Source organism: Atractosteus spatula, chromosome 10 (assembly GCF_055471065.1).
Source record: "Atractosteus spatula isolate fAtrSpa1 chromosome 10, fAtrSpa1.hap1, whole genome shotgun sequence".
Lineage (NCBI taxonomy): Eukaryota > Metazoa > Chordata > Actinopteri > Semionotiformes > Lepisosteidae > Atractosteus > Atractosteus spatula.
The window spans coordinates 26,126,379-26,197,861 of NC_142715.1; the positions used below are offsets into that span (position 1 = coordinate 26,126,379).

The window sequence follows — 71,483 nt, forward strand, 5'->3', positions numbered from 1 at the left end:
AGATATCTGAGATAGCTACAGCATGCAACTGGGAGAGAGTCACTGTGCCAGGGCTCTGGGCTTTAACACAGGTCTCAATCACAGAAGACAGGTAGTACATTTTACCAGCTGAGAGTCATTGTCTCAAGGTGAAACTGTCTTCGAGGGATGTTGCATCCAAAATACAATGGAATACATCACATTTAAGCTTTTTTGGGGGGATCGAGAAGACGATCATGGTGAGACTCAAAACATACCTGTGTTTTCTTCTTTTGAGAATGAGTGGATTATTGAGGCGCAAATATTGGTTCAAAATAAAAAATCCATTCCTGTCATTGTTTATCCTTTGATAGATTCTTCGTTGAATATTTAGTGATTTAGTATCGATATTATATATAGTATAGTATTTAGTATCGAACGTTGATATTTAGTGATAATATAAAAATTGTGGTTTTCTCTTATTCGCTAATTTTATTAAAATAACAGGCTCTTTTACAATTGTATTGGATGTTTGGAATGTATAACAGTCCCTCTTGCATCCACAGCTAAAATATATTTTTTTTAAATTACAAAATATTGAATGGCATTTGTCTTTAGATTCACATTAAAATTAAGATAAATATGCCAAAAGATTATAATAGAACTCTACAGTCCTAACCTAATGACGCCGGCGAGCTGTCATTTTTACTTGTCAAGTTCTCTAATAAATCTGTTCTGTATTTTTAAAATATTTTAGCTGAGGAGACAAGAGGAGTATAAATGAATTCTTCTGCCACCCACTCAATGAATATTTGCATTAAACTAAATCAAGACGTATGTTGTCCATGACTATAAATTCTGTACAACAAGACAGAAAGAAAGGCACCACTGGGATTTGAGTGTAGGATCTGGGATGTTTACTAGACAGGTGCTTTATCAGCTAAGCAACAGAGTGCTCCCCTTTTACAGCCACTTGTACACACCGCGCTGAGCCTGCTCGCTGAGCAAGCTGTCTCCTTTACAAGCAATAGTAGCACTGAAACTGAGAGAAAGGATGAGAAAATGCTATTATCTGGCACTTTTCATGTTAAAGGAGCTCAATGTGCTTTCTGTGTACAACAGGATGTCCTGTACACCTGCCACTGAAGCACAGCATAGGCTTGGTAGCTTGACAGCTCCCAAGAAAAATTTTGAAATTTCAGTTGGAAGAGGAAAATGACCCTTACCTACAGGGAAAGATGGTCATCTAGAGCATGACACCTCATGCCTGGAGGTGATAGTTTTCTTGACGAAGTGGCCAAGTAGTAATGGCGATGGACTACTAATTCATTATGCACTGCACCTGGTTCAAACCTCATCATTATCAAGCTCACAGATGTGCCTTGTTTTAATAAAAAAGCTCGGTATGCTTTCATTTCCTTTTTTGCTCTTGTAGTACAACAGCAGTATATCTGGACTGAACATGCTATAGCAGGCTCACAGCAGGAACGTGTGACCCACAAGCAATGACAGTATCAGTATCAGATCTGGCTGCAGTATATTGGTTGACGAGAAGCAGTAACGATTCTGTGGAAACAGGTGAGCTTGCTTTAATACAGCTCTTTTGAGCAGAATGTGTCACAACAAACTGACCTAAACTCAACTATTTCAGTAGCTAAAGACATAAGTGATGTTGCTCCAGCTGAGACTCGAACTCATAACCTCGGTATGACTCCGCTGTGCACTGATGACCGATTGCACCCCTGGAGCTGCGTAAGTTTCTCTCTCTACACAGACTGACGCTGCACAAACACAAGGTGAAACACAGGGTTTTGACTGTGGATCCATCTCCACGTGGGGGAAGGAGACAGTAAAATAGCAAGGAACATACAAAAGAAGGAACCGAAAGAATTGTGCTCGCTGCAAATTAAAAAGGAAAGAGATGGTCGGACATGTAAAACAGCTCGGCGGATAATTTGTAGCAACATGTTTTGCGTCAATCAGCATACAGATTTCTCTTCGTGTGCCTTAAGATGTGCAATTTGTGCAGTCGTCGTATGACATTGGTTTCTTCAAAAGTCCAGTCAATTGGCAGTAGAGAGCTAAGCGACGCACGCCTTCGTGAAGACTCTCTGTAAGGCAATTACACATTTTATTTTCAAGTCGCCTCCTTCACATGCAATAGCAGCACCGACACTAAGAGAAAGGATGAGAAATGGCTTTTATCAAGCGATTACAGCCTTTGTTTGAAGGAGGGTATTTGTGTGCTGAACTGGCTCCTGGAGAAGTGCAGAACAGTAGGATACAAGGTTTATCAAAACTGACAGCAGCCCCAGACAATAAAGCTTCACACACGCATGACAAAATGCGTGTACGTTTGGGCTGCTCTCCTTAATGGTATAGTGGCTAGTACTTTGTATTGAGACCACAGTACTCCTGCTTTGAAACTGGGTTACAGCAACCCAAGACAAGAGAGCTGCCTTCATCTATGATATTTGAGTGAAGGGGAAAATGGTCATAGAGCTGATGTGCCATCCCACATAACCAATCCGAACAAACACTGCTTTACAAAGGAGCACTGCCTGAGCTTATTGTTGGTAAACTGAAGACCAGATCCACCTCTTCAGTGACGAAAAGTAGAGGACAGGAGCCGCAGTGTTTAATATAAATAAAAGATTTCAGTTTTCTCTGGAGCAACTAGTATGAAACTCTGAATCTCAGGGTTGTGAATTCAAGCGCCAGACTGGCAAGAAATTCCATAGGTAATGATAAGATTTACTTGTATTCTAATAAAAAGAAATATTATGAAACTTTTCCCAATACCAGTTTCACAGTGACTTTGTTGGTGTTCTTTATGAAAATAAGATTTTTGTATGTGATCAATAACCGCACCAGAAAAAATATTGGAAAGAAATGGCCTGTCACTAAGGAAATTCAGTAAGTAAAGCAGAGACATAATCAGAAAATCGACATACTTGTAATGTTAATCACTTTGCATATTCTTTTGCGTTTTTTTATATAACGAAAGTAGTTCAAGATGTTCTAGTCCCTGTACTCCTCATAGATAATCTAAACGAAATCACAGTACAGTACAGGACACGCAGTGAGAAGCTCACGCAGTGAAAATACTCTTGAACACGACAAGAGTAAAGGTACACTGCACATCTGCGGACATCACGTCCAAGTTTAGTGAGAACTACTTCAGAGATTGTAAGCTAGGAAGTTTCAGATCGTTTTTTTAATGAAAGGTTTAAGCAAACCTGAAAACCTTTGCAAGAGACATTTCGGAATCCCAGTCAATTCCAGTACGATTGCTGGATCCTTCGAATTCAGCTGAACTATAGCACAGATCTGCAGTCCACAGTTAGAATACTGTGGGTGCATTGTATAAGACATACTGCCCAAAACAGTTCTTAAACAGGAGACACATTCTGATTTCAGAATGTGATATACATAAAGTGAAATGGTCTGGGAAGAGTCTTTTGTTTGAACAGTTCAAAATAGATGTAAAGGCGTATTTACAGACTACTTTGAAATGTCTTTAATATGCCTTGTTCAATCTTTTTTTTAATAAGGTATAATTTATTATAGTATGTATCCCTGACAATGTTATTGATACTTTATATGTGTTCTTGTTTGTATTGTATCTAATTTTTGTTGTTCAAATAAAAAGTAAAAAAACAACTTTCCGGATGCGTCCTGCTGTAAAAATAAAATGACTTCAAGGGCGCTGTATGAAGAGATCTGAAGACTGCTCAACAGAGGAACTATATCCAGAGGTGCCAGAGAAGTTGAGAGGGGAGAGGGGAGAGGGAGAAGCATCTCAGAAAATGGAGGTGCAGTCGCTTCCAGGCGTCATAAAACCACTAGGATGGACAACAAGAGCTGAAGCCTCCCAGCATTCTCCGAGCAAGTAATGTGAAGAACAGACACAGGTTATAGGGTAGTGTGACCGAGGGTCTAAGGCGCTGGATTAAGGCTCCAGTCTCTTCAGGGGTTGGAATCCCACAGCTGCCAGTTGTTTCAGGAACTGAACCACGATCACCTGCTTGGGAGGCAGCTATGCTCACCATTATTTTACCAACGCGCATGCAACATATGTGAGCAAATTTTCACTTAAAAGTTATGTAGAAAAAGATGTTCAATAAAAGCGATTTTTGTTCATTCAAAGCCCCACTAATTACTTTGTTGTGATGATGTTTGAATTAATATTTGCCGTGATATGGTGTCATTTTGTCTCAAAGTTTAAGAGTCTGCTACCTTTTTTACTATTGGCTGGTATAGGAAAATCTGTGTTTTCACAGCTCCATTATAAATTATTTGTCGACGTTCTAACGCCTGAGTGCGTTTACAAGGCATTTCTCAAAAGGACATTGTCACGCCCTCTGCAGCCAGAGGGCGCTCCTTCTCTGTCCTGTCCCTAGTTTCTGGTCTGCTGTCCTTCCTGTCCCTCTCTTTCCCTTGGGCTATATATTTCCGGGTCTTGCACTCTGTCCTCGCTCAGCATTGACGTTTGGATGTCCTGAGACCCGCCTAGCACCAGGGCGCCCCACGTCCGCTCCCTGAGGGCATAGGTTTCTATACGGCATTCCTGAACTCTTTGCACTATGAGCCCGGGCCTTTTTCCCGTCTCGCCGCTACGCATATGGGTCTTTTCCGCTCTCCTGCTCCCCACGGTTAGTCCCTTTGGACGTCCGTGACAGACATATTAAATAAGAACACAATCCTTCCTGTTACCATTCCTGTGGTTGGGGCTGTTGTTTCGCCCTTTTTTCTCGTACAATATTCACAGGCAGGGCTTTACCACTAGAGTTCTACAGAACAAGTGTGCATCGGCCCATGAAAATCATCAGCAGTGATGGTTTTCTATGCGTGGTTTAACCGAGAGCACTTAAAAGATGTAAAAAGCTTTCAAAGAAGACAGAATTGAATGACAGTCTAGTAAGAAGGTAAAGAAACAACACATCCCCATCGGCGAATCAACCCGTCTCCTGTGTGACTGGATATAGAAATAGCTGATTCATTCGTGCCAAGTAACTGGAAACTTTAATGTGATATTTTTTCCTTCCATTTCTCTTCATTCCTATGAATTTACTCTGTAGTAAAGGAAACGCATAAGTGGCAGACTGCAGGCATTTTTCATTTATGTTGGATTGCTTGTGTGCAGGGAGCTTCAGCGTTTCCTAGGTAATCTCCACAGACACACTGCTGTGTACAAGTCATTTTCTTATTACTTTAGGTTTTTAAAAACCGCACACACCAGGAGCTACTGAAACTGGTAAGGCTCATATAATGTGCAATGCAATAGCAACGCTTAGGGGGGAGAAATATGCCTTGCTATGAATCCTAACACTTTACAGGAGGTATTTTAATCATTATCGGCTCAGATATAGCTGTCAATAAATACATCATGCATTTCAACTCCATCAATATCAGCAGTGCTAAATGTAGATCCTGGTAATACTTCATGAGTTCTTACATCCACATTACAGTATTAAACAAAATGTCGGAAGAATCAATTGCATGCTGCTGATAAAATCTCTCTTCGATGGAAGTTATAGCGTAGAGATGCAAGGAGTCACAGCAGAGTGAGTTGTACTGTAGTTTAGACTTGAAATAGTGTATTGCACATACAAGTATACAATGCAACTGTATTGTTTGTGCTCCAACTTTAAGCAAAATGATACTGCACGTGAATTCTCTCTAGGTTTCTGACACATAGACGCTTTTATAACTTTCCCTATTAGGTTCTCCTGTAAAATAGTAAAGATTTCATCTAAATGTATCTTATGTTGTGTTAGACCATTGCAAAAGTCGTATTTCATTGTTTTGGTTCTTCGTTGTCTAGGCTTCTCCTAGATTGATTAAGGGTTTAAGTTGCTGCAATTTGAACTCTGGGAGCTTCACTTTCATGTTGCTCTTTATAAACTCACCTGTCTCTTCACTTTACGATATAAACTTGTTGTCTAATTTTCAGTTGTTGTATAATTTCTATTCCAAATGTCAGAAAAGTTTTATTTTTTCACTATCCCATGCATTGTTTGCTTATTATTGTGTTTTTGCAGTTTTTTCGACATCATAAGTAGTTTTTAACTTTACATAATCACGTACTCAGAAATATTAAATATATAGTATTCTAATAGTTCATTAACTAATGATTTTCTCGTTTTTTCCTTTTGAGTGATACATTTCCTTTTCCTTAATTTTATATTCTAGATATATGTAATATACATTCCCCCAACTACCAATATAGTAGTATTTTCTTAGGGTTATCATAAAGCTGCTCTTATTATTACTTGTAATGATATATTTACACTGATTCCTTCCTCTCAGCGAGAATATGATGATAAAAGTGGTTGGCTTTTATAATTTTTATATATACAGATACAGCCATTGAAAATGCACAGTACAACCCCGTACTATGGAAAGTTTCTACAGTTCACCGAGTTGTACCGCAGTAAGTGATTGGCTGGCCAAAATGACTGACAGGCAGCACTCATGATGAATTGGTTGTTAGTGAAACGGTTGCTTCATTTGATCTCTTTACTTTGCATGTTTAAATCAGCTTAATATTGAATATTAATATGGACATTTTACAACTAAAGGGAAATTTTAGTAGGTGAACATAAAAAGAAGAGGAGTATAACGCGTCTGAAGGTAATGAATGATATTAATTTAGGAACATAAACATATTATGTAAAATGTATATGTCTGGTTTTGGTAATTTAAATAAAAAATACACACCAGTATTCCACTTTCTTCATAAATATTTTAAGCATCAGTCTTTCATTCGGTTACATACTGTGGTTATTTTGGAAAAAGTTTTACGTACTTCTGACTGTATTAAGTTTATATACAGAACTTCATTAAAAGTATATAAAAGTATATACTAAGTAAAAGTATAAGTATTAACTTCATTAATATTTATTCATATTTAATTGGGCTCGATATCACGGTAAAAAAAACGCATACTTTTTATAATTTGATTAATAGGGAATATAATATGGAACCGTGTATCTAAATAAATTAATAACGATATAATTATGTTTATATAGCTCAAAATATTACAGTAGTAGGCTTTCTTTGTAAACATCTGCATCAATTTGACTCATTCACCCGCGATTACTTGGAAACTTTTGGCCTGCCCTGTTCAGTTATAACTTGAACTGTCAAGCAGTGTGTTGGTATAATGACTTAGGCATCTGACTTGTATGCTGGGGGATTGAACCCAGCTCTTGCCATGAGTTTTCTTTTAACAGATAAACATTTCTTTGAAAAACTAAAATAGTAAATATTATTGACAATATATTGAATTTGATGGTATTTCTAAATATCACAACACATTCAAAGTTAACTGAGTTAAGTGATTAACCTTTTCTTTGAATACTTGTGCTCGTTATCGCAGTAAAAAACCTGATATTAATTTACTGTAATCCACATTCTTTGCAAACATGGTTTATTTTTAATTTGACTCAATCGCGCATGATTACTTTCAAAACACTTTAAACTGTTCGTCTCAGCTGTGTTTTCGAGCAGCCCTTGACAATCCAATTTCAATACCTGCTTACGGCACAAGTTTTTCTTCTAACAAATACTTTAAAAAAATAAAATAGTAAGTATAATGTACACTATATTAACATGTTTTTATATATATATATTTATCATAACATATTCAATGTTAATTTATATTAATAATGAAATAAAAACGTGAATTATCAAACGGGAATACTGTCAACTGTTCAACCGATTTGATTCAAAACACTTTATTCAGTTGGGCAGTTTAACAGACGCCTCAAGCCTTAAAACGAAGTTGTATGTATTGTAATTAGAATCGAGAAAAACAAATTAAAAATACCACTGAAACTATAATAATGTGTCTGGTCATTATTTTCTCAATTCAGGTGTAAACCTGAAAAAGACACATCATGTTCACAATAAGCTATAGTGGACTATAGTAGTAGTAGTAGATTAATAAGATCCCATATTAATATAACTATCAAGTGATGTTAAATCACTACAACATGTATTTTTTTACAATAACAGCAAGTGGTGTTTTTACTACGTATTCTTAGAAAAGGATAAAACGTTATAACTTTTTATGAATTACAGAATATAAGCTTAATAATGTTAGAACAAGCATGTTAAAACCAGAACCCATGTTAGTTACCAAGTTAAAGACTTTGATGCAAAAAATATTTATGCAGAATTAAAATATTTATGATGAAGGTGGAAGGTTGTGTACTTTTGTCCACAAGAGCAATCTTTCTTTTATAAAATGTACCTATTTTTTAATGTTTAATGATTGACATTCTGTAATACACAGTTTCAAATGATTAAAAATCTAAAGAGTATGCAACTTAAATTCTTAATTGTAAAAAGACTGTCCCTCAGCAGTGACTGGGATTCGAAACCAGGCGTTTTCTGGTGACAGCTCAAATGCTGTATATGAGATGTTAAGCTTTATTAGCTCCACCTGGTGATTTTACAAGGTGCTTCCAGATACTATTATCATATTTCAATTCAAATGTGGTATGATTTGCCATGCCCGCCGTGTTTTACCGCCATGTACTCCACACATTTTGAATGGCTGGATCTGTAGGTGCCATTGCTCCAGGTGAGGCGTGAACACACAACATCGCCATGACTCTGCTGTGCACGCTGACTGATTGTGCCACTGGGGCTTCGCAAGTCGCAAGTCAGTCCAAAGACTTTGAACAAACAAATGGTGAAACAGGGTTTCGTCTGTGGATCCATCTCCACATGGGGGAAGGGGACAGTGAAACAGTAAGGAAAATACAAGAGAAGAAACTGAAAGAATTATAATCACTGCAAAATAGGAAGAGGTGGTTGGACATGTTAAACAGTTTGGCGGTTAATTTGTGACATTTTTGGTGACAATCAGCACACGGATTTCTCCTCATGTTCCTTAAGATGTGCAGTATATATTTTCATTGTAGATTGGTTACTTCAAAAGTCCAGTAAAGTGACAGTGGAGATCCGATACACATCTTAAAGAAGACTCCCTGTAAGTCGATTAAACGTTTCATTTTCAAGTCAAATCCTTAACATGAAATAGACACCAACAATAGAAGGGGACTAGAAATGTCTTTTATCAAAATAAACCTGCTATTCACAGACCTCGGCCACAACATCTCCCAGGTACTTCTGCAGGATAAGGTCAAGCTCGGCTGCAGCCTGGCGGAAGCACTTGTCCACCTCAGATAAGTCACACCTGACCATTGTATTTTCGAAGTAGGATTTCAGCGCCTCTTTCACCTCCTCATAGCTGTCCTGCTTCATGATTCCTGTGCCCTGGGAGAACAAGAAAGGTGAATATTCATCATCATCCCTCAACGATTCTCCAAATTGCCTGACTGCAGACACCACCATGAGGAGGAGCTGGAGTGACATAACATCATCAGTAGGCAGTGAGTCAAGAGAGGAGGAGTCATTCCCACTGTTATCCTTAAGAGTCTCACCCCCTGCATTACGCTGTCCCTAGTGGTGATCTGTAGACAGTGTGTCTTCCACCTCACCCACCTCCTGAGGCAATAATCTTGAATAAACAGAGGGCTGGAGGCCCAGCCCGGCTCCTGTCTCTCTCCCCTTGGGGACGGGAGATTTTCTCAGAACCATGTTGAGGTGAAATGGGAGTGGGATGATGCAGGTGTCTTGGAGAGGTGAGTCACCCCAGCCCCTGCATACCTCAGTGTGATTCAAGCAAGGGGGAGGGGTTTAAGGGACTTACCAATCCCGCGTATGCACCCTCTGATTCAAAGTCAGGCAGGACTTCATTGTACAGCGCCAGGCAGTCCAGCTGGATAGATGATATCATGTTCTGAGCCCAGGTCCGCACCTGTATCTCCTCCTCCTGGAGCAGCCCCTCCAGCTCGACCTGCAGGCCCTCCCTGAGCTGCCACAGGGCCGCTGGGGTCAGGCCCGGGTGAGCGGGTGTACCAGGGGGTGGGTGAGGGGGTGTGTGAGGGGGCGAGCAATGGGGTATGGGGGCTGCCAAGGAGGAGGTCCATGCCCTGTCCTCCTGCAGATCCCTCTCCGGGGCCTTAGGGTGTTTCCACAGCTGGGTCTCGGTCTCCTGCCTGGTGATTGGCTGGCTGGCCTGAGGGGACAGGGGCACAGAGAGGGCATGAGGAGGACAGAGAGAAAACTGAGAGGGTCTTCTCCAGGAGTACCAAGCCCTGCCCCTGGTCTCCCAGCAATCACAGTCACCATCATTGCAGCTGAAACCAAACTTTTGATAGACGTCACAGACATATCAGGCTCACAGACTTGCAGCTCTAGGCTGCCTGGGGTGAGACACAGGGGGAGTCTGCTCCCTCTTCCTCTGACAGTCCTATCAGATGACAGCGGCAGACCTGATCCAACCCCACCTTCCCTTTCACACACAGCCACACACAGGCATGACTGTGTCACCATCATCAACACCTCCACCATTATAATCTCCACTATCTTCGTCACCATCATCTTCATCACATTTCTAATAAATGATCTCCACCATCTTCATCACAATATCCTTCTTCATCATGACAATCATCATATCCACCATCATCATCATCAACACCTTTCCATCAACATCATCATCATAACCACCTTCATTATCTACACTACCATCTGCATCACCATCATCATCCTGAGCAGAACACATTGGTTGTCTTACACTGGACGAATCTTTGCTCAGAGCCTCAGTATCGGTTGCCCTTCTCCGGCCTTTCAGGGTCACGTCCGTCTCTGTCAAGACCTGTCAACAAGATGACTGCTTTAGTCTCACCAGCAGAAGCCAACCAAGTTTGTGTCTCAGTACAGGTTTATTCGTAGTCTGTCAGTATTAATACAGTATTCTTTACATAGAGGAGGGTGGGGGTGTGGAACAAGCTGTCTAGCCATGTTGTTGAAGCCGATAGGGTGGCTTATCTTAAGAGAGAGCTGGATGAGACCCTACAGTCAGGACAGGAGGCACTACTGTATGTAGAGGGTGGTGGGTGTGTGGAACAAGCTATCCAACCATGTTGTTGAAGCCAATACTCATGTTCCTGTGGGATCTGCCCCAGGTCTCGGTGTGACACCCTTCTCTCTGCTCGGCCATTCCTCTCTCGACTTGAGCGAGTTTCTCCCGGCGGTGCTGGGGAGGAGAAAACAGAGTTACCAGCCAGTCACACAAACACACATCATCATCATGGGCCAAGATGACCCTACATGACAGTGGCCTGTCGTCCTCGTTCCAGAAGCAGTGTCCAGCCCTCAGCTATCCAGCTTCATGATCCCCAACATCCCTGTCGAGACCTGTTGAGGCGCCAGTTCTGCTAGACCAGGGGTCTCAAGCCCATTCACAATCCCTGGAGAGCCAGGTGCATCTCCAGGTTTTCTTTCTAAACGGGGCTAGCCAATTAAAAATTTAATCTAATTATTTTCATAAGAAGATGTGGAAATAATGTGTTTAATCATATATTTTGATGTCTCTCACTGTTGAAGACTCAAAATATTCAAGGCATAGTTGGATATTTAAGGTCTGGATAAAGGTACAGTATTAGAATATTTTTTGTTTAATTAAAAAATTAGATCAACTTTGTAACCAAGACCTCTGGGCAGGAAACCAGATGATGCACCAGACCCTCTAGGAATGGAGTTTGAGACATGCTCACCCTCTCTCACACACAACCTCACACACACTCACCCTCTCACTACTACTACTACTACTACTACTACTACTACTAATAATAATAATAATAATAATGCAGACTCGCTTTTCTTGGGGTCTTTTGGTTCTGGCTCCTGTGTTGGCTGAGTCTCCTGTTACCTCCTTCCTGATCTGGGGATGTCAGATACAGTTCTGTTACAGACACGGGCTGGACTAGACTCACAAGCACACACACCCACAGACACACACTCCCACACACTAACACACACGCAGATGCACACACTGACAGGTAGAGTCTTTCTCTTCCTCAAGAGAAAACAACAGAGCCCTGCTACTGCGATGAGCTTTAATTTCAGGAGGAGGAAGAAGAGGAAGAATCACAATATGAAGAAGACCAGCAGTGGACTCACAGCTCTCTGGGTCTGTGGCCTGACTCTCAAACTTGTCTCCAGTCTCTGGTGGGTTTGGACATCTTCTCTGTTCACCTCTGTTGACATCTGTGGACAGGACAGTTCAGTTAGACAAACAAGTTCGACCAGACTTCACTCTCATAGTCAATCAATCAATCAATCAATCAATTTTTTTCTTATATTTTGCCTTTTAATCCAGAACATCAAAGCACTTTACAAAACATACCTGGAAAATAGAGTATAAATGTGCAATACTGTAGTTCCTGGAGTAACTGCTTGGATAATCCAACTACCACTGTTGTTACTCCTGCTGCTAATACTATGACCATGACTACAAATTCTAATACTAATTCTGATATTAATACTACTACTGCTGTCATTACTAGTAATAGTGATAAAAACAGAGCACTCACAGCTCTCTGGACGTTGGTCTGGAATCTAGAAAGTGGTTCCATTCTCAGGCGACTCTGGACCTCAACACTTGTTGATGGGTCACTTCTGTCAGACACACGAGTGGAGCCCAAGCCCACCTACACACACACTCACACACACTGACAGATATACACCCACACAATCACACACATTATCACACACTGCATGACACTCACCCACATATATTCACACACAGACATTACACACACTCACAGACACACATTCACACACTGACAGACACACACACATACACTACACACACTCACAGACACACACACAGACACAACACACACTCACAGACACGACATACATTTATACACACAATCAGACACTCACACACATACTCGCACACATTCACAGACACACACATAGACTACAAATACTTATAGACACACACCAACACACACACACAGACAAAAACACACACACTCATAACTACAAATAAGGTATAACTAACACTAACACAAATGCCACTAACATTAAAACAGTAACACTATCACTAAGAATTACACTATCATTATCACTGACACAAACTACTACTACACTACTAATACTAATAATAACAGTAATGCTATCACTAAAACTAACATGACTACTAGTGTAAATACTCTAACAGTAACTCTATAATTATAACTAATATTAACATGAATACTGGCATCAAAACTATCAGAAGCACAATCACCATTAATACTGACATGAACACTAGCATTAATATTAAAGCTACCGATTGTACTCTCACTAATATTAAATATGAATACACTCGCATTAGTATTAGTCCGTGACGTCAAACCACTCTTTTTGACGAAGGCGAGACACCTAGCTGGGCACAGTGAAGTGGCACGTGTCGCCATGGTTACCATACTTTTAATTTGTAAACAGTGGAAAAATGCATTTAAACTGTTACCTACATCAAATCAACTTGGAATATAATTTTCAAGCTCTAGAATACAATTTCTAAACAATCATTTGAATAATCATTCTTTAATTTGGGATTGAACAGTATGAACACTAAACGCACTATGGTATTTGATCGATACAGGCTGTATTGACTGTTTTCTAGATATTTAAAGAATTTAAAGAAAGAAAAGAATCAGTACTCACCAATCGGTGAAGTTAATCGATGATTCTAAGGTTTTTTAGTTGAATTAATTGGTTGTCGATAGATAAGTGATCAATATCTCTCCTCAGTGCGCTCCGCGCGCTTCCCGCGGTCTCGCTCTCTGATCCCGGCACTCTGGCTGGTGTCTGTGACGTCACAGCGCTCTTTCTGACAGAGCAGAGCGCGTCTCCGCTGGAAGAGACATAACAGCTGGAAATGGAGAGCGACAAACCGAGGAATACAATTTATTAAACAAAAAAAATAGTTTACTTCGCAGACTAATGCGTTGTATAGCATACTCCGGTAGAGCAGAAGAGAAAGGGCACAAGTCCCTGTAATAAGCGCTTTTAAGGTTGAAGAGCATCTCCTGGTTTTATTTCCACTCGAGCTCTCAGTTCCTCAGCCAGTTTGGTGATTTAATTAACTGTATAACTGTTATCAGACTCTGTTTAACTGTATATTTATAAGACTCCGTGAGAGACGTGTGGGAGACGCTGTATCCCAGGGCTGGTGTGGAATAACACACAGACAGGTCTTCTGTGTGATCTGAGTCCCACTGCTCAGAGGTACAGACTGGTCAACTGGTCACTATTGTAGACAAGACCATTGGTCTGCTGCTGCTGCTGCTAATCATATTACACTTATAAGAGTAGCAATACTGCTGTTCATTAAATCAGTAAAAATAATAATAAGAGATAAACACATATTGCTCAATTTTCAGTAAAACACTTCTGACAGAGGGTTGGAGGAGTGACTTACAGTAAAGACAATGAATCAGGGCAGTAATACTGAAGGGCTGGAGGTCCTGGAGAGGGTTAATAGAAGCTTCTTGCTTCTGACCTGGAACAGAGCCCACAGCTGCCAGATCAGTGACCCCTGAGCCCAGTTCACAGAGAGGAGAACCAGGAGCTCTTCTCTGTCTCTAAGAGGCTGTGAGGAAGGAGAAAAGGGGGAGATGTGACCTGAGTCCAGGCTGTTCTGTCTGATATTGTTCATGTAGCAGCACTGATTGTCTGAATGTCCTCTGGTTCTGAATTGTCAGGATAAAGAGAAGGAAGGAGATGAGCTTCTGTCTGTTCAGGAGGTAGGAATTTGGGTAAAGTACTGAGGGACCCAGAGCTCTGTGTGTCAGTCTGAGCTGTGAATCTGACTGAGAGGAGAAAATATGTTTGTTTTATTCTGCCTCTGAGAAGTCTTTTCCTTTGCCAAGCAATGTTACATCCCCTTCAGATACTCTGCACAGACTGTCAGAGTGAGAGAAGAGGAGAGAGAGATGGACAGATAAGAGCACACACAGCGAGAGAGACAGGAAGGTGGAGAGAGGGAGAAGGAGCAGAAAGACAGTGCAGGTGTTCAACCACACTGTGACCACAGGAGACAGGAGGCTTTTCTCAGCTGCTGAGGAGCTCAGTGCTCATGGCCACTCAGGCTCAGAGGCTCTGGCAGCAGTCAAGTCTGAGAGCTTCTCCTCATACTGACACTGGAGCTCTGAGAGTCAGCCTCCATTCTGACAGGAACAGCCCCTCCTGTTCAGCCCTGAGAGACACACTGAGAGAGCTGTGTAGGGAGGGGAGAACACTGAGGGTCTCCCTGTGCAGCACTAGAGCTCTGAACACTGGGCTCTCCTGTGTCTCCCTGTGCAGCACTGGAGCTCTGAATATTGGGCTCCCTGTGTGTCTCCCTGTACAGCCCAGCTCTCAGCTGCCTCTTCACACTGACACCCACAGCCTCACAGTACAGCCTGGTTTCCTGTGCTGGAAGAGCTCGGAGGAGCAAAAACCACAGACTCACTGCAGAGCCTGACCTGTAGCTCCAGTGAAGCTCTGCCTTAAATCACCGCTGTATTAACAAAGACTGAACTTTTTTTTTCATAATTGTGTTGCTTTTTCAAATTTGAAACTGACTCCTGCTCCGTGGCTCCTGCTGCTGCAGCTATTATGGTGAAGCTGTAACACAAGAACTCTGCTATATTGAACAGGAGAGTTTAAATACAGCATAAATGCTAATACTACTACTGCTACCACAACTGCTGCTGCCACTGATACTACTGCTACTACTAATATTTTACTGCTGCTCCTACTGCTGCTCCTACTACCCATAATGATAAGGAAGAAGATGTGAGCTGTTCCCTCACACTGTTCAGACTGGGGGTGTATCAGTGTATCAGTATCAGTTCAGCTCCACTATGCTGTTAGAGAGTCTCAGTCATGCAGTCGGCTTCACACAGAGAGACACTGGGGCCACAGCTGGAGGGGTTGGAACATCTGTGTGGACTGGAGCTGCGCAGAGACAGACTCAGGGTCTGAGGGACTCAACTGGAAGAGCTGCTGTCCAACAGGCTCAGTACATAGGGGACAATCACTGCTGAGCTTTTCTTTCTTTTTCATTTAAATTATTGATCACAGTCACAGGACAGCCAGTTCTTATTCAGTCCACCTTGTCTCTGGATTCCTGTGCTGACCTGAATGACCTCACTGCCACCTTAAGCACAGGCTCTCCTCACACTGCCCTTGAAGAGGACCAGAAGACATTACTGTCTGGAGACACGACAACTCTGTGGCTCACTGTAGGACACCAGTCATTGGACACTGCCTGACACCGACAGCAAGACAGGACCATGTTTAGGACACCAGTCACTAGACACTGCCTGACACCGACAGCAAGACAGGACCACGTTCTAGACACTTCCTGATACAGACAGCAAGAATTACAGGACCATATATACATAATTGATTATCTTGATACTGATTTAAAAATATAATACTTGTCTACAATTTTTTCTTAGTTTAATATCTGATCTCTTCCTGCCCCTGCAGCACCTGCAGCCCTGCTGCCTGTATCTGTATCTGTGTTTCCTCCAGTGAGACACAGAGCTGCTCCTGTCTCTCCTCTCCTCCGCACTGCTGGGAGTGTCTTCAGGGAGAGGAAACAGTGATGTGTCTCTGATATATATGGAGAAGACTGAAAGTGCCCTGTGTGATTGGCCGTCCCGCCTGTGTAAGAGGTTCCTGCTGTCAGTCTGAAAAGGCAGTGCTGTGTGTGATTGGCGGGGCGGGGGGCTGTGTTGTTACTGGGGGTCTGGGGTGCGGAGCAGCAGCTCAGTTGCCCTGTGGGCTCAGGGGTGAAGACAGGGGTCTCAGCTGTGCTCTGTCCTGATGACAATGGAGAGCTGCCTGTCCATCTTCTCTCTCGCTGTCCTGGTGCTGCACAGCTCAGCCAGTAAGTGACCAGTCTTCTGCTTTCCAGACAGACAACAAGAATTAAAGTTAAGATGGAAAAGCTGCACAACATAATTTGTAAATGAGCTCGGAATTTAATGTTTTAATGTTTGATTTTAAATCCAGGACTGTGGGTATTCATAAGAAAACATTAAAACTATTTTTGATTGGTCTGTAAGTCAGGTAAAATAATTAGTTGCTAAGAACAATTTTATATTTTTAATAGCATCACCTCTGCCAATCTACTGCTACTTACTATTATCTTCAGTTTATGTCTCCAGTATAATTATCTGTATGCAATATTCTTATTCTTATTCTTAAAACAGATAAGAGTGTTATAAGAGTATATTTTATTATTATGGGTTGTGGCTTTATTACAAATGGAACTTTTATATAAATAATGTCTTGAGAAGGTGATATTTTAGCTTGAAGAATTATTAAGGGCAGGTATAATAATATATTTAAAGGCATGTTTAAACACTAGAAAATGTCTGAGGAAGTAATGTTTTCCCACTAAATAATTATAAGAAACTGAGGAAGCATTGTAGGTAAATGAATTATTAAAGATGTGTATTTTTTCATTATGTGATACTTTCAGTGTTAAAGCTCCTTAGATAGTTCAGTATTAATGGAGGTAAATCTGTGTTTAAAGTCTGGAACAGTTTTAATTCAGTAATAAATATAGAAAAATTAATTAAAAGAGACTGAGGCACTATTGGAGGTAAATATGATGTGAAACTATTTTTGACCCATAGCTGTTTCTAGATAGGAGTATATATATATTAGAGACTGTGGTAGTTTTATTACAGAAACTTCTTTTTCTGTATGGTTCATGCAGGTTTGCTGTGTTTAGACATTGAAAAGAACAGCCTGTACTGTAGAAAAAAAAATATTTACTGCTTAGACAATAGTAAAATATGATTTTGTATTATTATTAGGAACCAGGGTAGAACAGTTACAGTTGCTTTATTGAATGAAGAGTTCCAGGGCAGCTGGAGTCAATCCCAACAAGCACAGCGGACACAATGCGGGCGACACACTGGAAAGAACACCAATCCATCACAGGGCACACACACAGACACAGACATGCACACACTCCCACCAGGGTGAATTTTATAGCATCTGGGAGGAAAACAGAGAAGCCAGAGAAAAAAAAGATGTGAGCTCAGGTAGAACATACAAACGCCACACAGATAGCAAACAAGGTCTGGAACTGAACTGGAAGGCAGCAATTATATTGACTTTGCACATTTGAGTATAATTTGACAGATACATGAGTTGGTCTTCTAAGGTTAAGATTCAGATAATAAGGACTATTTTTCTTTTTGATAATGTGGAGATTTAATAAGAATGGTTTACTGTAATCTGGTTGGTGTGCATTTGAATGCTAGTTTTTAAGCATGGATAATGAAAATCAAATGATTGCTTAAATAATATTGTACAAGTTAAATAAATACTTCTCCTGCCTCCATCAGTTGGAGATTCATGATCAGAGTACTCAGGCTTGCTATTTATTAGGACAACTTCACAATAACACAGAGAGTTAATGAATTTACTAGTTAGCAAAATATATTAAACTTATCTGGTATATTTGGAATATGATTAATCTCTGAATCAGGTGTTAAATGATTCATGTGTTAGATCTTGGCATGTAAGGGCTTGAGATTAGATGTATGAAAGAAAGGGGTACCCCTCTTTTTTGTTTGTTTAAATGTGGTATTTTTTATTTTTCTTCATGATAATACACAACATGAAAACTCCTAAGAGGATGAGAACAAGCTTCAATGCTGTTTAATAGTTTATCCTGTAGATGGCGCTTTACCACTGCCAGTGATAAGAAATCCGCGGTTCTGGCAAGAGTGAAAAGGCAAAGTAATTAAAGGCACCACCAGAACATTCTGCACACTAATTCGTGTCTGGTCTCCTCATCACTTTGCAGATTGATAAAACTGTTTAAAACCTCATAAATATAAAATAAAGTGAGCACAACGTGAATGATTGGATGTTGTGGCTAATGTATAGAGTTTTTGTATCCATCGCTGGTCAGAATGATTACGTTGTCTTGACTATTTTTCAGCTAAGCTACCAGCCATGGTCCTTATTGTCACTCCCGCCGTGGAGGAGTAAAAGCACCTATTTCCATTTTAGGTGATTTTGTGTGATTTGTGTTATTTAACTGCATTCTTTGTAATGGTGCTTGTGTTGTTGAGTGGGCAGTGGTTGAGTCTGTAGTTCTGGGAATAATGTAGGAATGCGCTGTGTGTCTGTTGAGAAGACCGTCTGTGGTGGTGTTAAAAGCAGTTTTAAGCGGCTTCTGTATATGTGTATGTAGGGCCAAGGAGGCTTTTTGCAACTGTAAGACTAAATTACTCTTTAGTTTTGATTCTAACTTATCTTAAGCTCTGTTTTTTACAACATTTTGAACAAGATTTGAACTTTAAATGTAGTGTATGGCAAAGTTGTGTAGGGCACAGTTGTGTTTGTTGATTGGGAGTGATGTGAGTTGGAGGGGCCCCCTGAAAGTCTATAGCCCTGAGGTCTGTGATAGTCTTAATGTTGCCCTGGGTATACAGGATGTGATTATCACACACAGAAATGTGGTGTTATGTTTGAGTTGTGGAAATAACTAGACATTGGTTTAGCATTTATGTAGAAGCCACACGAGGTAAAGATGTGTTGTTAAGAGTAAACATTGATTGAAAATATTACTTATGCCGTGCAACTATACACTGAAGCAAGATGGTGAACTCCATTGTAAGAAACATGGTAAAGCAAATGGTGACATGAAAGGAGTTGATGATAATAGTGGAAGTGTGAATCTGAAGTGCTTCAATCTGAATGAGAACTTGATAAGGTGGGTGCTAAACTTCCTAACTAACAGGTCTCAACAGGTCAAGTTGGGGGAAGTGCTTGTCTGACATTCGCTACACTTCAATTGGATCACCACAGGGCTGTGTCTTGTCCCCTCTGCTGTACATTTTGTACACTAACGATTGCATAAGCAAACACACAGATATACATCTCTTAAATTTGCAAAGGAACAAGTAATAGGTTTATTCTATGCTGAAAAAAAGAAGAAAGTAAACACAATGTTTCGGCCTTGGAGCCTTCTTTAGGTGGCTGAACCTGAACCTGAGCAGTAATGCTCGGTGTGTTAAATGAAACTGTGTAGTTCAACAGTTATTGAATTGTTTAAACAGTGGAAATCTGGAAAAATTGTGTATTGAAACAGTGAAAATGTCATGACCGCTAGCCAGCGGAGATCAACCCATAAGAGAACTAATCAGCACCAGCAGCGGGTTAATAATAACAAGCACCGCTGCACGTGTTAATCCACCAGCACACACTCTACCGTGCAGCACACAGCTCTATTTAAACCATCCAGACCCGCTTCCCGCTGCTCGGTATTGAGTCTTTTCTCAGAGAGCTCTACCCTGCCTTTGTTTGTACTTCGCTTTCTATACTTAAATCAGTTCTTAAATCTCATACCGTGTACAGACCAGTATTCAGTTTCCGTTCTTATTTTGCAGTTATTACATGAGGCCTGATACATAGATACAAACAAGCATCAGTGATTCAGACTTCTGACACCAGAGGCACTGAAAACTCTACTGACCACAGCTCTGAGAAAAAGAGAAATACAAGTCCCAGCCCTCTGAATTCATAGAATTACTACATGTATGCTGGTAGTCTCTCCAGTATCTCACACATAGAGTCACTGTGCTGCTAAACTCTCCAGTATCTCATACTGCAGAGTATGAAGTATCTCTCAGTCACTATGCTGTTAGACCCTCCAGTATCTCACGCAAAGTCAGGATCTGAAAAGGCAGGTAGTGGGTGTCAATGTTTTACAGAAGTTGAGTTAGTATACTTAGTATGCTTTCTGTGTTGGTTTCTGCATGTAATCTGTTTCTAGTTCACCAGGGAATGGAGTAGCAGTCCAGTAACACAGAAAACTAAACTATCAGAAATATTTTCAATATGTATATGTACATATATAGAAGTTTTCCTCCAAACATGGTAATATTATTTTCTCTGTCTCCAGGTAGTGCTGATGTGAGGCTGGTGAAGGGTGCCAGTCCCTGTGAGGGAACAGTGGAAGTGTATCATGATGGAGAGTGGGGGACAGTAGCTGACTTTGGCTGGGATCTGGATGATGCTGCAGTGGTATGCAGACAGCTGGGCTGTGGATCTGCGGTTTCACCACCAGGAGGAGCTCACTTTGGACCAGGGTCTGGATCAATTCTGCTGAGCTGGGTCCTTTGCAAGGGGTCAGAGTCTGCACTGAGGGACTGTGGAAAACAAGAAATGAAACAGTATAGCATTTCTCATGGCTTTGATGCTGGAGTGAGGTGTTCAGGTAGGAGACACTGATCTAGAGTTTATCATCATGATCCATCAGTCCATCCTCTCATTTCCACAGCTGAGAGCTGTGACAACACTCCTCACTGTAACTACTGTATGTGTCTCTCTACCTGTGTTGTATCAGTGGTACAAACACAGGCAGGAGACCCTGTCTGAGTGTCATGCTCTGTACACCTAGATCCCTGTGATTATTCATGTCTTTCCGGTGTGTCTTATTGTGTAGCCTATTTACTTCCTGTGTCTGCTCTGCTCCTTGCTCAGCATTAAGGGTTCGGATGTCTTGAGACCACCTAGCACCAAGTCCTCTCCTCTGCGGCCTGTGGGCATAGGTTTCTACATGACATCGTCTGACCTCCTGAGTTAATCCCTGTTTTTCTGCTACGGATAGGGTCTATTTGCTCTCCTGCCATTTCATGGCATTTCACTTTTGCTTGCCACTGCTGGCAAACGGAGCAGCAATGTTTTCCTGTTGCTGTTTCAGTTTTAACAGGATAAAGTTGTTAGACTTGTGCCCTTGGCACCCCACATAGGACACAAACCCACTGCCCTGAAATTATGAGTTTCATGCTTTCAAAAGAGCTAGCCAGGGCCAAGGTGATTATTATAGTTGAGGAAAATATCACATGATATTAATAACAGTATTACTAGTGTAAGTAATAATTATATGTTGTGAATAATATTTATTATTATTATTATTCAATATCTATTATAATTAACTGTGGAAGAAGTGTAAATTTGGGTATTAAATTTAGGAAAAGTCTTCTCCTGTATTTGTGTGTTTTTGCAGCTGGACAACAGGAAGTGTCTCTGTCTCTCTGAACATGTAGTTTATCCTGTCTGTCCAGGAACTTTAGTGTTAGTCAGTTTAAACAGCCAGACTGTGGTCTGTGAGTATCAGTGCCCAGGTTATATAGTACTGCTCCAGCAGTGCCAGGCTGTGACAGTCCTGGTGTTGTCTAGTGTTTTTCTGTGCCCAGGTCAGACAGTCCTGCTCCAGCAGTGCCAGCCTGTGACAGTCCTGGTGCTGTCCAAAGTGTCAGTCAGTGCCCAGGTCAGACAGTCCTGCTCCAGCAGTGCCAGCCTGTGACAGTCCTGGTGTTATCTAGAATATCTCAGTGCCCAGATCAGACAGTCCTGCTCCAGCAGTACCAGGCTGTGACAGTCCTGGTGTTGTCCAAAGTGTCAGTTAGTACCCAGGTCAGACAGTCCTGCTCCAGCAGTGCCAGGCTGTGACAGTACTGTTCTCTGGGCTCTATGAGTGATGTAGTTTAAATGATTCATAAATGTTCATGAGTTTTCAGTTTCTCTGACTGTTGTTGAGACTACAGGAGCTGCTCCTGCTGACTGTCTAGATGTCAGTCCTCCTTTATTCTCTTTTAAGGCCTCGGTGCAGTATGATTTTTTCACTGTCCTTCTGCACCTCTACCCTGCAGTATTATTGCCCTCTTGAATATTAAATTCAAAACTGAGTTTCTAATTTTTCCTTTTTTTTCCTAACATGACCGAGCATATTAATACTTCAGAAACGTTTAGATTAAATGCAAGTGATGATTTTAATATATTTTAAATTGAAGATTACAATGATTTAATACAGGTAATCTAAAGAATATAATTTATCTGATTTTATTTTACTTTGACGTACTGTATTATACACACTGTTAATGTGCTCTAATACTGTTAAAATGTGTACAAATGTTTTGTTACATGTCAGGGGTGCAGTTAATAGGAGGCAGGAGTCTCTGCTCTGGCAGAGTTGAGGTTCTGCATGGGACATCCTGGAGTACAATCTGTGAGGCCGACTTTGACATGAAGGACGCGGAGGTCGTCTGTCGTGAACTAGACTGTGGATTTCCAGCACAGCTGCTGAGAGGGGCTCATTTCGGAGAGGGACAGGGGCTGATCAGGACAGAGGAGATCCAGTGTCGGGGAAATGAGACCAGAATCCAAGACTGTCCCACCTCAACCAGGGAGAACCAGAGCTGCACTCACAGCAGTGACATCGGCCTGGTCTGTACAGGTGAGAGCACTACTGTCTGTACTGATCCTCAGCAGTACAAGCACTTCAATATCTTGAAGAAAAATCAAAAGAAAAGATGTGCACAGTTGTTGTCAGTCAATATTTATATATTCTTACATGTAATAATGGTATTAGAAGAGAGTATAGTATTAGAAGATGGAGTAAATGTGATGTTAGAATTTCACACCCTAGCAAACTTCTTAAGCAAGATTATTTAAAAAAATATTATTAGTATTGTTCAGACACAATAAACTGTGGTGTATCAAGTTAATTTTACAAAAAAATATTTATGATAACCCGTCTACGGGTTTGTTTTATTTTACTGATGTGCGACTGAAAATAAACATGACTATTGATTTTTATAGGTTCATCCTTGTCAGCTCTAGACGGTGGAGTCTGGCTTTCAGGAGGAGAGAGTCACTGTGATGGCAGGGTGGAGATTTACTACAACAGCACCTGGGGAAGACTCCTCCAGCACTCCTGGGGCTACAGAGAGGCCTCTGTGGTCTGCAGACAGCTGGGCTGTGGCTCAGTGGTGCAAATATACAACTCCTCTGTGTATGAGACAAGCGACAGTGCTGTGTGTGTGACAGGTATTCAGTGCTCTGTAGTACAAGTCTATAACTCCTCTCTGTATGGGACATGGTAACACTGCTGTGTGTTACGAATGATGTGTCTACGAGTTAGAGGAAGAACACTGTGCGTTATTCTGAGAGTTTCGGAGGGTCGGAGAGAGGGGTAAAAAGGGAAGGAGATCGATGGCTACTTACCCTAGATGCTTGGCTGTAGTTGAAGTCAAGGGACGAAGGTTGAGTATCGAAGGCCAGAGGTTCAGTCAGGAAGAGTATTTCTCAGTAAAGAATGGTGAGGTAGGAGCTCCTAGAAAAGAGTCTAGTACCAAGCACAGACTTGAAGGTAGCGAGGGTTAGAATATCCCAGCAGTTGAGGGTGCGGACATTAGTGTGGTGTCATTGCTGGTTAATTGATCAGCTAGCGCTTGCTGGAATTACCTGTAGGTGTGGCCTCATTAGCGAGAGGTCATTTGCTGGATAGAATGCACTTGCTGGTGGACGTGACACTGCGTGTCTGACAGGTATTCAGTGCTCTGTAGTACAAGTCTAAATCTCCTCTCTGTATGGGACAGTGACAGCCCTGTATATCTGACAGGAATTCAGTGCTCTGTAGTACAAGTCTATAACTCCTCTTGATGGGACAATGACAGTGCTGTGTGTCTTACAGGTATTCAGTGCTCTGTAGTACAAGTCTATAACTCCTCTCTGTATGGGACAGTGACAGTGCTTTGTGTCTGACAGGTATTCAGTGCTCTGGGGACGAGACTCATCTGGTGAACTGCAGTTCTCCACAGATAGTCAACTGTAGTGATGGACAGGAAGTGTCCCTGATTTGCTCAGGTAGGAGCCACTTGGTCTATTTGATCTTTTTTTATTAGTTTAACTATATATATTTTGATACCTGCTGCACTGATCTGGTAGAAGAAGATTGAAGCCAAGATGTCTGAGTAAAGCAGGCTGAGCAGACAGACAAAAGTGAAAATAAACGTGGACAGAATTAAACAATTCACTTTCTCTACCGAAACACACAGGTCCTTCTGTAAAAACTTTCCTGGAGAGTTTGTCTCGGGTTGACTTCTTTGGCATCCTTTCCTCTCTCCAGTGAGAATCACGTCTGTCACGACCACCAGCCAGCGGAGATCAACCCATAAGCAAACTAATCAGCACCAGCAGCGGGTTAATAGCAAGCGCCGCCGCACAAGTTAACACACCTGCACATGCTTTACCGTGCGGCACCCTGTGCTATTTATACCATCATAACCCACTTCCCGCTGCTCAGTATTGAGTTATCTCCCTTAGAGCTCTACCTGGCATACCCTAACCTTATGACACATGGATTTTGGACTTCCCCTATTGCCATTTGACTTCGTACCTCGCCTCTCGACTTGGATTGTTTGCCTCCGGTGTCTGTCCTGGATTTCGACCATCCTTACTCCAATTGACCACGAACTCGCCTCTCGATTCGGATTGTTTGTTGCCTTGTCTACCGGCTACTCCTGCGGCTTCACAGGATCCATATCTCTACATTTGGGTATCCTCACAACAGTTCTCACTACAATTTCAGCTGACATCTTGCCCTCTTTTTAAAAATAATTTCAAAGGGTAAAAATTCACCTCAGCCCCTAAACATCTCCTATAAAGACCCCCCTTCTTTCCAAAACCCAGTCAACCAACCTGTTCTACATAATAACAAATTTAGATTTTTAGGAGACTTTTTTTCACACAACATACTAAATAATAACTAATTTAGATTAAAATCATAATATCAAAAAAACATCTGACTTGTTGTGTAATTTGGAAGGTAATTAGTTACATCAGCACAATTTTACAATTGCTTTTACTAAAGGGTATATGATGTTATCCTATCAATTTTTCTAGGGCTTTAATATATAATTACTTCAAGGGGAGAAGCAGGGGTTGGTAAAGTAGAGAAAAGTAGCACCCGGACCGCAGGGGGGAACCCAGGTGGATTGGCTGACTTGGCAGCCTCCGAAGCACGAAAACAAACACCCATGACACGTGGAGTGTCGGCAGAGAGGCGCTGCCTCATGATTGGGAGCTAGGCTCTCAGGGAAGGAAGACTCCCCTGACTCTTTGAGAGTCACTTTGAGAGGTGCTGCCTTGCAACCAGGCTCTGCTCTCAGGGGATAGAAAAAAGGGGATAGCCCCTTGAGTTGCATGAGAGGTGCTGCTTTGTGACTGGGAACGAATCCCTTAAGAGGGGAAGAGAAAGAGTGTCCCTACTTGAGGAAATATATTGAAAGGTGCCGGCTGAGGGGTTGAGAATGAAGGGAAAGCTGCTTGAGAAGGAAACAAAAGAAGTCCCCAGAGTTGCTGAGAGTCGGATTTGAGGCGGCGCCCTGCAATTGGGATAAGCCCTCAGGGGACCGAGAATAATGTGGCTGGGGTCCCCTCTGGCTGACTTTTTGAGAACCTCCCCAGAAAGGGTCAAGGTGGTGCTGCCATCCAGAGGTTGGGGAAGCGAGCTTCACTTACCCCCCAGAGATGGAGCCCCAGCCCAACATTTTCTCTCCCAACACCTGTGAGGACAAACAAAGTGTGTGCCAAAGCATAAGAAAATAAAGAAGCAAGAGAAAAGAACAGGAAAGAAATGCGTAGAGGCTATGTGTGAGCCTGACCGAACAGTGGAGAGGAAAAAACCCTTGGTGCCAATTCAAGGGAAAACCTCTGGTGGTCTGGAGGAACAGACGCCCCCACTCCGGGCATTCTATCGCATCCACTCTGGGATAATGAGTAGCTGAAATGCCTGAGAGAATGTAAAGGTCAACTGAAGAGGAGGGAGGACAGCTGAGTGTCTTAATTGAATATCCGAGTGAGCTCGGGCAGTGTAGGTGGCAGCTTCAATTCAGATTACTGAATGATCCACAGTGAACTGGATTGGGTTGGAAGAGCATACAGATGCAGCCATTCAAAATGGGTGAGTTATTTTGCGGCATGCCCCGGTGGGCGTGTCGCGGTATCACGCGGTGTCACGTGATGTCACGCAGTGTCACGTGGTTAATCGCACGTCATTTGACGCTCTGCCCGAAACTATCCGGCGTCACCTTGTAAAACCGCCAGGGGGAGCTTAACCTCTCATGTACAGCATTTGAGCCTTTAATTTTGAACAGTGTATTACAGCATGTTAATCTTCAGTCATTAAAATGTTGGTATATTTTATGAAAGCAAGATTGCTCAGTTGGACAAAAGTACACAACCTACCTTTATCAGAAATATTTATGCATCAAAGCCTTTACCGAAGATATTACTAATAGTATTAATAATGGATGACTTTGGACAAGCTGTATACTCAAAGTATAATTTCTTTAGCACATTTGTACAAGCACTTGGAATCTGTCCAAGCCATACTTTGTCAGGCATTTTGTTTTACTTCAACAGGCATAAAAACTTCCTTGCTTTTAACAGGGCGTTTCATAATTTCTTACTACGAAAATGATTTAAAATGCGACACCTATCATTCAACTAGAGCTTAAAATATCACAAGGAAAAATACACACCGGTATTCCATTTCTCCCTAAACATTGTAAGCTTCGAAGTCTTTAACTAACGTGAGTCAACAAGCATACTTTTAGAATTTGATTAAAAGGGAATATAATATGGAATCGCGTATCTCAAGAATTTAATAACGGTATGATTATATCCGTGTACTGCGGCAGGGCTGTGTAGGGCTGTTTCGCCTGCCTGCTCATGCGAGCTGTCTTGTAGCCTACTGGTCTAGGTGTGTGACTACCAACTGGTAGGTTGTGTGTTCGAATCCAGTTGGTGCTGGACCTTACAGTTTTATTTATTTATTTTTTAATCGCGTAACATAAACATATTACCGTATGCAAACTGTACTGTATACAATATGTATATGTATATTTAATGTCTTAACTGTGCCCGTTTAAGTATTGAATATTCATATCTAATTTTACCACTGAAGGGAAATCTTAACATAAACATACAGTATATGGCTGGTCTCGGTACTTTAAAGAAAACATACACACCAGTATTCCATTTCTCCCTAAACATTTTAAGCATCCAAGTCTTTAACTAACGTGATACCGGAGTCAACAAGCATACTTTTAGAATTTGATTAAAAGGGAATATAATATGGAATCGCGTATCTCAAGAAATTAATAACAATATAATTATATTCATGTTGCAAAAGAACTGCAACGGACATAAAAACTCCCTTGCTTTTAACAGAGCGTTCCATAATTTCTAACTACGAAAATGCCAGGTGAAAGGATTTGTAAACATATTTTGTTAAAGCAAGTCAGTTTTTTCTGCAACACATAAAATACATTTTTCCAACAAAGTTTAGCCTTTGTCACTAATGAAACCACTAAAAAAAGACATAAATATAGAAATCTTAAGATTTGTTTTATTTAATGTTGGTAGCAGGATGAACTGTCAGAGTGTATATTTTGTTCGCAAAGTTGCTGCAAGATGTTAACAGTGACAAAGGTATTTAGAAATGAGTTATTTCAAGATGAAAAAGAAAACATACACGAAACATGGTTTCATTACGACCAGAATTGGTCTTGAGATATTTTTAACTTGATTTACAGTATTTGAGAGGTATGTCTTAACACCGATACTACAGTGCTTAAGTACTGCTCACGTATATGTTTCTAGGTTTATATTATGCATTTCATACGGTCAAATTACTTTTGAGCAACTAATAAGAAGCGCGAAACGGTATGCATTTTACTTTCGTTTTGTGCTGGGACCCGTGGATTGATTAGAGATATCAAGTACATACAAGTCATTTTTTAAATGTTGTAGTTCGTCTTGAAAAAATGTTACGAGTACATCATCTATCAACAATCACACAGCTTCTGTTTCCATATTGCGGATTTTGGTTAGGTATTATCAAATCCAGTGGCGCTGTTAGTTTACTGAGTCCCATGTCACATGGTCTGTGATTGAAACCTGTAAAACCAGTTTAATTCCTCACAGCCAGCACTCTTCAGGTGTGAGGGTCTTCTGCTCAGAATGAAACGCTAAAATGTTTGTGTATATTCTAATGGTAGTGGGGGCAGGGTGTGTGGGAACAGGTTTGGTTGAAATTGCATTAGAGATCTATGTTCTTCACACCTGAAACATTTTCTCTGAAAGCATTTTCTTCGCAGTTTAGCCGATCTTGTTACAGCATGTTACAGTTTACTTTTATTAACCATATTAATTTTAAGTGCTTAATGTAAAATCTTGTAAAAATATATTTTCATTGTTCAAATATACATTAAGTCTGACTATCATATAATAAGTTAAATACAAAACTAAAGAAAAAATAGGGTTAAATATAATTCAAAATATTTTGCTAACAATGTTAACTGTTTATGAATAATAAAATGTATTTACTAAGGAGTAGGATGGCACAATTGTTAGTATGTTTTTTTGTTTTGTTTCTTTTTCATAAATACAACAGTAGTACCTGATGTTTCAGTGGCTTTCAAAATTAAATTATGCATGCAAACCTGTGAACTAGAAAGATAACTAAGATATCCATCCATTTATAATGGTGGCAAAGTGGTTAGCATTGCTATCTTGCAGCACTGGGTTCCTAGGTTCAATTCCCGCCATCCTGTGTGTGTGGGGTTTACATGTTCTCTCTGGGTTACATGGTTTTTCTCCATATGTGTGATATGACTCCCTCTCGCACTCCAAAACATACTGGTAAGTTAATTGGTTTATGGGAAAACTGGCCCTGGTGTGTGTGTGTTTGTGTCTGTCTGTCCTGTGATGGACTGGCGCTATGTCCAGGGTGTATTCTGCCTTGTGTCCGTTGCTTACTGGGATAGGCTCCAAATCCTCTGTACTGGATAAAGAGATTAGAAATGGAAGTAAAGGCACTGTGTGGATGGAACTATACACAGTGTTAGAAACCCACTATGAAATGGCAGCATCTCACTGAGAATAAAATATTTTATACCGCTGGCTTAAGGAAACAGCCTTTCCACCACTCTTGCACATCAGTATCCATACCTAGTTATTTAAACAAATTGCCTCTAATTATAAACATCTTAATATGCTGGCTCTGTGGATCCGCATCAGCTATGTTTGCCCATTCCTTCAATTCATGTGCATCCAACACACAGTTCAATGCCAGCAACTACACATAATCTAAAATACAATCCTTATTTCAGTATCTATGTAAACATATAGTCTGTTAACTTCATCATCTTCATCAAAAGTATGCCTAACTCCATTAGGAAGTGTTCTTGTTATAAGTGTATTCCTCAGCTTTCCCCAAACTATCTTCTTCTTGCCAACATCTCTAGTCTTTTATCCTGCAATAACTCAGCCAACACTTAAATCTCCAAAAGCTGCTTGTGTTAATTTCTTTAAATCACAAATATCATGTGTAAATACTGGCCATGTAATACTCTGCATTGTGGAATAATAGTTTATTTTAAAGGGAACTAGAGAAACTAAGAACTAGAGAAATCAAGAAAGGCTTTTTTTCTAGAATTAATAAATGCACATCCTGTTCACTGGGGAAATTAAATCCACACTGAGCAATCTTCAATATGTTCAGAATATGACAGCAAGAATCCTATCAGGGATGCATTACACCTGTTTTCAAGTCCTTGCACTGGTTACCTATCAGATTTCGAGTCAACTTCAAAATCCTTATCCTCCTTATATACTGTCCTACAACTGTTATTATTGATCTCCGAATTATTGTACTTGACATGACTTCATTCAGCCTTTCCTGAACGTCTATGACAGGCAGAGAGAGTGCTGTTTCTGGTGCGATCTTTTACAGCTGACATTTCACTGTTTTAAACGAACAAGAAATTAGATTGCTCATAAATCACTTATTCTATATAAACACAGCGTAATTGCCCTCCGAAAATCTTCTTTTTCTTGTTCGTTTTAGAGACCTTGATCAAAACTGATTTTAGATGTCAGAAAGGATTTATTTTCTCTGTATTTCCTACATTGCTTTGTCGAGATTTTAACTTTATATCTAACTTTATATCTAGGCTCAGATTTCAACTATAAATCGTACAGTAATTAATAGCAGTAAATACTGATGTTTATACATAAAAAAGTCATGCCTTGGAGTATAGACCCCCAAAGGAATGCCATAGACTCAAACTGCAAAATAAACACATACAGAAAGAAAGTATTTGTATTGTAATTGCAAATCCTGGTACTGTATGAGTGATTGGTATGACTTTCCTCATTACAAATCTCTTATTAGAATTTAAATTTCTCTGTAACTCCAGGTCAGAACAGAGAAAATGTAACTGCCTTAAGGAGTTTACGATTATGAAAAATAGAAGGATAAGCATGATACGTATGTCTTCTGTCATTTTCTAAGTCATGTTACTGAGCACCAAATCTTATTGAGAATATGAATCCATTTAAGGTTTATACCATTAAAGTAACGGTTTATTCCATGCTGAAAATGTTTGTACCAGACTTTTTTGAGGCCTGTTTAATTGTGTCTGAAGTCTGATGTTGTAAATTTTATTGTTAAAAAGATCCATGAAAATGTCACTACTAAAGTTAGCTGGTACTGTTGGTATTGTAAGTGGCAAGTAGATTTTGTGTAGTTGCTAGCGTTGAACTGTGTGTTGGATGCACATGAATTGAAGGAATGGGCAAACATAGCTGATGCGGATCCACAGAGCCAGCATATTAAGATGTTTATAATTAGAGGCAATTTCTTTTAAATAACTAGGTATGGATACTGATGTGCAAGAGAGGTGGAAAGGCTGTTTCCTTAAGCCAGCACTATAAAATGTTTTATTCTCAGTGAGATGCTGCCATTTCATAGTGGGTTTCTAACACTGTGTATAGTTCCATCCACACAGTGCCTTTACTTCCATCCATTTCTAATCTCTTTATCCAGTACAGAGGATTTGGAGCCTATCCCAGTAAGCAACGGACACAAGGCAGAATACACCCTGGACATAGCGCCAGTCCATCACAGGACAGACAGACACAAACACACACACACCAGGGCCAGTTTAAATCTAACCTCAGAACCTTTCTTTTCAGAAGACTTAGTGTCTGTATCTGCTTCATTTTCTAATTTTGGTAGCACCTCTAACTGCTTGTCTTTCTTATATGCATTTACTTTGTAATCTGTGGTCCTTTTATCTGTTTTTACATCTACTGTATTGCTTTGAGATGCCACCTTTAATGGTGATATATCAAATAAAGTTTTTTATTATTGTTATAGGGAAACATGATCAGATTTTCCCTGGTTCAGAAAAAAAAGATCTAAAGTATACTAGTTTGTCACTCTTCTCATTCCCTTTGCTAAATGACTTTTCATACTAATCTGATCAATCTAACTGCCAGTTTTCTGTGCTTTCTCTATCCTGCTAGATTTGCAATTATTCTGAAAATTTTCATCTTGAAATAACTCATTTCTAAATACCTTTTTCACTGTTAACATCTTGCAGCAACTCTGCAACAAAATATACACTTTGACAGTTCATCCTGCTACCAACATTAAATAAAACAAATCTTAAGATTTCTATATTTATGTCTTTATTTAGTGGTTTCATTAGTGACAAAGGCTAAACTTTCTTGGGAAAATGTCTTTTATGTGTTGCGGAAAAAACTGACTTGCTTTAACAAAATATGTTTACAAATCCTTTCACCTGGCATTTTCGTAGTTAGAAATTATGGAACGCTCTGTTAAAAGCAAGGGAGCTTTTAAGTCCGTTGCAGTTCTTTTGCAACATGAATATAATTATATCGTTATTAATTTCTTGAGATACGCGATTCCATATTATATTCCCTTTTAATCAAATTCTAAAAGTATGCTTGTTGACTCCGGTATCGCGTTAGTTAAAGACTTGGATGCTTAAAATGTTTAGGGAGAAATGGAATACTGGTGTGTATGTTTTCTTTAAAGTACCGAGACCAGCCATATACTGTATGTTTAAGTTCCAAAATTAATATCGTTTATGGACTTCACACGCGTTGCAGTATGCTCCTATTCTTTTTATGCTCAGGCACTAAGATCTCCCTTCTGCTTTGTGAAAGGATGGTATCAAAAGCAATCTTAAGTGGTGAGAAAGCTGTGATCAATGTATTTAAGGGACTTAAAATTAAAAGGAGATGCTTCATATTGCTTGACTAATTTTAAAAACTAAGTTAAAAATGCAGACGCTCCCTCGGTGCGCTGCTCTGGTGCGCTGGCTCTTACACAGTGCCTGTCTGCCGTAAGCGTTACAATATACATACCCAACACTGCTTGTACCCATCTGTCATGCAAATAAAACACCTTGAATTGAATTGAATTGAGGGGAGAGGGGGGGGGATACTAAAGCCAATACTGGCTCAATACCCTCAATGGGCTTTGACGTGCTAATGCGTTGGTTTAACAGTCCGGGTGTGGCAGGCTTCCAATGTCAACTCGACTCGATTGGAAGACAATGAACGTATTTTGTGATATTTAGAAATATAAATTTGTTTGGTGCGAGTGAGGTTTATTTTAATCTCTGACCAAGGGAAACGTTTCATTTTTTCAAAGAAATGTTTGTTAAAAAATAAAGTCATAGTTCCATGGGATTCAATCACAGACCATGTGACATGGGAGTCAGGAAACTAACACACAGCGCCACCGGATTTAATAACGCAATAAAAACGCTATAAAATAATGTGACTAGGCACAGAAAAAGTTTACAGCACAGTACAATAATAAATGCTGACCATGACTTTAGAAGCATAAATTACCTTACACTCAATTTAAACACAAGCTGTCTTTTAATCAGGCTAATGCATTTCTACATTTTCTGTATGAACCAGCTTAGAGATTCATACAGAAAATGTAGAAATATATTAGCCTGATTATGATTAAAAAACACATAATTAAACACGCGTTTGCGATTTAAATCAGAACACGATTTAAATCAATATAAATGTTTATATTGTAACGCATACTGTCCAGCCTCCATTTCTCTATAAAAATTTACTCACACACACACACTAGAAGCAGGAACCGCTGTCAGAAGGGAAGATATGTTCAAAATATCGCAAATATCGATCATGTTGCGATATTTTGAAATATAAAAGTCAATTGATTGTCCATAATATCGCTATTCTATTTTTTCGAAGAAATGTTTGTTAAAAGAATAGTCCAGTACCAGCTGGATTTGAACACACAACCTACCAGTTGCTAGTCACGCACCTAGACCAGTCAGCTACAAGACAGCTCGCATAAACAGGCACGCGAAACAGCCCTACACAGCCCTGTCGCAGTACACGGATATAATCATACCGTTATTAAATTCTTTAGATACGCGATTCCATATTATATTCCCTTTTAATCAAATTCTAAAAGTATGCTTGTTGACTCCGGTATCACGTTAGTTAAAGACTTCGAAGCTTACAATGTTTAGGGAGAAATGGAATACTGGTGTGTATTTTTTTCTTTAAAGTACCAAGACCAGCTATATACTGTATGTTTATGTTCCAAAATTAATATCGTTTATGGCCTTCACACGCGTTACAGTATGCTCCTATTCTTTTTATGCTCAGCTACTAACATTTCCCTTCAGTGGTAAAATTCAATATCTACAACGGGCACAGTAAAGACGTTTACAGTAAGTCTTTCTCCGACAGACCAACGGACCACGAGTGCCCCGTCGGTCAACCAATCACGCACCGCGGTATTTTGCGTCATCGCGCGTCACGATGCACGACGCCGTAGCCAATTACCTCCGGTACGTGTCTGTACCGCGCACTTTGAATGGCTGCATCTGTAGCTAACCAGAGACTTGGAGAAATGCAGTAATGTTTGTAATAATGTGTAATTAATACTGTGATAACATGTTAATGAGTTGCTTATAACAGACCTGAAGTGTCACCAGAGTTAAACAGCTTCATTCTCGAAATCCGCCGTTTTTTTCCATCTAAAAATGACATCTGCCTCTTGATCCAGCCCCTCCAGCAATTCCTGTTTTCCTCCTCTGCCTCCCAGGATCCATTGGCGATCCCAAGATGCTGGCGGAGGTCCAGAAGTGCCTGACCAAGATCCAGGAGATCCTGCTGCAGATGAAGAAGTTCTGGGAGACGACCGGCATGGCGCTGGACAACCTCAAGCAGAGGACCTTCACCGGAGAGGACATGCTGGACTTCCTGGAGGACTGCGAGATGGACTTCCTGTCCAGCCTGGATAAGGCCGAGCCGATCAGTGTTGTTTTTTTTCCCAGAGCGATTCTGGTAGATCAATCTCAGAGCGGGGGTGGACAGAGCTGTCCTGCCTAGCGTCTCTCTCTGTCGGGTTGAGCTTCTCTGATCTGGTACCTGTTCGCCCAGATCTTTGTCCTGCACTCCCCAGACACTCTGACTTGTCCAGACATTGTGCTGCAGCACCAACAATCCTACAGGCAGCCCCTGAGCTGCTGATGCAGTGGTTACTGTGGCTTCTGATGGGTGCCGTGCTTGTCCAGTATAGGCACGGGTGGTGTCGTGGGGAGGCAAAAGTGTAGCCTAAGGCGATGGAGACCAAAGGCTACGAGATTGAAGAGCAAGGTGGGAGGTTTAGCAGGGGACGCAGGTGATCATGAGCTGTAGCTGTGGATCAGAGAGTAGTCATGTGCTAAACATCCAGACGGCTCCCATTGCCTTCTGGGCTAGAATTTGGTCAGATCCTTCACGGGTCAGGGATAATCCTGCGGGTGGATTATCGCTGCAAGGGTTTGCGAGACATGTGGACCACCACCCAATGCCTTCTGGGATAGCCCCCCCCCGAGCGAGCAGATGATTCCTGGCGGGCCGATGGGTGCGTTTTGATTCCGATTGGTCCACGTTATCTCCAGGCCTAGGTGCGGCAGGGATAAATCCTGTTGCTCTCAACTGCGCTTCACTGAACGGACTCAAACCCCCTCTCGCACCCAAGATGGCAACTGGCAACCCACTGAAGCTACGCATGTGTGAGCCTGGTCAGTACCTGGAGGGGAGACTTCTGGGAAAAACTAAGGCTGCTGCTGGAAGAAGTGGTAGTGGGGCCACCAGGGGGCACTCACCCTGCAGTTTGTGTGGGTCCTAATGCCCCAGTATAGTGATGGGGAAACTGGACTGTAAACAGGTGCCGTCCTTCTGATGAGACATAAAACCGAGTTCCTGACTCTCTGTGCTCATTAACAGTCCCAGGATGTTTCTCGAAAAGAGTAGGGGCGTAACCCCGGTGTCCTGGCCAAATTTCCCATTGGCCCTTACCAATCATGGCCTCCTAATAATCCCCATCTCTGAACTGGCTTCATCACTCTGTTCTCCTCCCCACTGAGAGCTGATGTGTGGTGAGCGTTCTGGCGCACTATGGCTGCCATCGCGTCATCCAGGTGAGGGCTGCACATTGGTGGTGGTAGTGGGATTCCCCATTACCTGTAAAGCACTTTGAGTGGGGTGTCCAGAAAAGTGTTATATAAGTGTAAGCAATTATTAATTTTTATTATAAGATCTGCTGCTATTTATCCCGACCACGTGGGTCTGATTGGGGAAATGGAGTCACGTGGTTCAGACATCAGCGCCCCCTTTTCCCACAGCAGAAGGATCGCCAGCAGCAGGAGCGTTTCTTCTCTGCCCCGCGGCAGTGAGATCTCACTTTTCCCCGCACCACTCGGCTCAGCCTCACGTCTGTGCTTCTCCTCCCCTTCCCCGCAGATCTGGAAGAGCTTCTGCAACGTCTGCATGCACGTCCGTGGGATGTTCATCCTGCAGTCCAAGGAGGCCTACAGGTTCCTGGAGGTCAGCCCCTCGGCCCTGAGCCAGGAGCAGTGGCAGCATGAGTACGACAGCGTGGTGGCGCAGCTGGACAAGCTGAACCCCCCCACCCTCCGGGAGCTGCCGGACCAAGATGCTGGGAAGGCTGTTGAGGGGCCGAAGTAGGGCGGTGCTTCAAGTCGGGGGGGCTGCTGGGATATCGACTGCTCTGAAGGGGTCGACTTCTCCCTTCGCCCCCATCGTGGGGTTCTTGGGGCTCCGGCGATGCTCTTCACACGCAATAAAAAGTCGATCAGCACCTCTTGCATAGTGGCTTTTTTTGCAGTGATTATCTGTACCAGAGGCTTGACCCCTTATTTCTGGGGGGGCGAGGAATGACGTGCCTTTCGTCGAACCTCTGTATGGTGAAGGCAGATGGGCCTCGAGGGGCCCCTGCTTTCAATCCCCTGCCCATCAGCGGGTCCTCTGCTGTCTCGATCGTGTGGTGCAAGAGGGGACGAAGGTCTGACAAAGATGGCAGCTCGTGTCTGAAACTACATTTCCCAGAATGCATTGGGGTGGGGTGGGGGGGGGGGGGTTGACCTGTGCCATCCTCCGTCACCTGACTGATTTGGAAGCAGACCATTGGTCAGGTGACTGCTTCAAGACAGGAAGCTGAGGACTCTAGGTCTGCTTTCTTCCCGCTGGTTGTACTTCAGATATATAGAACAGCATAGTGCCTTACAGCGCTGCGGCCCCAGTTCTGACTCCTGGAGTGCTCTATCTGTGTAGAATATGTATGTTCTCTCTGTGTCCATGTGGGTTTCCACCCACAGTCCAGAGACATGCTAGTGGGTTCATTGGCATCTAGGAAAATTGGCCCAGGTGTGTCACCTTAGACTTTTTCTACATTTCTAAATCTCACAGTGTTTTCCTGCTTGCACAGTAGCGGTAGAAACCATGAAGTTAATTCTTACGATCGGCTTTAATTCAGACCTCTGTCTGCTAATTAGACACCCCACCATCCCGATGCTCAGGGCATGACCATGACTCTCCCCCCCCTCAGCTGCGTGTAAAACACAGGAGGAGGAAAGAGGCTGGTTCTCTTTCGTCTGGAGTGATTCATGGGGGGTTTGACTGGATTTGGGGATGGGGATCGGGGTCCAGTCTGTTTACGGAAATAAGCAGCCATCACATTAATAATTCAGTAGATCACACATATTAAAAGAACATGGCATGCTGTAACCTTTCACAGAGAACATTTCAGCTCCCATGAGAAGGTCAGATGGTACCGGCTGCTCTGATGAAATCCGCCGACATTGTGAATACATCACGAGTATTCATACATACAGTACTAGTATTGAGAAGTAATTGTGAAGACATCCCCTGAGTTGGCTGTTCGTCGCATGAAATACTAGTATCAGGTGCCCTAGTAGTTTTCCCTATTTTGGGCAACAGCCATATAACTCCCAGCTGGCAGCCCCACTGAAGCTCAGCAGGTGTGAGCCTGGTCGGTACCTGGATGGGAGACCTCCTGGGATAAACTAAGGTTGCTGCTGGAAGAGGTGTTAGTGGGGCAAGCAGAGGGTGCTCACCCTGTGGTCTATGTGGGTCCTAATGCCCCAGTATAGTGATGGGGGACACTATACTATAAACAAGCGCTGTTCTTCAGATGAGACATAAAACCAAGGTCCTGACTCTGTGGTCATTAAAAATCCCAGGGCATTTCTGGAAAAGAGTAGGGGTGTTACCCCAGTGTCCTGGACAAGTTTCCCATTGGCCCTTACCAATCATGGCCTCCTAATAATCCCCATCTATGAATTGGCTTTATCACTCTGCTCTCCTCCCCACTGAGAGCCATGACTCCATACTTCACCTCTACATTAGAGCTCCTGACAAGCCAATCTCTGTACTAATCACCGTGTTACTGTCACTAGTAACTAAATTGAAAGTTAACATGAGGACACAGCCAGGACTTGAACTCCTTACCCTCAGGCTGAGAGTCCTGCTCGACAGAGACACAAGCCTTGTGACTGAGTCTCTTTACTCATCAACGTGTTACTCTCAGGAAGAATGTGATTGGGAAGAAAAAGAACAGTTCTCTGGCAGGACTTCCCTTCAGATCCGCACAGCTGCTGTTCCTCGGTCCTGAGTTGAGAAGATTCGTTCCTGTCACGACCGCCAGCCAGCAGAGATCAACTCGTAAGCAAGCTAATCAGCACCAGCATCGGGTTATTATTAACAAGCGCCGCCTCATGAGTTAACACACCTGCAATTGCTCTACCGTGCGGCACGCCGGGTTATTCATACCATTCTAACCCGCTTCCTGTTGCTCGGTATTGAGTTAACTTCTTGTAAACTCTACCTAGCGTTTCTCTACCTTTTTGCCTTCCTGGAATTTTGGACTACACCTTTTTGCCTTCAGACTACGGATCTCGCCTTGCCCCTCGGATTGTTTGCTATCAGTGTCTATACCGGATTTACTACTGCTCTCTTTTCGACTTCGATTCTGTCTCACATTTTGGATTGTTTGCCACCAGTGTCTTTACCGGATTTCGACCTACCTTACACCTTCTGATTCAGCTCCTAGTTTCGGTTTGTTCGCTTACTTACCTCCCTACGACTCCGGCATCTGCATTGGATCCATTTCACCTCTTCAGAGCAGCATTATAGAATACCGAGCCTTATTATGGATCATGCGGACGCACAGACACTTCGTTCCCTTCTCCCGCAGCATTCCCAAACTATCACCCAGCTTCAATCTTCACTCCAACAGCTCACTAACCAGGTCACCTGGCTTTTTTCTTCCCCTGTTTCGCCGGCTCCTGCACTGATTCCTGTAACGCATTTTGCACAAGCACCTGCTCCAACCCCCGCGGCCCCGCCCACCACTCCCTCAACCTTACCATTTGTCCTCCCGGAGAAGTATGATGGCAAACTTGCAGGCTGCATGGGCTTTATTGCTCAGTGCTCCCTGGCTTTTCAGCTAAAGCATGAGCGTTTTTCTACTCCTCGGGAGCAGATCGGATTCGCCCTTTCCTTGCTCACAGGCAAAGCATTGGATTGGGCAGCAGTATTGCTTGCTAGGGGAGATCAGCTGTTCTCTGACTTTCAGCTTTTTGCTGACCATCTCCAGGCATGTTTTTCTCAAAGCAACCCGGATTTGACTTGCCTTCGGCTTTCCTCTCTTCGCCAGGGCAACTGACCACTGCAAGATTATGTGGCTGAATTCCAAGCCCTCGCCACAGAGTCTGCCTGGAACCCTGAAACTTTGGTTTGCCTCTTCTCTAAGGGTCTCTCGGATTTAAAGGACCACCTGATGCTCAGGCCTCTACCCACCTATCGCTCAGGTGGTTGAATTGGACACCCACAACCAGCTTCGGAGAGCAGAGAGACACCCAGGAAGCAGACCTGTGCACCCATGGATCCTCCCCTTTTGGCACCCACCCTGCCACATGCACCCCTGACCTTGGAGGAAAAGGAAAGGCGCCGTCAGGAGGGGCTGTGTCTGTACTGCTCTGCGTCGGGTCACCTGCTCGCCTACTTGTCCTTCGAGACTCCCACATCCATCTTGAGCTCTCCCACTGCCTACTCTTAGAGTCAGTAGTGCTGTTTTTTCACAATCCTCTTCGGGGCCTTTATTCCCAGCTGAGATTTCATGGATGGACACGCCCCTTCCCCTTTCGGTTTTGGTGGATTCAGGGGCAGCGGGGAACTTTGTGGATGCCTCTTTTGCTAAGAAGTGGGATATTCCTCTTGCTCCGGTTTCACCCCCTGTCTGCATTCAAACTTTGGATGGGTCACCGATTGCTCCTGGACAAATTACCTGGCAGGCTATTTTTTCTATCCCTTACTGTTGGTGCCACTCACGTGGAGAACATTTCACTCCTTCTCCTGGATTCCCCTGCTTACCCTGTGATCCTGGGCCTTCCCTGGCTCAAGAAGGATGATCCCCACATCTCCTGGGCCACCAAGAATGAGATCATCGCCCAGAGCCATGCCTGTCGTGACAACTGTTGTTGCCCACCGCTCAAGGTTGCTGCTGCAGTAATCCCCTTGGAAGAGCAGTCTATTACCCCCCCCCCAATATGCACATCTGAAACAAGCCTTTGACAAACAGAAATCTCTATCGCTCCCCCCTCACTGCACCTGCGACTGTGCAATAGATTTGCTTCCAGGAACCCTCCCACCCAAAGGACGGATCTACCCCCTCACAGGCAGAGAATGAAGCCCTGCAAGATTATATCAAGGAGACCCTGGGTTCCGGTTTTATTCATCCCTCCTCGTCCCCAGCCTGTGCAGGGTTTTTCTTCATAGGGAAGAAGGACGGCTTCTTGAGGCCCTGTATTGACTACAGAGGGCTGAACTCCATTACAGTCAAAGATCGCTACCCCTTGCCTTTAATCCCGGCCGCTCTGGAGTCCGTACGTGGAGTGTCCATCTTCTCAAAACTAGATCTACAGGGGGCTTATAATTTAATCAGGATCCGTGAAGGGGATGAGTGGAAGACGGCCTTAATGACCACGCACAGCCACTATGAATATCCGGTTATGCCTTTTGGACTCACTAATGCCCCGGCAGTCTTCCAGTCCTTCATGAATGACCTTTAGGGACATTATTGGAAAGTTTGTTTTGGTATACTTGGACGACATCCTCATTTCTTCCGACGACCCTCAGGAACATTTCCATCACATCCAGGAGTTCTTGTCCAGACTCATCAACAACCAGCTCTACGCCAAGCTCGAGAAATGCGTTTTTCATGCTTCTAAGATTCACTTTCTGGGCCATCCTGGATGCAGACGCACTCTGGACCTCCTCACAAGGGACTTCTGTTGGCCTTCCATGCGATCTGATGCAGCAGAGTACGTCCGGGCTTGCCCGGTCTGTGCCAGGAGCAAGACTCTGTGCGCTAGGAAGGCTGGTCTTTTTCACCCCTTTCCGATCCCACACCGCCCTTGGTCCCACATAGCTGTTGACTTCATTACGGACCTTCCTAACAGTCAAGGTCATACGGTAATCATGGTGGTCTCCGATCATTTTTCCAAAGCAGCCCATTTTGTCCCCCTCCCAGCATTGCCAACAGCCCAGGAAATGGCGTCAATGTTTGTGCAACAAGTCTTTAGGTTACATGGTTTGCCTGACGATGTGGTCTCGGACAGGGGACCTCAATTTGTCTCGGCCTTTTGGAAGGCTTTCTGTCAAGCTCTAGGGACACATGTATCTTTGACTTCAGGTTATCATCCTGAGGCAAATGGTCAGGTGGAAAGGACCAACCAAAGCCTCCTGACCTTTTTGAGAACCTTCACCTCCAACTCACAGGATGATTGGTCATCGCTGCTTCCCTGGGCAGAGTATGCCCACAATTCTCTTACCTTCTCCTCCACAGGTCTCTCTCCCTTCCTCTGCTCATTAGGTTATCAGCCCACTGTCATCCCTGTCACACCTCTGGACACAGCAGTGCCATCAGTGCAACAATATATTTCCAAGCTGCGAAGGACCTGGAGAATGGCGAGGACAGCTCTCACCAAGTCGGCCCAGCGCCACGCCAAATTCGCCAACCGACACCGCAGACCAGCCCCTCATTTTCGGAGAGGACAGTTTGTTTGGTTATCTACACGGAATCTACCTCTACATCACCTTTCCAAGAAGCTTGGGCCTAGGTATATCAGCCCCTTCCTGATTCTCTCCCGGATCATCCCGGTTACCTTCCGCCTTGCTCTCCCCCCTACCCTCAGAATCAACCCCTCATTCCATGTCTCCCTCCTGAAACCCTTTTACCGCTCGCCCCTTGCGGCTCCCCAGCGTCGCCCGACTTATAAGGTCCACAAGATCATCGACTCCAGATGGAACCTCGGTACCCTTCAGTACCGACTGGGAGGGTTTTGGCCCCGATGAGAGATCTCAGGTTCCGGAGAAGGATATTTTGGACACTACACTAATCAGCGACTTTCACCGTCTCGGCTGTCGAGAGCCGCCCGTGAGGGGAGGGTACTGTCACAACCGCCAACCAGCAGAGATTAACTCGTAAGCGAGCTAATCAGCGCCAGCAGCGGGTTATTATTAACAAGCGCCGCCGCACGAGTTAACACACCTTCAATTGCTCTACCGTGTGGCACGCCGGGTTATTTCTACCATTCTAACCTGCTTTCCATTGCTCGGTATTGAGTTAACTTGTCGTAAGCTCTACAGCGTTACAGTTCCCCTGGAATACCTGGGCCTCAGAGCCCGCTAACTGTTCGAACCCTGGCCCACAGGGGCCAGACACGCTTTCCCTGAGATCTCGGTGGTTTTGACCTCCATGAAAAGAGTGGGCGTGGTTTTCTTTTCCAGACTCCCAGTCCTGCTGCTTGGAGCTCGGCGGACTGGGCACAGCAGCGTCCTGCAGACTTGCGCTTCAGAAGAAGGCAGAGTCCAGGGGAAACGAGACTGGCTGTGGTGTCTCTCCATGTTTCCTAACAGCCGTCCAGCCTGCAGAACCACACACGCAGGGCGCCCAGCTCCTGTCCGAGGGGAACCGGTCCTTCATCATTCCCAAGAGAAGACAGGAGTGAAGTTGACACCCCTAGGATTGCTCCCTGAGTGTAGGCTGGGCTGCAGTCTTGAATTAAAGAGATCTCCTCAGTTTATTTAATTGATGTATTATTTTGATGTTGTATCTCACTTCTGCTGGTCCTATAGGGGCTTATTTTAATGTTTGTGTCACAGTAAGGTGAACCCTGTGGGCGAGGAATGTTCCTGCCTCGTGTCCGACTACGCCACCTAGCAATACAAACGGGGTGTTAGGGCCCCTCTCCATTACCACAGGTTCTGTTTATCTCCCAGAATCACCAATGCACACAAAGACCAGTGACAAGCATTTGTATTGTATAAGTGCCCTTTTTATTTTCCAACTACATTCACATTCACTATCAACCAAAAGCACAACGAAAACAGCAGCAGCAGCAAAAGGTCCTTCCCAGGGTCATAATAAATACAGAGGGGCAGCAGTCTTTTCTGTAAAATACTGAACAGAGGCCACTCGAATGTTTCTACTTAGTACCTGTAGTGTCTGATGGCCCACTTGGAAGAGAGGGGTATCACCCAGTCCTATTTCCCCCAGTCTCCGTTCAGGTATCAGTAGAAATCCTCTGCGGACTGTATTACATTCCCCTCAGTTTGAATCAGCTAGCTGTGTCAGTTTCCTTGTTCCTTGCCTTCCGGTATTAGAAGTCTCTGCACAGTACCTCTGTGCAGATTCCCTTGTGCTGCCTGTGTCGAGTCCAGGGTCCAGTGGGAATCAGGAGCCCCCTCTGTTCTGTCTCAGGTCTTTTTATCCCACTCCTATCCAATCCCTTTCAGGGAGTTTTCTGCTGTCCCTGTCAGAATCGGGTTTGCTTAGTATTTTTCCAGGAGGAAGCTTGTGCTGTTTCAGGGGTGTGGGAGTGCCGAGCTAGGTGTCATGGGACCTTATCAGTTCACCCCTGGTCTGGCTAAAACTGGCTCATCGACTCCTCACACCTCCAAGTCTTGATACCTAATTGCTTGGGTGTGAATGTTTTTACTGACTGTTCCTGCTAGACAGTATTCATTGGGACAACTGCAGTCGCCCCCCTTGTGTGAGAGGCAACATTGACACCATCCCGGAAATCAACATAACCTAATCAATCACAGCCTGTTTCTGCCTCCGTGGCCCACATCCTGCGACACACACTTCGAATTAGCTTTGACCTAAATACTATCTACTCTAAATGTTGAAGTAAGAGACAAGATGTTAAAAGGGTTAATAACTTAAGTCAGTTCTGCCTGAAAATTAGACTTCTAAGCAACAGGGGTTTATGGCAGGAAAGGGGGTTAACTGATAAGGATTCCAGATGCGAGCATGGAACCCCCTGGGGGCATAATCTTAAACTGACCATTTGGCCAGGGTCTCTTAACTGGCCAAATACCATGACCCCCCCCCCCTTACCATTACACCGAATGACGTCCGAAGCAGCAAGGAAGGACTATATAACCTAAAAGTTTGTACCGGCACATCGAACAATACTTCGGTTTTGTTGTTTCTTGCGGGAAACAAGACTTCGGCTTTATTGTTCCTTTCATGCAATAAACTCATCTGTTTTACTTCATCTCGGGATCAAGAACCTTATTCCTTCTGTTACAACAGTATCTTGCCCTATTTCGGGCTCTTTTAACTGAAGGGCTTTGGCTATATCAGGCTTAAGACCGCTCAAATAAATTTGTTTAATCACAGCAGAGGCGTCACTATTCACATCATCTTCGTCACTTAGTCCTGAGCATTCCAGCCAGAGTGTGACGAAGCGGTCAGTGAAGTCAGCCACATCCTCGCTTTCTTTTTGCTGAAACGCAGATATCTTTTTCCAATCTGTCTTTGGTGGATAATTTTGTCGCCAAACCCATTCCCATCGCCCTCCCCTGCCGTTATCCTCACACAATTGTATAAGTTCTCCGACACGCTTTTCCCCTGTCCTTCTGAGGATCATAGCGGCAGTCAGGGGGGAGATACCATAAGTATCTTTTAATTCCTGAAGCACACTCCAGGTTCTCTGCATCCCTAATTTTGGGTGCGGTACTTCTCTAGCCCACCGGTCAATATCCTCCGGTTTTGGATTTGATCGTATTGGGGGTTCAGGGAAGGTAGGTGCTAGAACGGACCCCCTCGGTGGGGTGCGAGACGGAGTTAGAGTGGCGCTGTCATCAACGGCGCCAGCCCCTGCTACATCAAGTCCTTTCCCACTTCGAGTGAGAGTACAGATCTGCGGGCGCCCTCCCTCTAACAGGGGAGACCCTGATCCGTCTTTATCACACTCATACCAAGTGTTATCCCAATCAGCCCCCATCTCCATATGGCCACTGTGGGAATTGACAGTTTGTTCCCCTGTGGGAGAACAGGATATAACTTAGTCGCCGGCTATAACACATTAACCAGTGCAGCGTGACCAGGAACTAATTCCTTCTTTAGTTTCTCATTCTCCTGTACTGCCTCTTTCAGCTTTTTTTCTAGTTCCTCTTTTGCCGTGAATAAATTATCTTTCCTCTCATTTAACGCTTTTATTTTTTCTGTGAACTCCTTCTCTTTTTTATCCCATTCTGATTTCTCCTTTATGCTAATCTGCCACCTCAGGTGTCGGCCGATCACCAGGGCTGCAGCTAAATCTTTGTTTTTGCTCCAATGTTCATACGCTTTTTTACAGGCATCTTCGCCCCAAACTCCTTCTGACAGACTCAGCTTCTTCCTATATTTTTCTTCCCTTTCAGTTAACTTACACTTTTCCGATATGTAATCAGATACTTCTACCACTTTCTCAAACACCCGATTAGCACACATGTTTGGTTTCTTTAAGATTTACTTTTGTCGTGTGTGAGGTAACAGCTCATTCAGTAGGGGGATGTTTTCACTTGTCGCACAGGAAAAACCTGTGCATTACTGCACTTGTTCAGCTAAGGGCGTCTGTTACCTCCAGATCTAAATGCCTCTCAGAGACTTTTAGAGAGGACTTACACTGCACTGTTCACAGGTAAGGAACGAGACCTCGAAAACCCCCTTTCTTGATCAGTAATTCACCATCCCCAGAACGCCAGCATCGCTGCTTTTGCCCCGGGGTGGACTTACACACTGAGCTCAAGCAGGGCGATTCTCGGGTCTCAACGTCCTTTAAATCCTGCTACTTAATGCTTTGCTCTTTTATTATGAGGTGTGTTTATGTTAGTGTCGTGCGTGTGTATATGTATTTCACAAACAAGGAAAACACCAAAAACATACATACATATATATATATATCTCTTCTACTTCTGTTTCCTTTAAAACAAAAAACCACGCCACGCCAATCCGTGCACGATCAAGGCGTAGCTAATCTCAGGACCCCGGGCGCAATTAAGGCCCACACTAATCCTGGATTATACGTGCATTTAATGCACCACTCAGCTCCAGAACCCCGGGCGCAATTAAGGCCCACACCGATCCTGAGCCTCAGAACTCCGGGCGCAATTAAGGCCCACACCAGTCCTGAATTACGTGCATTTAATGCACCACTTGCTCCAGAACCCCGGGCGCAATTAAGGCCCACACCGATCCTGAGCCTCAGAACTCTGGGCGCAATTAAGGCCCAAACCAGTCCTGAACTTCAGAACTCCGGGCGCAATTAAGGCCCACACCAGTCCTGAACTTCACGGTAAAGAAAGAAACAACAAAACCGAAGTATTGTTCGATGTGCCGGTACAAACTTTTAGGTTATATAGTCCTTGCTTGCTGCTTCAGACGTCATTCGGTGTTATGGTAAGGGGGAAGGTCATGGTATTTGGCCAGTTAAGAGACCCTGGCCAAATGGTCAGTTTAAGATTATGCCCCCTCGCATCTGGAATCCTTATCAGTTAACCCCCTTTCCTGCCATAAACCCCTGTTGCTTAGAAGTCTAATTTTCAGGCAGAACTGACTTAAGTTAACCCTTTTTACATCTTGTCTCTTACTTCAGCCCTCTTCCATTTGCTAGTTCAAAGTTGTACAACCCATTTGTATCTGCTATGCGGCGCAGTCGTCGTCCACAAAGAAGGCTTTGAAAAGCGTCAAAGGCAAGTCATTCCGAGTTGGTCGTTTGTGTTTTCCGTTCAGACGCGAAATGCTGAAATGATCTCTCGGCTCCTCGGTTGTCATTTCTGCTCCGTAAAGGAATCACAGCACGCGTCGGCTTCCAGCACGGTGGGTCGGGACACGATGCCGGGGGTCGGAGAGAGCGATGTCTTCCTTGTTAGTATAGAACCTGTCACCTGTCCCCACCTGTCACGCGGGAGACCGGGGTACATCAGGACGCGCATTGAAGTGAAACCAGGATGCGCTGCGACATGCACTGTGCAGATCCCGCCACACTAAGAGGTGAGTGGGTCTGTTCGATCACAGCGCTAGGCGAATCCCCAATCCCCTTTTGTGCGTGGCGACAAAAGAAGCCTGTTTCCTCCCGGTTTCGAACCAGGGACCTTTCGCGTGTGAGGCGAACGTGATAACCACTACACTACGGAAACGGTGGTAAGACGTGCCCAGCGGCCCAGTGCTGAGCTTCGCCAATGCGATTCAGCTGCTTCCAGTGCCTTTATTGGAGTGCGCTGATGGACCGTGCTCTCTCTCCAGAGACCAGCACGCCTGTCATGGACGGAGCAGGAAAGGCGGCGCCACATTCTACAGCCCTCTCCACGCAATCAACGAAATCGGGCTACTGAAGTGGAGAAAATCGCCTCTCCAGAAAGTGCAAATATCATCTTGTAGAGTATAAATCCTATTGCCGAAGATCAGCCCTGTCTACCAGAGTAACCCTCCCACAGCGATGATCAGCTCGTCTCACACGCGAGAAGTTTCGGTTGGAAATAAGCGCCCCCTCTTCTCGAAAGTTTTGCACGTTCGAGTGGTTTTAATGCGGCTCCTTCGTACACGGTGCTGATCTTTTGGAAAGCAGGAGGCAAAACCGACACGTTCTCATACCGGGAGTCAAACCCAGGCCGCATGGGTGAAAACCAGGAATCCTAACCGCTAGACCATATGGCAGCGAACAACCACGCTGTTCCCGGCATCATGCAAGCAAACTACATAAATATGAGAAAACACGCAAGAGAGTTGTCACTCAAAGTGTCGAAGGGTCAATGTATACTGGGGCTCAGTTGAAATGCAACGTCAGGACTTTTCCGAATTATGTCACACGAAGAGAGCACAGCCTTTTCCGCCCTGCCACGTGTGTATCGGTAACTTGCCGTGATCGTATAGTGGTCAGTACTTTGCGTTGTGGCCGCAACAACCCCGGTTCGAATCCGGGTCACGGCAGAATAGGGGCGTCTGCTTTTACTACTTGCACGAATGAAGGCAAAAAAAAGCCAATCGATGTGAACGAATGGCGCTTTGCAGAGGAGTACTGCCTGACTGGATCGTTGATGAACGACAGAGGCCACTCCGACCTCTTCTCGGTTTTCTTCAATGACTTACTAAGGATCTTCTTCACATTCGCCCATGCAGGGGAAGCCAGTTACACCAAAGCAAACGCAGGAAAGTGCATTTCAAGCAGAGACCAGGAGGGACTTGTTTACACCGAGAGTGGTCGGAGAATGGAACAATGCGCCCAGCCCTGTTGCTGGAGCCGATTCTTGATGAGATCTTGGGCTCACTAAGAGGCCCCCAATGGATGCTAATCTTTCTGTTGTTCTTGCAGGTCCTGCGCTGCTTTTGAGCCGACAGAGCTCGTCCTGGTCTGTCGGCACAGCCCAATTGCAAATGATCAGCTCCGCGTACAGAAAGAACTTGCGTTTGGTACAAGAGTGCACAAAGGCACCGGAAATACATTGGGAACAAATGACCGGTCGCTCAAGACCTCTGTGAAGTACAGGAGTGTGCAAAACGAGGCTGTTTCCACCCGGTTTCGAACCAGGAACCTTTCGCGTGTTAGGCGAACGTGATAGCCGCTACACTACGGAAACCTGCAGGGACTGCTGCTGGTGTCTCGCTTGCGTTTCGGGCTGAGAAAGGGAAGCGTCACTTTAGGCAGGGGGCGCTGGAGAGAGGAACAAAGGGCGCGATGAAACAAAATGCCGAAACCCGGGATCCAACCAGGGACCTTTAGATCTTCAGTCTAACGCTCTCCCAACTGAGCTATTTCAGCGGTGCGCAAAGCCCACAGCCACCTGCTCCAGCCTTCCTGTGTTGCGGCATGAGCGCACCAAGAGTAGCGGAGGAGTGTTGCAGAAACGTCATTCAGAAGGAAAGCCACCCAGGTGCGCCCTCTGAGCTCTGTCCAGCACATCTTCCTCGCATGGACTCCTGCCTGCGACGGGCAGGAAACAATTAGCAAGAACAGAACGACACCCCATGGGTGTCTCATGACCACACCTTAGGTTGTGACACGTGCAGGTGTGAGGGGTTGCCGGGCTACTTTGGAGCAGAGCTTGGGCGGAGGGGGGAGGGAAAGCAGACAAAGAGGTGACACCTCAAGGTCTGCACGATCACAGCTCTCCTCCGCCCCAGGCTTCCGCTCGATAAGCTACTAGACACACTCGCCCCTCCTCACACAGACCGTGGAAAAGCCCCCGAGTGGGAGGGCTCTCTCTTCCTCCCAGGAGCTCTTGGACATGACGCACAGACAGGGCGCGGGGAGCTGCCGCCTGCAAACACGGCTCCAGGCAGGACTCCACTCCGCAGGAGCCGCAGAGCAGAGGAGATGGGGGCAGCTTAGCTCATGTGCAGAGACCTGAGCTGTTGTTGCTGCGGACGCTGTCTTTTCTGCACTCGGGGTAGGAGTGAATGTTGAGTTGCCCTTAGAAATGAAGCAGAGCACTTCAACGGCACGGGTGTGTGTGTGCGCGCCCTGGTGATTCTGGGAGACAGATCGAACCTGGGCTAAAAGAGAGGAGGCTTAGCCCTCTTCCATTTGCTACTTCAAAGTTGTACAACCCATTTGTATCTGCTAGGCGGCGCAGTCGTCGTCCACAAAGAAGGCTTTGAAAAGCGTCAAAGGCAAGTCATTCCGAGTTGGTCGTTTGTGTTTTCCGTTCAGACGCGAAATGCTGAAATGATCTCTTGTCTCCTCGGTTGTCATTTCTGCTCCGTAAAGGAATCACAGCACGCGTCGTCTTCCAGCACGCTGGGTCGGGACACGATGCCGGGGGTTGGAGCATGCGATGTCTTCCTCGTTAGTATAGTGGCAAGTATCCCCACTTGACACGCGGGAGACCGGGGTTCGATTCCCCGATGGGGCGTAGCTTTTCTTTCACCTCCTTAGAGAGAGGACTGCCTTTCACTTCTCTGTTTTCTTTCACAGCTTCGTGCACCTTTTCATTGCTCTCGCTTTCAGAGCCTCCGCACGGCACACGACTCGACATCAGGAAGCACATTGAAGTGAAAGCAGGAAGCGCTGCGACATCCACTGTGCAGATCCCGCCACACTAAGAGGTGAGTGGGTCTGTTCGATGCACAAAGAACGCTTTGATAAGCGTCAATGGCAAGTCATTCCGAGTTGGTCGTTTGTGTTTTCCGTTCAGACGCGAAATGCTGAAATGATCTCTCGGCTCCTCGGTTGTCATTTCTGCTCCGTAAAGGAATCACAGCACGCGCCGGCTTCCAGCATGGTGGGTCGGGACACAATGCCGGGGGTCGGAGAGAGCGATGTCTTCCTCGTTAGTATAGGACCTGTCACCTGTCCCCACCTGTCACGTGGGAGACCGGGGTACATCAGGACGCGCATTGAAGTGAAAGCAAGATGCGCTGCGACATGCACTGTGCAGATTCCACCACACTAAGAGGTGAGTGGGTCTGTTCGATCACAGCGCTAAATGAATCCCCAATCCCCTTTTGTGCGTGGTGACAAAAGAAGTCTGTTTCCACCCGGTTTCGAACCGGGGACCTTTTGCATGTGAGGCAAACGTGATAACCACTACACTACAGAAACGGTGGTAAGACGTGCCCAGCGGCCAAGCGCTGAGCTTCACCAATGCGATTCAGCTGCTTCCAGTGCCTTTATTGGAGTGCGCCAGAGACCAGCACGCCTGTCATGGACAGAGCAGGAAAGGCGGCGCCACATTCTACAGCCCTCTCCACGCAATCGATGAAATCGGGCTACTGAAGTGGAGAAAATCGTCTCTCCAGAAAGTGCAAATATCATCTTGGAGAGTATAAATCCTATTGCTGAAGGACCAGGGTAAAGTTAGCTTGAAGTTCGAAAACGATTTTGGCACGCCTGTAGCGCTTTCACAAAATCTCTTAGAGTTACAAAAACACTTGCTTTGTGTATAAAATACATTGTGAATGCTTTCTCAGCCTTTACTTTCTCGTTTTTATGACATTTTTCTGACCAAGCACGAATATTCTTTTGTCCATATCTCCGCAATGGAAGCACAGAACGCCTTTAAACCAAATGCATTTTAAAGACCACGAACCCGGGGGACCGCTGTGCACACGTTCACAACGCGAGAAATACTGTTCAATACGGCTTCGTGCGAAAAACCTGTATATGACCATAGGAAGCAGAACAGCGTAGTCTCCAATTACCCAGACTGTAAGCACGGGAATAAAGCTTTGTTTGATTTCTGAAACCCTTCCTTTACATCCTGTTTTCATTCAGGTAAGGGTCAACTATATTCACAATACTACTGACAGCAGGAAGATTAAAATATTCTTTACTCAGCGGCTTATTAAAAACAGCTCCCATGATGTTCATACCGACTTTTTACACAGAACACTGACACAGCTTTGTGTTCTGAATCTCTTTTTCTCATGCTTTTATTTCATGTGGCACAATGCACTGGGATGGGGGTATTCTGTTCACAAACCAATAGCGTTTAAACCACAGCACCCACAATTCTGCAGGTTAGTGTTTTGCACACTAAACAGGTCCTCTGACTTTTCCCAGCTTTGTTTTGGGTTGTGGAACCTTTATTTTTTATGATTTTTTGAAGATAACACTACAGGTAACACACTGGGATAGGTGGGTTTTCTTCATGGCTCAATAGCATTTCAAATACAACAGCCACACTGCTGTACCCAAGTGTTTTACACACCACACAGGTCCCCTAACCTTATACAACCTTGCTGTGGTTGTGGCCCCTTTCTTTATTTTTTTTAATAAAAATTTTAGTTTTTCAATATGGCACCATTAGACAGGCGGTACATGGGGATTGGGGGGTGCTATTCATGAGTCAATAGCTCTTCAAGCACAACAGCCACAGTGCTGCAACCAGGTGTTTTACACCAGACATTTCCCCTAACCTTATACAACCTCGCTTTGAGTTGTGGAACATTTCTTTATTTTTTAATGATTTTTTGACTGTAATCAAGTGTTGTCCTCACTAGGCAGGCCTCCTGACCTTTCACAGTCATGCTTTGTTGTGTGCAACTTTAATTCTCTTTTTAGGATTTTTTGAACATGGCAACTTCCACCGAGACGGGTGGGGGGTGTTGGGGTGCTCTTCAATAGCTTTTTCATCTATACACACAAACGGATTTAACCAAGACACTCAGAACCTGTCACACAAGGGCTGACTGCTGAGGATAGGGATCCAATGCGGTGCCCTTGGTAGGGTTGGCGCGAGACGCAGGCGTAGTCGGAGTTAACAGGCAGGGGTCCGAGTCCGGGAAGGCGTAGTACAGGCGTAGGCACAGAATCGACAGGCGAAGGCGTAGTCGAGGGACTGTCAGGGGTCGGAGTCCGGGAAGGCGTAGAAGTTGCGTCGGTAGGCAGAGGCGTAAACGAAGAGACAGGCTGGGGTCAGGATCAGAGAAAGCTTAAAACAGGCGAAGGTACAAAATCGAGTGGCTAAAGCGGTTGTCGGAAAAGCGGGGTCGAGGTCCAGGGGAGAAGTCATAGTAAGGCAAAGGCGTAGTTAGTAGGTAAGCTCTGGGAGAGAATCTCAATCGTGAGCAATGACCGGGGGACAGATGAGGGTTTAAGTAGAGGACTGATTGACGCGTGCACGTTTGGTACGGGGAGAGCTCGAGGGAATGCGGGAGCGCTTGCCTGCGTGAGGGAGATTCGTGACAGAACCAACAGAATCAACCTTAACTCATAGAAAAACCTGCACCCCCCAGAGACACCTGCACCCCCTCCTGGACCACTCTGGTATCAACACCCCCAAACCCATCCATACCAGCTAACAAGACTCAGAATCGGTGCAACCCTCCAACCTGGACCAAGAGCAGGATGGGACAAGAACCTGCACCACACTACGTACACAGGTTTGTATTTTTGGCTGAAGATGAAAATGTCTAACATAGATTGTTTTTGTTCTAGCAAACAATAATTATAGTTGTTAAAATCCAAACACACATAATGAGATCACTCTCTGTCAGTATGTGTAACATTCTGGGTCTGGGCTCCTCTGTATTTGGGCTAAAGAGAGTTCAACAACATTATTAAATGCACTGACATCATAATCTAACAAGAGACATTGTTTAGGGGAGACTTGACCACCCACTGTCCCCCTGGTATCGTGAAGCTCATTGTCCTTTAGCTTTCCAAAACCAGAATCATTTGGGACTCCGGGGGGGATCGGTGTATGCAAAATATGAATTCCTTATGCAAGAAATTGTATATGGTCAATATAGCGATCATATCTTATCAGTAGATGGTAATCTCCAAGGAACAAGTAATAGGTTTATTCCACACTGAAAAATGATCAAATGATTGATGAACCCAAGTGATTTGAAAGAAATGTTAAACAACTCAAAGCGAGGTTGTATAAGGTTAGGGGGCCTGTCTGGTGTGTAAAACACCTGGTTGCAGCACTGTGGCTGTTGTGCTTGAAGAGCTATTGACTCATGAAGAGCACCCCCTATCCCCATGTACCGCCTGTCTAATGGTGCCATATTGAAAAACTTAGATTAGCATCCAGCGGGGCTTCTTAGTGAGCCCAAGATCTCATCAAGAATCGGCTCCAGCAACAGGGCTGGGCGCATTGTTCCATTCTCCGACCACTCTCGGTGTAAACAAGTCCCTCCTGGTCTCTGCTTGAATTGCACTTTCCTGCGTTTGCTTTGGTGTAACTGGCTTCCCCTGCATGGGCGAATGTGAAGAAGATCCTTAGTAAGTCATTGAAGAAACCCGAGAAGAGGTCGGAGTGGCCTCTGTCGTTCATCAACGATCCAGTCAGGCAGTACTCCTCTGTAAAGCGCCGTTCGTTCACATCGATTGGCTTTTTTTTGCCTTCATTCGTGCAAGTAGTAAAAGCAGACGCCCCTGTTCTGCCGTGACCCGGATTCGAACCGGGGTTGTTGCGGCCACAACGCAAAGTACTGACCACTATACGATCACGGCGAGTTACCGATACACACGTGGCAGGGCAGAAAAGGCTGTGCTCTCTTCGTGTGACATAATTCGGAAAAGTCCTGACGTTGCATTTCAACTGAGTCCCAGTATACATCGACCCTTCGACACTCTGAGTGACAACTCTCTTGCGAGTTTTCTCATATTTATGTAGTTTGCTTGCATGATGCCCGGAACAGCAGGGTTGTGTGCTCCCATATGGTCTAGTGGTTAGGATTCCTGGTTTTCACCCAGGCGGCCTGGGTTCGACTCCTGGTATGGGAACGTGTCAGTTTTGCCTCCTGCTTTCCAAAAGATCAGCACCGTGTACGAAGGAGCCGCATTAAAACTACTCGAACGTGCAAAACGTGCGAGAAGAGGGGGCGCTTGTTTCCAGCCGAAACTTCTCGCGTGTGAGACGATCTGATCATCGCTGCAAGAGGTGGGAGGGTTACTCTGGTAGACAGGGCTGACCTTCGGCAATAGGATTTATACTCTCCAAGATGATATTTGCACTTTCTGGAGAGGCGATTTTCTCCACTTCAGTAGCCCGATTTCGTCGATTGCGTGGAGAGGGCTGTAGAATGTGGCGCCGCCTTTCCTGCTCCGTCCATGACAGGCGTGCTGGTCTCTGGAGAGAGAGCACGGTCCATCAGCGCACTCCAATAAAGGCACTGAAAGCAGCTGAATCGCATTGGCGAAGCTCAGCACTGGGCCGCTGGGCACGTCTTACCACCGTTTCCGTAGTGTAGTGGTTCTCACTTTCGCCTCACACGCGAAAAGTCCCCGGTTCGAAACCGGGTGGAAACAGACTTATTTTGTCGCCACGGACAAAAGGGGATTGGGGATTCGCCTAGCGCTGTGATCGAACAGACCCACTCACCTCTTAGTGTGGCGGGATCTGCACAGTGCATGTCGCCGCGCATCCTGCTTTCACTTCAATGCGCGTCCTGATGTACCCCGGTCTCCCGCGTGACAGGTGGGGACAGGTGACAGGTCCGCGTGACAGGTCCTATACTATCGAGGAAGACATCGCTCTCTCCGACCCCCGGCATCGTGTCCCGACCCACTGTGCTGGAATCCAACGCGTGCTGTGATAACTTACGGAGCAGAAATGACAACCGAGGAGCCGAGAGATCATTTCAGCATTTCGCGTCTGAACGGAAAACACAAACGACCAACTCGGAATGACTTGCTTTGGACGCTTTTCAAAGCGTTCTTTGTGCACGACGACTGCGCCGCCTAGCAGATACAAATGGGTTGTACAACTTTGAAGTAGCAAATGGAAGAGGGCTAAGCCTCCTCTGTTTTAGCCCATGTTCGATCTGTCTCCCAGAACCACCAGGGCGCACACACACACACCCGTGCCGTTGAAGTGCTCTGCTTCATTTCTAAGGGCAAGTCAACATTCACTCCTACCCCGAGAACAGAAAAGACAGCGTCCGCAGCAACAACAGCTCAGGTCTCTGCACAGGAGCTAAGCTGCCCCCATCTCCTCTGCTCTGCTCTGCGGCTCCTGCGGAGCGGAGTCCTGCCTGGAGCCGTGTTTGCAGGCGGCGGCTCCCCGCGCTCTGTCTGTGCGTCATGTCCAAGAACTCCTGGGAGGAAGAGAGAGCCCTCCCACTCGGGGGCTTTTCCACGGTCTGTGTGAGGAGGGGCGGGTGTGTCCAGTAGCTTATCGAGCGGAAGCCTGGGGCGGCGGAGAGCTGTGATCGTGCAGACCTTGAGGTGTCACCTCTTTGTCTGCTTTCCCGCCCCCCCTCCGCCCAAGCTCTGCTCCAAAGTAGCCCGGCCACCCCTCACACCTGCACGTGTCACAACCTAAGGTGTGGTCATGAGACACCCATGGAGTGTTGTTCTGTTCTTGCTAATTGTTTCCTGCCCGTCGCAGGCAGGAGTCCATGCGAGGAAGATGCTCTGGACAGAGCTCAGAGGGCGCAGCTGGGTGGCTTTCCTTCTGAGTGACGTTCCTGCAACACTCTCCCGCTTCTCTTGGTGCGCTCATGCCGCAACACAGGAAGGCTGGAGCAGGTGGCTGTGCGCTCTGTGCACCGCCGAAATAGCTCAGCTGGGAGAGCCTTAGACTGAAGATCTAAAGGTCCCTGGTTGGATCCCGGGTTTCGGCATTTTGTTTCATCGCGCCCTTTGTTCCTCTCTCCAGCGCCCCCTGCCTAAAGTGACGCTTCCCTTTCTCAGCCCGAAACGCAAGCGAGACACCAGCAGCGGTCCCTGCAGGTTTCCCTAGTGTAGCGGCTATCACGTTCGCCTAACACACGAAAGGTCCCCGGTTCGAGACCGGGCGGAAACAGCCTCGTTGTGCACACTCCTGTACTTCACAGAGGTCTTGAGCGACTGGTCATTTGTTCCCAATGTATTTCCGGTGCCTTCATGCACTCTTGTAACCAACGCACGTTCCTTCTGTACGCGGAGCCGATCATTTGCAATTGGGCTGTGCCGACAGACCAGGATGAGCTCTGTCGGCTCAAAAGCAGCGAAGGACCTGCAAGAACAACAGAAAGATTAGCATCCAGCGGGGGCTTCTTAGTGAGCCCAAGATCTCATCAAGAATCGGCTCCAGCAACAGGGCTGGGCGCATTGTTCCATTCTCCGACCACTCTCGGTGTAAACAAGTCCCTCCTGGTCTCTGCTTGAATTGCACTTTCCTGCGTTTGCTTTGGTGTAACTGGCTTCCCCTGCATGGGCGAATGTGAAGAAGATCCTTAGTAAGTCATTGAAGAAACCCGAGAAGAGGTCGGAGTGGCCTCTGTCGTTCATCAACGATCCAGTCAGGCAGTACTCCTCTGTAAAGCACCGTTCGTTCACATCGATTGGCTTTTTTTGGCCTTCATTCGTGCAAGTAGTAAAAGCAGACGCCCCTTTAGGGAGCCTGTCAGCACCCGGAGTTTCCCCCTTCTGTAAGCTCTCCATAGCCTCTCAGCTCTTCTACTGTCAAATCCCCCTCAAGTACTTCCCTATCTTCTTCAATAAAAACGTTTTCTAGCTTTGAGGTAAAAAAATGAATTTCTTCATCCTTTACCTCTGTAGAGCTGTAAAGTCTTGAGTAGAAGTGTCACGCCCTCTGCAGCCAGAGGGCGGTCCTTCTCTGTCCTGTCCCTAGTTTCTGGTCTGCTGTCCTTCCTGTCCCTCTCTTTCCCTTGGGCTAAATATTTCCGGGTCTTGTACTCTGTCCTCGCTCAACACTGACGTTCGGATGTCCTGAGACCTGCCTAGCACCAGGGCACCCCACGTCCGCTTCCTGAGGGCACAGGTTTCTATACGGCATTCCTGAACTCTTTGCACTAATGAGCCTGGGCCTTTTTCCCGTCTCGCCGCTACGCATATGGGTCTTTCTCCACCCCCCTGCTCCCCATGGTTAGTCCTCTTGGACGTCCGTGACAAGAAGGCCTCGATGCAGGAGAGGATAGCACTCAGCTCTGTACTCTCTCTTCCCTCCTCATCAACTACACTTTCCATGACAGACTTGGAGCCTACCACTTTCCTGAAAAAGAAGCGAGTACACTTCTCATTTTCTTCCAAGAACTGCATTCAGCTTCTTAACAGCACTCCTCGACTACTTTCTTCCGCTATGCTCCAGACATCCTTTTTAAAAAGGGTGATATCCTCGAGCACATCGAAGCCACTGTCTCGTGTAGAGACGCTGCAGCTGCCTCTGTTTCCTGGCTAGCACTCCTCTCCGTCTGGCAGCAGCCTTCTTTCCCTCAGCAATGAAAAAGGCCTTTGTCCTCACCTTCACCTCCTCCCACCACTCTCCTACTGACCCGTACAGACACTGCAAGGACAGCCACTGTGATAGTTTCTCCTTGTAGCGTGATACTACCCCCTCGTTCTCTAGCAGCTTTGTGTTGAGTTTCCAGAGGCCTGGGCCAAAGACAGTCCCGCCCTGGAGTTCCACTCTACACCCTAAAGCCTGATGATCTGAGAAGAAGACAGGCTGAAGAGTGACCCCAACAACTTTCACTCTCGCTGAGACAAAGCAATAGTCAATTCTGGAGCTGCTATTCCTCCCTGACCATGTATATCCTGCTGTTGTGGGATATATACATCTATATGTGTCTGAGAGTTTAAAGTCTTGAACTAAGTTTTGCAGGGCCAGTGAGCTGGAATCCAATTTTATCGGAGAGCTAGACTGCCTGTCTGTGTGCTCTAAGATACAATTAAAATCCCCTCCCACTATCACGTCTGTGCTACATAACAATAGGGGAGAGAGTGCCTTGAGTAGCTCCACCCTTCCTCCCACGTCAGTAGGACAATACACATTGATTAGCCGCAGGTTAACGGTCCCCCATTCCACATCCACACACAGCAACCTGCCATCTATGACCCTCTGAATACTTTTCAATTTGAAAGCAAATCCTTTGAAAAGAATGGCCACGCCAGAGGCTCTGTTGTTATTGTCCCCTGACCAAACAGAAGGCCCTTTATCCCACCTATCTTCAAAGCTTTTATACCTCTCTTGATAGGCTAAAGCACACTCCTGCAACATCAACACATCTCCCTCTCTCTGCTGGAGGTAATCAAAGACAGACTGACATTTAACTCTGTCATTGATACCTCTGGTGTTAAGAGAAATTATGTTTAGAGCCATATTACATAAGAAAGTGGAACCAGTCTTTACAAAACACATTTCTCTTCTGTCTCACCTGTTACCTTCTTCTTTTTCTTTTTACCAATTTCCTGCCAGCCATCCTCTGAATGAGCCTTCATCAGGGTGGCAGCAGTAAAAGCGTTCACGGAGTCCATTTCAAGGAAGGGGGTAGAGGGAGGGGTGGAGGGGTTCCAGCTGTCCCCATCGCCATGCTCTCCTTCCTCCTCGCTCGGGGAGAAAACAGAGTCATTTTTCCTTTTCCTCAAGTCCAGCTCCTGGGAGCACTGAGGGGAAAGGGGTGCAGCCGATGCACCAGTCTCCTCTTCCCCCTCACCCACCAGCTGCTGCAGATCCTCCGTGATGGACTGGATGGAGGAGAGGAGGGCATCTGTAGCACTTGCAGAGTCTGAGAAAAGCAGCTCCGCTGAATCCTGGGTATCCTCGCTGGACCCGCTCCACCGGGGGGCCCCACACTGGCCCTCGTTCTGAGGAGCAGGAGTGGGGGAGGGGGCTTTGCTGTTCTCGGGGGTTTTCAAACCCTCGTGCTTGTCTGGTGCAGTCTGCGGTTGTGGGGGCGTAGTGGATTTCTCTTCCACCGGCCCCGGAGCCACAGCAGGACTGATCCTGGCTGGAGGCTGAGAGTCTTTGTCCAACAAGGGTTCTTTGTTTGACTTGTTGTTTGCTTTGGATTTTCGGGCCGGTTTGGCTGAAACAAGCACTGCCTCATCCTTTCTCATTTTGAGTTTATTGGCGTAGGCATGAGGGCAGTTCTTAAAAACGTGTCATTCCGAGCCACATAAATTGCACTTTGGCAGCATTGAACAGTCAGAGGCTAAATGTCCCTGTTTGCCACAGGTCTTGCAGCATTTCACAGTGCAGGACGATGCCAGGTGTCCCACAGCACCACAGCGCCGACACACCTTTGGTTGTCCCACATAAAAAACATAGCCATTGCAGGCGCCCAGCCGGATTGTAGAGGGCAGGTGCCTTAAGCCTCCATTTACATTGTCTGGTAGCAAGCTAACCTCGAATTTCCTTGCTCCTGTTTTTATACCGTCAACATCTCTAACCTCAGTTCCATGGTGGACGGTGCAGTACTGGTTAAGCCAGGTGTGAATGTCCGTCTTTGCCAGATCCGAGAACATAACAACATGCACCGTTTTCCTCTCTCTCTGTGTCAGAGGCTGCAAGTTGATCTTCTCAAGGGCAGGAACTTTCCCTGTTTTTGCCTCAAACACATCCACACATTGTTCAAACAGAGAATAGGTAGCTAAAACAACATCAAATGCTTTCTGACCTGGGAAAGCGAAGATGAAATCCAAGTGCCGAGGTTCAAAGCCAAGTTCCTTCTGCAACACTTTTCTGCTGAACTGCATGCGATCCATGAAGAGGTCATCCAAAAGCTCAAAACGTACAGCATTCTTGCGGGATCCAAAAGCTGCCATTTCGTAAACTGCAAAACAAACACTGCTTCCACAAAACAAGAAAACAATCCAACTACTCCACCTACAGGATGATCAAGGTATCACCCCTGCCAGGTAAGTATAAGTTGTATAAGGCCCTGCAAGCGGCCCGCACCCACAGCACAAAGCGTGCAGCCTAGGCCAGCTCCTCGCCCCGCACGCCACTGCCTCCTGCTGGGCCCACTCTTTCGCACACTCACACGCCACACTAACACTCAAAAGGGTGGGCAAAACGAGAAAACAAGCGCGCCGTTTCCTACACATCTGCAGTCGCCAATGTGCATTCGCAGCATATCCCGGGACGCAATTCGGCCTCATTTGCATAACACCAGACCGGCAGATCACTACGTAAGCTCGCGTCGTGCGCCTGCCACACACCAAACAAACACCGGAGCCTTTTCAGCAATTTCCAAAAAACGGGCCTGCTCGCCTGCCCACAAGGTTTGTCTCTAACCCGCTCTCCAGAGCCTGCTGCCTTCTGTGCTGTTCTCTCGGCACCGCTGCAGCGCACACAACTCCTGCAGCGCGGGGAGAAAGTTTCCACGCTCCGCCACAGGGAAGGCTCGCTCCGTGCGCACATGTCCTTTCAATGCCAGTTCAACAAGTGCTCCGCGTTAGCAGCGTCGTGTCGCACCTCACCTCACCTCGCACAGCCCCCTCCTTGAATGTCTGGCGCTGGGCATGCCCCGCTCTCCTCCACCTTATCTTATCACGTGTGACCACCGACAATGGTCACAATGCCGGGGAATGGCACCTGTAAAGTGTTAATTGGGGCACAGGAACAGCCCGTCTCGTCTCGGGGGCCGGCTTCAAAGACAATACAGCAAACACAGCGGGGCGGGGGAAGTAGACGACACGACACATGCAGGTACATTCAGCTCCGGTGGGAACGAGTCATTTGTCGGTCTTTTCAAGTGCTGGGAGTCGAGTAATCCTTCGCTTGTATCGTTTCTCCCCGGTGACTAGATCTCACCCTGCGACTCTCGACTGGGCTCACCCACGGCAGCCCAGCAGGTGTGAGCCTAGCCGGCACCCGGATGGGAGATTCCCTCCGGAAAAGCTCAGGTTGCTGCTGCTCCTACAAGAGGTGTGACTGGGACCAGTAGGGAGCGCTCACCCTGCGGTCTGTGTGGCTTTCTTATGCCCCAGCATCCTGATGGCGACACTCTGCTGCACAAACAAGCGCCGTCCTTCTGGGGAGGCGTAAAACCGAGGTCCCGACCCTCCTTGGCCATTAAGAAATCCCAGGGCGTCTCTCAAAAAGAGACGCCGGGGGTGTCTCTCTGGTGTTTGTGTTCCCCTTTACCAATCAGTCGGGGTCTCCTCCTAATCCCCGTCTCATATGTAACAATCAATGATCAGGCCCCCCTGTCCCGCGATATTGTACTTGTACTGGCGCGATATTGTATATTGTACTGGCGCCGTGTGATTTAGTACTCGCGCAAGAGACCGGGGGCAGAGCGTGAACGTGGTCCCCCGCCCCCCACAAAGTGTGCGCTCCAGGTTCCCTCTCGGGGCTCTGCAACACAGCGGAAAGGCAGCGAGAAGGAGCCTCTTGCTCTGACGCCGCAAGGCCACAAGAGGGCGGAGGTGCCGCGCGCCCGGCCGACGTGTTGGACTGGTGCGCTTTATGTGCTGAAATAAACACGCGACAGCCCAGAAATGTTTTGAGTGCTGTGCATTGGAGGTTTTTGTCTTGTGAAGACTTGCCTTGTGCTCCTCCGAGCAGTTTGTTTGTTCTCCTCCAGTGCGGGACAAGTCAACACAAGGGAGCACATTCGCCAACATCCAGGTACACAATGCGATTTGGAAAGAAGCTCCTTTCCAAAGAGCTGCACACGAACGATCCTTCAGTCCCGCTCGGGGGGCACGGAGCCCCAGCCACACACAGCTTCAAGTAGCGAGTCAGGCGCCATGGCTTTTGCTTGCGGCCACACCACCCGGAATGTTCCCGATCTCGTCTGATCTTGGAAGTTAAGCAGGGGTGGGCTTGGTTAGTACTTGGAAGGGAGACTGCCTTGGAATACCAGGTGCTGCAAGCTTTTGCTCTCTCGGCCAGCAGGGGTCGCCGTTGGTACCGTAGGTTTTGGGAGGAAAACCTGGAGGATGGAAAGGTGATCTATAGCCTCATCTCTAGAGATGTTTTGTTGCTATGGCATGTGTGTGACCCATATAAAAAAAAACCATTTGTAAAACGAATATCGAAGCTGCCTCTAAATCTGCAAATGAAGATGAGTCAATAAACCACTTGTTTTTCGTATAACTATACATATATTCATTTATTACTGATTTCATTCATTGGGCACGGATACAATAGAGGTACAGCCATTCACTGTTTGACATGTCTGCACTGGTACAGAACCTAGCAATCAGAAAACGGGTGAAACTGTCTTGAGAATTAGCATACAGTACCGAGGCTCCCATGACCAAATAAAGGCTAACCTCGATAATCAGCCTAAATAATGCAGGCTACAGCAAAATGACTGACTTTGAAAAGGGAATGAATGTCCGGAAGGAGTAGCGTAACCAGCTTGAAACGCTTCTCCGGACCTCTAACTAAAAGAAACCGGGAACCAGCAGTGGCATCGACTCCTTTCAAACTGGGATCCTATCGCAGCTCGTGGTGTCATAACTCTTCCGTATCTGATATTGGACCAAGCACATCAGGGGAGAGCGCGAACGCAGTTCCCCACTACCAGAAATTATGCAGTCGAGATTCCCACATCTGGAGAATTCGCAGGGGTCAGCACAGCCGGAGTGCAATGGCGTGCCTCGCTCTGGGTGAACCTCCTTCTTGATCAAGGTATCTCCCCTGCCAGGTAAGTATGAGCTGTACAAGCCCCTGCAAGCGGCCCGCACCCACAGCACAAAGCGCGCAGCCTAGGCCAGCTCCTCGCCCCGCACACCACCGCCTCCTGCTGGGCCCACTCTTTCGCACACTCACACGCCACACTAACACTCAAAAGGGTGGGCAAAACGAGAAAACGAGCGCGCCGTTTCCTACACATCTGCAGTCGCCAATGCGCATTCGCAGCATGTCCCGGGACGCAATTCGGCCTCATTTGCATAACACCAGACCGGCAGATCGCTACGCAAGCTCGCGTCGTGCGCCTGCCACACACCGAACAAACACCGGAGCCTTTTCAGCAATTTCAAAAAAACGGGCCTGATCGCCTGCCCACAAGGTTTGTCTCTTACCCGCTCTCCAGAGCCTGCTGCCTTCTGTGCTGTTCTCTCGGCACTGCTGCAGCGCACACAACTCCTGCAGCGCGGGGAGAAAGTTTCCACGCTCCGCCGCAGGGAAGGCTCGCTCCGTGCGCACACGTCCTTTCAATGCCAGTTCAACAAGTGCTCCGCATTAGCAGCGTCGGGGCTCCGGCGTGTCGCACCTCACCTCACCTCGCACAGCCCCCTCCTTGAATGTCTGGCGCTGGGCATGCCCCGCCCTCCTCCACCTTATCTTATCGCGTGTGACCACCGACAATGGCCACAATGCCGGGGAATGGCAACTGTAAAGTGTTAATTGGGGCACAGGAACAGCCCGTCTCGTCTCGGGGGCCGGCTTCAAAGACAATACAGCAAACACAGCGGGGCGGGGGAAGTAGACGACACGACACATGCAGGTACATTCAGCTCCGGCGGGAACGAGTCATTTGTTGGCCTTTTCAAGTGCTGGGAGCCGAGTAATCCTTCGCTTGTATCGTTTCTCCCCGGTGACTAGATCTCACCCTGCGACTCTCGACTGGGCTCACCCACGGCAGCCCAGCAGGTGTGAGCCTAGCCGGCACCCGGATGGGAGATTCCCCCCGGAAAAGTCAGGTTGCTGCTGCTCCTGCAAGACGTGTGACTGGGACCAGTAGGGAGCGCTCACCCTGCGGTCTGTGTGGCTTTCTTATGCCCCAGCATCCTGATGGCGACACTCTGCTGCACAAACAGGCACCGTCCTTTGGGGGAGGCGTAAAACCGAGGTCCCGACCCACCTTGGCCATTAAGAAATCCCAGGGAGTCTCTCAAAATGAGACGCCGCGGGTGTCACTCTGGTGTTAGTGTTCCCCTTTACCAATCAGTCGGGGTCTCCTCCTAATCCCCGTCTCATATGTAACAATCAATGACGAGGCCCCCCTGTCCCGCGATATTGCACTTGTCTCCTGGCCGCTGGTTGGCGCCGTGAGATTTAGCACTCGCGCAAGAGATCGGGGGCAGAGCGCGAACGCGGTCTCCCGCCCCCCACAAAGTGTGCGCTCCAGGTTCCCTCTCAGGGCTCTGCAACACAGCGGAAAGGCAGCGAGAAGGAGCCTCTTGCTCTGACGCCGCAAGGCCACAAGAGGGCGGAGGCGCCGCGCGCCCGGTCGACGTATTGGACTGGTGCGCTTTATGTGCTGAAATAAACACGTGACAGCCCAGAAATGTTTTGAGTGCTGTGCATTGGAGGTTTTTGTCTTGTGAAGACTTGCCTTGTGCTCCTCCGAGCAGTTTGTTTGTTCTCCTCCAGTGCGGGACAAGTCAACACAAGGGAGCACATTCGCCAACATCCAGGTACACAATGCGATTTGGAAAGAAGCTCCTTTCCAAAGAGCTGCACACGAACGATCCTTCAGTCCCGCTCGGGGGGCGCGGAGCCCCAGCCACACACAGCTTCAAGTAGCGAGTCAGGCGCCATGGCTTTCGCTTGCGGCCACACCACCCTGAATCTTCCCGATCTCGTCTGATCTTGGAAGCTAAGCAGGGTTGGGCCTGGTTAGTACTTGGATGGGAGACTGCCTGGGAATACCAGGTGCTGCAAGCTTTTGCTCTCTCGGCCAGCAGGGGTCACCATTGGTACCTCAGGTTTTGAGAGGAAAACCTGGAGGATGGAAAGGTGATCTATAGCCTCATCTCTAGAGATGTTTTGTTGCTATGGCATGTGTGTGACCCATATAAAAAAAAACCCATTTGTAAAACGAATATCGAAGCTGCCTCTAAATCTGCAAATGAAGATGAGTCGATAAACCACTTGTTTTTCGTATAACTATACATATATTCATTTATTACTGATTTCATTCATTGAGCACGGATACAATAGAGGTACAGCCATTCACTGTTTGACATGTCTGCACTGGTACAGAACCTAGCAATCAGAAAACGGGAAAAACTGTCTTGAGAATTAGCATACAGTACCGAAGCTCCCATGACCAAATAAAGGCTAACCTCGATAATCAGCCTAAATAATGCAGACTACAGCAAAATGACTGACTTTGAAAAGGGAATGAATGTCCGGAAGGAGTAGCGTAACCAGCTTGAAATGCTTCTCCGGACCTCTAACTAAAAGAAACCGGGAACCAACAGTGGCATCGACTCCTTTCGAACTAGGATCCTATCGCAGCTCGTGGTGTCATAACTCTTCCGTATCTGATATTGGACCAAGCACATCAGGGGAGAGCGCGAACGCAGTTCCCCACTACCAGAAATTATGCAGTCAAGATTCCTACATTTGGGGAATTCGCAGGGGTCAGCACAGCCGGAGTGCAATGGCCGAGCCTCGCTCTGGGTGAACTTTAAGAACTTTATTTTCTTTTCACAAAAAAGTACAGGGCATCACAATTTAGAAAGCTTTACATTAATATACATACTTAAAACAGTATATATGATCACATCTCATTACATTTGACACGGTACCAGTTACATAGCAACAATTTCTTTTTTTCTGGTGCAAATCACATTCTTTACTTAAACATGATAATGTTTTTCACAGTTTCTTGAGATATTGACCTATGCTCTCTATTTCCCACAGATTTTCTGCTTCCTCCCTCCCTTCTCTCCACAGATCTCTGAGGTAATAGTTCTCTCGGGTGATGAACAGGGCCAGGCTACCTGCTGCCTTGACTGGGACCTCGATGCCTTTGAACAGCCCCATGTTCCTCACTCTCCACAGGGTGTCTTTCCCACTGTTCACCACGGCCCAGATCCTGTCAAACTTCCTCCTGACGTGTTTGACAGGAGAGATGCCGTATATGACGAAAGCAGCGGTCAGGGTAAATTGGGGCGAGAGAGCTTGCAACCAATCTTCAAACTGTGCCCAGAAGGCCTTAGCAAAAAAGCAGGACCACAGGAGATGGGTCACAGTCTCCTCCTCGCCGCAGCCCACCCTAACGCAGCGAGGGCTGGGGGTGAGGCCCCTACGGTACAAGAAAGTTCGTACCGGTAAGCACTGGTGGACGACACTCCAGGCTAAATCTCTGTGAATGTTGCACAGAAACTTAGAGGATGTGTGTTTCCACACCTTCCTTGTTTGGGCTGATGTTAAAATGCCCACAGGGGTCTGCCTATTGTTCTGGGGTGCAACGAAATCTTCCAGTTTTTGGACGCTGACATCTCGGAGGGGAATATGGCCAATTGGGTGAGATCTTAGAAAACTTTTAACTGTCCCATAAATTGCAGGGCATGTGTCAGAGAGTGGGACATCCAGCTTGGGTCTGACACCCCACACTCTGAACACCTCCCTACCTATCCAGAGCCTGGAAAAATAAGTCCAGGTACGCGCTGCAGGTGCTGTTGCAAAGCCTCTCAGCACAGAGGCCAGGAAAATGCACAGCAGCTTCGTAGCAATATCTGGGACAGACTTCCCCCCTGAGGGTAGCGGTCTGTACATTATTTCCCTTCTGAGTCTTTCCTGCTTCCCACCCCATAGAAATTGAAACATCAATCTCCTCAGCACCGCCGCAACACGGTGTGGGATTGGGAAGGTAGAAGCCAGAAAATTCAAGACAGGCAAGAGCTCAGCTTTGATGACCAGCACCTTCCCTGTCATGGTGAGGTCTCGGTCCTTCCATTGCATCAGTTTTTTGTTTAAGATTGGCAATTTGTTCTGCCAATTTTCTGTTCCCATCTCTTCTCCAAAATACACCCCCAGGACCTTAATTCTCTTCTCTTGCAGCCTGAGATCATGTCCTTCTTTTGGCTCCCTCCAGTTCTGATAAAAAATCTCACTCTTAGATTTGTTAATTTTTGCAGAGGAAGCCAAAGAGAAACGATCACAGCACTGCAGAGCTCTGCTAATTGAGGCATTGTCAGAGAGGAGCAGGGTGACGTCATCCATGTATAGAGATGTCTTTACCTCTCCTCCCCCACTTCCAGGCACTGGTATCCCATTAATGGCCTGATCCTGGCGCAAGGCACAGGCTAAGGGCTCCATAGCCAAAACGAATAACAAGGGGGATAATGGGCAGCCCTGCCTCACCCCTGAACAGACTTCAAAGGGGCGTGATCTATTGCCATTAACCATTACTCTGCTGTTGCTACCTGTGTACAGCAGGTTAATCCACTTTCTCATGATGGGGCCAAACTTCATGTGCTCAAGTATCGATGTTAAGTACTGCCGGTTTAGGCGGTCAAAGGCCTTTTCTAGGTCTACACCTAAAATGCACAGAGGGAGGGAGCGATCCTCCGAGTACAGACAGACATCCCTCAACAAGGCCAGGTTGTTGCTCATCAGGCGTCCTGCTACCCCACAAGTCTGTTCTTTCCCTACCTTTGAGGCTACTACATTTTGTAGGCGCAGGAAAAGAGCTTTGGACAGGATCTTAGTGTCCACGCCTAACAGGCTGAGGGGTCTCCAGTTCTTTATGTCATTCTTTGCTCCTTTCTTAAACAAGAGAGAGATAGTGCCTTCTCTTAAGGAGTCAGGCAGCAATTCTGTCTTATAGCTTTCCTCGAATAGGAGCAGTAGCGGATCCTGAAGCAGATCCCAAAAGGTGCAATAAAATTCTTTAGGGAGCCCGTCAGCACCCGGAGTTTTCCCCTTCTGTAAGCTCTCCATAGCCTGTCTCAGCTCTTCTACTGTCAAATCCCTCTCTAGTACTTCCCTGTCTTCTTCACTCAAAACGTTTTCTAGCTTTGAGGTGAAAAAATGAATTTCTTCATCCTTTACCTCTGTAGAGCTGTACAGTCTTGAGTAGAAGGCCTCGGTGCAGGAGAGGATAGCACTCGGCTCTGTTCTCTCTCGTCCCTCCTCATCAACTACACTTTCCATGACAGACTTGGAGCCTACCACTTTCCTGAAAAAGAAGCGAGTACACTTCTCATTTTCTTCTAAGAACTGCACTCTGCTTCTTAACAGCACTCCTCGACTACTTTCTTCGGCTATGCTCCGGATGTCCTTTTTTAAAAGGGTGATATCCTCGAGCACATCGAGGCCACTGTGCAGCATCGTGTAGAGACGCTGCAGCTGCCTCTGTTTCCTGGCTAGCACTCCTCTCCGTCTGGCAGCAGCCTTCCTTCCCTCAGCCATGAAAAAGGCCTTTGTCCTCACCTTCACCTCCTCCCACCACTCTCCTACTGACCCGTACAGACACTGCAAGGACAGCCACTGTGATAGTTTCTCCTTGTAGCGTGATACTACCCCCTCGTTCTCTAGCAGCTTTGTGTTGAGTTTCCAGAGGCCTGGGCCAAAGACAGTCCCGCCCTGGAGTTCCACTCTACACCCTAAAGCCTGATGATCTGAGAAGAAGACAGGCTGAAGAGTGACCCCAACAACTTTCACTCTCGCTGAGACAAAGCAATAGTCAATTCTGGAGCTGCTATTCCTCCCTGACCATGTATATCCTGCTGTTGTGGGATATATACATCTATATGTGTCTGAGAGTTTAAAGTCTTGAACTAAGTTTTGCAGGGCCAGTGAGCTGGAATCCAATTTTATCGGAGAGCTAGACTGCCTGTCTGTGTGCTCTAAGATACAATTAAAATCCCCTCCCACTATCACGTCTGTGCTACATAACAATAGGGGAGAGAGTGCCTTGAGTAGCTCCACCCTTCCTCCCACGTCAGTAGGACAATACACATTGATTAGCCGCAGGTTAACGGTCCCCCATTCCACATCCACACACAGCAACCTGCCATCTATGACCCTCTGAATACTTTTCAATTTGAAAGCAAATCCTTTGAAAAGAATGGCCACGCCAGAGGCTCTGTTGTTATTGTCCCCTGACCAAACAGAAGGCCCTTTATCCCACCTATCTTCAAAGCTTTTATACCTCTCTTGATAGGCTAAAGCACACTCCTGCAACATCAACACATCTCCCTCTCTCTGCTGGAGGTAATCAAAGACAGACTGACATTTAACTCTGTCATTGATACCTCTGGTGTTAAGAGAAATTATGTTTAGAGCCATATTACATAAGAAAGTGGAACCAGTCTTTACAAAACACATTTCTCTTCTGTCTCACCTGTTACCTTCTTCTTTTTCTTTTTCTTCTTACCAATTTCCTGCCAGCCATCCTCTGAATGAGCCTTCATCAGGGTGGCAGCAGTAAAAGCGTTCACGGAGTCCCTTTCAAGGAAGGGGGTAGAGGGAGGGGTGGAGGGGTTCCAGCTGTCCCCATCGCCATGCTCTCCTTCCTCCTCGCTCGGGGAGAAAACAGAGTCATTTTTCCTTTTCCTCACGTCCAGCTCCTGGGAGCACTGAGGGGAAAGGGGTGCAGCAGATGCACCAGTCTCCTCTTCCCCCTCACCCACCAGCTGCTGCAGATCCTCCGTGATGGACTGGATGGAGGAGAGGAGGGCATCTGTAGCACTTGCAGAGTCTGGGAAAAGCAGCTCCGCTGAATCCTGGGTATCCTCGCTGGACCCGCTCCACCGGGGGGCCCCACACTGGCCCTCGTTCTGAGGAGCAGGAGTGGGGGAGGGGTCTTCGCTGTTCTCGGGGGTTTTCAAACCCTCGTGCTTGTCTGGTGCAGTCTGCGGTTGTGGGGGCGTAGTGGATCTTTCTTCCACCGGCCCCGGAGCCACAGCAGGACTGATCCTGGCTGGAGGCTGAGAGTCTTTGTCCAACAAGGGTTCTTTGTTTGACTTGTTGTTTGCTTTGGCTTTTCGGGCCGGTTTGGCTGAAACAAGCACTGCCTCATCCTTTCTCATTTTGAGTTTATTGGCGTAGGCGTGAGGGCAGTTCTTAAAAACGTGTCCTTCCGAGCCACATAAATTGCACTTTGGCAGCATTGAACAGTCAGAGGCTAAATGTCCCTGTTTGTCACAGGTCTTGCAGCATTTCACAGTGCAGGACGATGCCAGGTGTCCCACAGCACCACAGCGCCGACACACCTTTGGTTGTCCCACATAAAAAACATAGCCATTGCAGGCGCCCAGCCGGATTGTAGAGGGCAGGTGCCTTAAGCCTCCATTTACATTGTCCGGTAGCAAGCGAACCTCGAATTTCCTTGCTCCTGTTTTTATACCGTCAACATCTCTAACCTCAGTTCCATGGTGGACGGTGCAGTACTGGTTAAGCCAGGTGTGAATGTCCTCCGTCTTTGCCAGTTCCGAGAACATAACAACATGCACAGTTTTCCTCTCTCTCTGTGTCAAAGGCTGCAAGTTGATCTTCTCAAGAGCAGGAACTTTCCCTCTTTTTGCCTCAAACACATCCACACATTGTTCAAACAGAGGATAGGAAGCAAATACAACCTCAAACGCTTTCTGACCTGGGAGAGCGAAGATGAAATCCAAGTGCCGAGGTTCAAAGCCAAGTTCCTTCTGCAACACTTTTCTGCTGAACTGCATACGACCCATGAAGAGGTCATCCAAAAGCTCAAAACGCACAGCATTCTTGCCATTTCGTAAACTGCAAAACAAACACTGCTTCCGCAAAACGAGAAAACAATCCAACAACTCCACCTACAAGCTGATCAAGGTATCTCCCCTGCCAGGTAAGTATGAGCTGTACAAGCCCCTGCAAGCGGCCCGCACCCACAGCACAAAGCGCGCAGCCTAGGCCAGCTCCTCGCCCCGCACACCACCGCCTCCTGCTGGGCCCACTCTTTCGCACACTCACACGCCACACTAACACTCAAAAGGGTGGGCAAAACGAGAAAACGAGCGCGCCGTTTCCTACACATCTGCAGTCGCCAATGCGCATTAGCAGCATGTCCCGGGACGCAATTCGGCCTCATTTGCATAACACCAGCCCGGTAGATCGCTACGCAAGCTCGCGTCGTGCGCCTGCCACACACCGAACAAACACCGGAGCCTATTCGGCAATTTCCAAAAAACGGGCCTGCTCGCCTGCCCACAAGGTTTGTCTCTTAACCGCTCTCCAGAGCCTGCTGCCTTCTGTGCTGTTCTCTCGGCACCGCTGCAGCGCACACAACTCCTGCAGCGCGGGGAGAAAGTTTCCACGCTCCGCCGCAGGGAAGGCTCGCTCCGTGCGCACAAGTCCTTTCAATGCCAGTTCAACAAGTGCTCCGCATTAGCAGAGTCGGGGCTCCGGCGTGTCGCACCTCACCTCACCTCGCACAGCCC

At 46.0% G+C, this 71,483-nt stretch overlaps 2 protein-coding genes, 4 non-coding genes and 1 pseudogene across 6 annotated transcripts; 3 read left to right on the plus strand and 4 right to left on the minus strand.

Annotated features, from left to right (window-relative positions):
• Positions 1-9,063: 9,063 nt before the first annotated feature.
• Positions 9,064-12,455, minus strand: LOC148826724 (uncharacterized). The gene is made up of 7 exons (XM_088926280.1): positions 12,414-12,455; positions 12,001-12,087; positions 11,693-11,761; positions 10,958-11,074; positions 10,613-10,693; positions 9,686-10,054; positions 9,064-9,249 (listed from the first exon to the last, which is right to left on the minus strand). Exons 1-7 carry the CDS (start codon positions 12,453-12,455, stop codon positions 9,064-9,066), a joined length of 951 nt encoding a protein of 316 aa, XP_088782406.1.
• A 10,465-nt stretch (positions 12,456-22,920) lies between these two features.
• Positions 22,921-36,570, plus strand: LOC148826725 (uncharacterized). The gene is made up of 4 exons (XM_088926367.1): positions 22,921-23,131; positions 24,445-24,543; positions 34,661-34,875; positions 36,346-36,570. Exons 1-4 carry the CDS (start codon positions 22,921-22,923, stop codon positions 36,568-36,570), a joined length of 750 nt encoding a protein of 249 aa, XP_088782493.1.
• A 14,155-nt stretch (positions 36,571-50,725) lies between these two features.
• On the minus strand, positions 50,726-50,798 carry trnav-cac (transfer RNA valine (anticodon CAC)). The gene has a single exon. It is a non-coding gene; the product is annotated as a tRNA-Val (tRNA).
• An 11,340-nt stretch (positions 50,799-62,138) lies between these two features.
• Positions 62,139-62,257, plus strand: LOC148826727 (5S ribosomal RNA; annotated as a pseudogene).
• A 622-nt stretch (positions 62,258-62,879) lies between these two features.
• Positions 62,880-63,042, minus strand: LOC148826728 (U1 spliceosomal RNA). Its single transcript, XR_016091920.1, has one exon. It is a non-coding gene; the product is annotated as a U1 spliceosomal RNA (small nuclear RNA).
• Positions 63,043-64,882: 1,840 nt separating this feature from the next.
• On the plus strand, positions 64,883-65,001 carry LOC148826729 (5S ribosomal RNA). The gene has a single exon (XR_016093289.1). It is a non-coding gene; the product is annotated as a 5S ribosomal RNA (ribosomal RNA).
• Positions 65,002-65,624: 623 nt separating this feature from the next.
• LOC148826730 (U1 spliceosomal RNA) lies at positions 65,625-65,783 on the minus strand. Its single transcript, XR_016092973.1, has one exon. It is a non-coding gene; the product is annotated as a U1 spliceosomal RNA (small nuclear RNA).
• Between the last annotated feature and the right edge of the window lie 5,700 nt (positions 65,784-71,483).

Coding starts and splice junctions, on each gene's coding strand:
- LOC148826724 (XM_088926280.1), bottom strand. CDS start 12,455: ATGGAACCACTTTCTAGATTCCAGACCAACGTCCAGAGAGCT. Junction 11,075..11,692: donor AAAGACCCCAAGAAAAGCGA/GTCTGCATTATT, acceptor TCTCCTCCCCAG/CACCGCCGGGAGAAACTCGC. Junction 10,055..10,612: donor TGAGCAAAGATTCGTCCAGT/GTAAGACAACCA, acceptor CTGTCCCCTCAG/GCCAGCCAGCCAATCACCAG.
- LOC148826725 (XM_088926367.1), top strand. CDS start 22,921: ATGAAGGACGCGGAGGTCGTCTGTCGTGAACTAGACTGTGGATTTCCA. Junction 23,132..24,444: donor CATCGGCCTGGTCTGTACAG/GTGAGAGCACTA, acceptor TGTGTCTGACAG/GTATTCAGTGCTCTGGGGAC. Junction 24,544..34,660: donor AGTGTCCCTGATTTGCTCAG/GTAGGAGCCACT, acceptor TCTGCCTCCCAG/GATCCATTGGCGATCCCAAG.